Source organism: Mytilus galloprovincialis, chromosome 7 (assembly GCF_965363235.1).
Source record: "Mytilus galloprovincialis chromosome 7, xbMytGall1.hap1.1, whole genome shotgun sequence".
In the NCBI taxonomy this organism is placed as follows: Eukaryota; Metazoa; Mollusca; class Bivalvia; order Mytilida; family Mytilidae; genus Mytilus; species Mytilus galloprovincialis.
This window is the reverse complement of record NC_134844.1, coordinates 63,599,386-63,655,866: the sequence shown is the minus strand read 5'-3', so window position 1 is coordinate 63,655,866 and position 56,481 is coordinate 63,599,386. Positions and strand designations below refer to the sequence as shown.

Sequence of the window (56,481 nt, the reverse complement as noted above, 5' to 3'; positions counted from 1 at the left end):
ACAAGATTAAACGAAAATAAACTCCTATATAATATTTTTTTTTCTCTTTTAAAATTTATACCGCTTGATCCGTTAAATAGAAATATAGCTCGGCTTCCTATCTGTTATTCTGATGATGATATTAGCCGAAACTCCCAAATTAAGTTAATATCAAGGGCCATATACCAATTTACAAACTCAGAAATTGTTATTCTATTTTGCATTGCGTGGCCTTTCGATTTAGTTTTTACATCAATTCAGGCGAGAATATCAAAATAGATCGATACACTTAACGGCATGAATACGAACTATATACATATAAGAAGTCACAAGCTGTGTAGGGCCCCAAAAATTATTCGCTGTGAGCCAAAGCTCCGTGTCAGTCAAGGCTCTACTTTGATCTATAATGGTTTACTTGAAACAAATTATTATACTTTGACGGAAGGTTGTCTCATTCGAACTTATACACCATCTTCTTATATCTATAAATCATTAAAAATTTGCCTTATGAATAACTCAGTGCTTTCTAGTCCTCCAAAAACGTCATTTGGGTGCTGAATCTTTTGTACAGTGCAATATGAACTAGCACAGACGACAGTTATGATAATGTACAAGAACGATTACGTCAATAAAAATACCAAAATAAACAGCACTGAACGATCTTTAATTTATAATTTTAAAATTGAGAAAGGAAATGGTGAATGTGTCAAAGCGACAACAACCCGACCATAGAGCAGACAACAGCCTAGTATGACGTGCTTCTTTCGCTTTGTAAATGAACAACACTGTGATAAAATTCTCGATATATCTTTACTTAGCGCAGACTCCGATAGGTATACATAGAAGTTAAGCACGTTATTGCATAAATGCCATGAAAGGCGACAGAACAATTTGATAAATAGCTATTCTATGAAAACTAAATAGTTCAGCTTTATGAAATTTATATCCATAGATTAGGCAGGTATTACTGTTTCCAAAAATATAAAAAGAATATTCTTTAACTTTTCATAATAGTTTCAAATAATGATACAAATATTACCAAAACGTCAAAAATATGCGTGTCAGACGTAACAAATTATTTGCAAAATAACTTTTGCGGGAATTTTTGTGGTCTAATAAAAAGTTTAAAATCCGCAAAAATTCGCATGAACGATAAACGTCTAATATAATTTATGACACCATTGCTGTTTTCAAGTTGTGTTGATCGAACGGTAAAAGCTGATTTTTTCAAAAATGAATAATCCTCGCCATGGTCAGGTTTCTGAAAATGGTAAGTTATCAAAATTTATCGCTTTTCAAAATAGAAAATGATATAAAATTTTGTTTTCATAAACTATTCCTACAATTGTGCTTAGATAGACCATTTCAAATCCGGAATTTTACAGCATTCGCACCACAAATAAAAACGCATTGGCTTCGGGAAAATGGTCTTGCAAGATTGTCCAATGTCGAATTTCGCCGCTTTTTACAAAAACACTGTCTGTTTCGACGTCATTATATTAAATATTCAATTTGTACCATATAAAACAGTGCTTTTTCGTAATTGTCCTTTCACCCCACAATACGATAACATACTTTTTGATAAGCTGTTAAGTCGAAATGACTTCGTTTTTTAACAAATCAAATGTCTTGCAAGTTTGTCCACTGAGCAATTTTCTTACGTTTTGAACGTTTTCGATTGGGGACGCTATACATATATGTATTTTCAAATTATTTCTAAAAGTTTGTTCTTTGTTTTGAAGTTAAACACCACTACATGTATAAGCGACATTTGTTGTATTTTATAGACCTGTCATCAAAGGTAGGAGAAGCCGGACATCAGGCGACCTTAAGTTAAAATAGTTGCAATAACTGTCGATTAGGATCGGAGTCGAACAAATCTCGCCACGAGCGTATCATAAAATTACCATGCTTTTTATCACTTTATATGAACTCATTAGGCCAATCATCCTCCTAGGCCATCGAATTTGAAAGCAGTTCGTATTATCATATGATATATGAACGATATTTCAATGTTTTTAAATAACAAGTACGGTTCGATTTCATGTTTTAAGATCAGAGAAAAAACAAAATAACCAAATTACAAATTTCGAAAATAGATAGAATCATAGAAACCACGATAACCTGCAATATATAAAATGAATAATTATCTATAATGAAAAAAAAAAACATATGGTAATTTGTCAATAAATAGGTAAAGTATTAATTACAGAACAGAAGAATTTCAAATCCGAAACAGAGAGAACAAAATATTGTATAAAGAGATAAAGAAACTAAAAAGAAAAGAGCAAAACAATAAAAGTAACAATAAATATAAAGAAAAAAAAATACAACACAAGCCGAATCAGAAGTTCGAAAAGTTCTTTTGCTTGCGTATCTACCAGTAGCAAATATTGCATACATATTCAAGACTTTGAAGTATCCATATCGATCAAAAATGATTACAAACAAAACGAACAAAGAATATTCGATTACCGACGTAAAACGTCAAATTTTGACGTTACCAATACAATTGGGACGCAATATCGTGCGTAACGTCATACATTGTAGTAATGGCTGTTACAATATACTTCCCACGTAAATCTACATGTATTGGAACCTATTGTAAACCTTTTGCCGATTTTAACTGTTATTCTTATTCGGATGCATAATAAAAAGAAGTTATGCACAAGAGCTCGGAGAAATCAACAGGATAAAATTCGAATATCATGGCCCAGGCCATGTGTAACTCAAGTTGCCAACAATCGATGGCTTCCATGAATTATTTCTTAAATATAGAAAAGATATATACACATTTCTAACGTCAACAGACATTTACATCTTATTCATTTGTTTTCCAAACTTTTTTTTAGTATTTGTTAAAGAAATGAATTGATAACAAACGATACGGATTGTTTTTTTTTTTTGCATTTAGAAATGTTCGCGTATTTATACGATCGGTTACTAGTCAAAAACTAAAGTCAAATCTCTGTGGCAATAATACATCGGAATGCCCTCACGGTCATCGCGATGTAAAATCCCGGCGTCCACGCGGCGAGCTGATTATGTTCATAGAGATATCGACTTGCCAACGGGGAAAGCCTTTGATATCCAAAAACACTTTTTGAACTGCTTTTCTTCTCAACATTTTTTTGTATGTTGATAATAAAAACATTTTCTGTTCGACACGATATTTGATTTATAAATGGAACAGTTGAATAGATATGTAGACAATAACTGCTTATATATATACATAGTGTCATAGTTTTGATAGCAGCTTTTTAGCTCACCTGACCTGAAAGGAGTAATTGCCCTTTATAGTAATTTTTAACAATTTTCATAAATTTTTGAAATTTTTGTAAATTTTTAGAATTTTTTTTCCACTAACGCGTTATATTTGAAAGAGAGAATATCTATTTTATTCTCTTTTTAGTGTGGTTTCAAATTCGGTAAACAAAAAGATTGTCAACGTTTATTGTAAAAAACATCTTTATTTGAAGAAGGCAAGGCGATTCAGTTGCTAAAAATTAGTGAAAATGTATCCAGAATTACACCTGATGTTAACTTTATATTCATGCAGCAACAAAAAATGACGAAAGTCCTTGCTATAACATACATTAAAATGTAAACATTGAAGTTATTCCTCATCTATGATCATAATGAATAAAAAAAAAATGAAAATGGGGAAATATCCCGGGAATAAAAAGACCTTTAGACTGGGGAAATATCTCCAGAACAAAGACCTTCAGACTGGGGAAATATCCCCACTTTTCTTTAAATATAACTATAAGTTTAAGAAGTGTGTGTTAATAACTGTAATTAACATCATGAATAAAGTGGGGAAATATCCCCAAATTAAATATGACTTTCAATATGGTGATAAAAGAATTCGAAATGGGGAAATTTCCCCATTAAATTACAAGTAGTGGGAAAACATCCATACAGGGAGACAACACATACGTGAACACTAAACAATATTGGGGAAATTTCCCCACATGAAAATAATCTTTAAAACAGGCTGTGTAATTGGTCATTTTCTATGTCGAAGAAATAAACAATAAACACGGAATGGGGAAATGTCATATATAAATTCATTATAAATTTACAATGGATGAAGTCCCCCGCTGGCAGCCAGTTTGAATGATGGATCAGCTACAAAGTAACAACACTTGGTCAGCACCTCATCAGGAACATTCATGCCATATTTGGTTTCATTCCATTCAGTGGTTCTATAAAAGAAGTCGTTTGTATGCATTTTCCATTGGGTCCTATGTTAAACAAAGTCCCCCGCTGACGGCCATTTTGAATGATGGATCGGCTACAAAGTAACAACACTTGGTCAGCACCTCATAAGGAACATGCATGCCATGTTTGGTTTCATTCCATTAAGTGGTTCTCTAGAAGAAGTTCAAAATGTAAAAAGTTAACGACGACGATGACGGACGACGACGGACGACGGACGCCAAGTGATGAGAAAAGCTCACTTGGCCCTTGATTTTTTTAGATAGGAATTCTATTATCTAACAGTAGTATGATTATTGTGGGCTAAAAGATATCAAATGTCTACCTCTTGAAATACTTTCATGTGCACCAGTAACTCGCAAAACGATAGTGACTGTAATGACTGGGCTAAGTTCATTATAGGTAGAGATAATTGTAGCAACAAGAATGTTCAGTAAAGTTAAAGATCTACAAACACATCACGATCACCAAAACACAATTGTGTCATGAATTTATATCTGTGTACATTGTTTAAAATGCACCAAGGTGAGCGACACAGGATCTTGAGAGCCTCTTGTTTGTTTTACTAAACATGTGTAATGCGATCGATATGTGCATTATGCCCAGCTCAAAATGTAATGTAGTCGATAACGTTCTATTCCCATTCTTGAATTTGTATAAGACATCAAAATTTATGAACGACGGTAATTAGAACAGATTTTGCCTATTGCATAAGTCACCAAGTCGGTTTTGGCATTACTTGTTTAAGATAATCAGATCCAATGGCATTGAACTATTAGATTCCTATTCGACAACAAAAGAGAAACTGAATGAGTCCGGCAAATCCAATATTTGCTGTACCCATGCATTCAAAATGTATTTCACCATACTGGGATGAACGTGTTCGAAGCATCAGATCTTTCACGATCTTCAAAAAGCGAAAGACGACCTTTCACGATCCAAAAATATCAACGTTTTGTAAATATTTCCGTTTTACAAAATTTGTGATTAAACTATTATAACAATACTGTAAGAACCATTTGAATAATTTAGATGGAATGAGTTGACAGTATTTATCGAAAAGATGTTAGTTCATTCGAATCATAAAATAAATCTCGTTTATTTACATTTTTTATGCCATTTAAAAGTCTAGAAGCAATCTCATTTAAGAAATAATTCCTTCATGTCATGCTCTATGCTCATTTTAACATGGGTAGGCATTATATTTGTCGATATTTTACACTGAGCGTTAGCGAGGTGTAAAATGTGGTCAAATATAATGCCTACCCATGTTAAAATGAGCATAGAGCATGACATGAAGGAATTATTTCGATTCTAACATGACAAATACAATATATTTATAGGTCGAAGCGTACGAAAATACCGTAAGACTGTTTGGTTGTTCCCGTTTCCTCCCCGAGGAGTTTGTATATTACATTTTATATTTGATAAGTTTAAAAACTACGACCAGGGTAAATATATGTTGTTTGATAAAAATATATAATAAAAAATTATGCTTGCTGCTTAAATGTAAATATTTAAAAGGATAACGATGGAAATAACGTTAATATAAAAAGTCCCTGCGCATGGGTCAAACATATTTTTTGTGCTCATTATAACACGGCTTTGTTATCAAAGCGTAATAAGGACGTCATATTAGAATCTGACATTTGTAGTTTTAACGGTAAAAACGGTTTACTTCTAAACCTTGACTATGTCGTCTCGATACGATTGAATTCACGATCCTATCAGGCTATCTATACTATAGAGCTTTCACGATTCAATTGCAATACTTGACCACCGTTAGGTAATCTTCAAAGATAATTTCTCTCGATATGTCGAATGACACCCGTGATATCGGTTAATATAAATTTTTATTTTTCAATATCAATCCATGCGGAATCTAAGTAAACTACGGTGAAAAACGGCTAAGATATGACAAAAGTTGTGAGGATTTAAATGCAATTAAGAATGAAATTTCTATTGAACCTCATCTTGCTTTAAACAAAGATTTCCTCTTCACCATTATGGCGCTACCCATCACAATTGTTAGGTAATAAAAAAATTATATACCATAGAATAGACTAAGAGGAATAAGTTAGGTATACTTTCGTTTTTTTCCAGTGCGAATATGTGTTTTTAAAACGAAGGCAAATCTATCGAGAGCCAGCGAAAAGTTTGATTCAGATGGCGTCTGCCACTGTAAATAGAGGCTTTGGAGTTAAGATTTTCATCTCTCATATTGGCTCAGGCCTGGAAAATGGAAGGTGTCAAGGAATATGTGAGGTACATTTGTCAAAGTGATAGTTCAGGTTGCAACTGGGACTATATGTTTTCTTTGAAAAAATAGAGCAATTTATCAGACGGAACAACCAAAAAGTACTGTCTATATCCCAGTCGAATGATGTAAACACTAGGTCATGGTGGTGCTCCTACTAAAGGAGGATGATACAGAACATACATACATACATTTATGTATTACTGAAAAAATATTACACCAGGGTTTTCGATATCGCAAACTAGTCAAAACATTTACTAAATTTTATCATCGGTATAATCAGGACATCATTCGTAAATATAGCTCAACATGCAGACTTCTTAAACGTTTAGGTATTTCACATCCAATTTTTTATTGAAATATTCTTTATAAAGCACAAAAATGTCAGTACTCAGCGCAGAAACTAACAAAACCTTTAAATAGACTTATAAGGAAGGCGGGATATAGTTACGATACTGTTGTCAGATCATTAAAGATTGCATATTTTGGCGTTAATATTGATTCACTTATAGGGTCTTTGCTTCGGAACTAAACACTTTTATTCAAAAACCAGTTGTTGGCATGACACGCGGGTTATGTTCTTCTCATGTATGTTCAGTATGATGGTATGACACTAAACCCCCAAAGGGAAGGATTTTGCCTGATATTCATATGATGAAATCATAATCTTTCAATCAGTTTAATTGAAGTCTGGCATGTCAGTTAACTGCTAGTAGTCTGTTGTTATTTGTGTAATTGTCATTTTGTTTATTTTCTTTGGTTACATCTTCTGACATCAGACTCGGACTTCTCTTGAATTGCATTTTAAATGTACGTATTGAATTTGTTATGCGTTTACTTTTCTACATTGGCTAGAGGTATAGGGGGAGGGTTGAGATCTCATAAACTTGTTTAACCCCGCCGCATTTTTGCGCCTGTCCCAAGTCAGGAGCCTATATATGGCCTTTGTTAGTCTTGTCAATGATTATTTTATTTTAGTTTCTTGTGTACAATTTGGAAAATAGTATGGCGTTCATTATCACTAAACTAGTATACATTTGTTTAGGGGCCAGCTGAAGGACGCCTCCGGGTGCGGGATTTTCTCGTTACATTGAAGACCTGTTGGTGACCTGCTGTTTTTTTTTCTACGGCCAGTTATGTTGTCACAATCTCCATTTCCATTCTCGATTTTATACATACATGGCAGTTTTTGTTCTCATTAAAATCGTGTTAGAACAAAATTAAATTGTTTTGCATCGGTATATCTTACTGGTCAATAAATTACACAAAGAGGCAGATCCAGACTTTTTAAGAAGGAGACCCCAACCAAGGAGAAAAAAGGGCCGGCAACCATATGTCCTGATTCTGTCCTGATTCAGATTTTTATTAGAAACTAGGACTTCCATTTAGATTTTAAATGCTGATTTGAAATGTGAATACACAAACAAACAAAAGGGAAATATACGAGCGGGTTTTGTTGACATTTTTTTATCATTACCTAAATGTTTCGCGGGAAATTTTCCCGCTATTACTGGTTCCTGGGACATATACTTTGTGAATCGGATGAACACAAAGGTACCAGTTAACATTGTCGTCTGCTTCATAGAGCTGTTCAAATGTTTGCTATCTGATCACTGCCAGTTTAGCGTCGAGAAGAACAGTCAAGATATCTTACTTTATGTATGTCATTCGTAAAATCACGTGTTATGTGTCTTACAAGTAAAAGGAGAAAGGGTTGTGGGAGTGGATGGAATGAAAAGTTTGATGAAAAATCCAACTACTGTAAGTTTCTGCAACCCTCATCCACAGGAGTAGTCCAATAATTATGACGTCTTGAAAAGCCATTACATTTTTTTTCTCTGAAAGAAAAACATTATATTAAATAGCTTTTCAAGACGTCATAATTATTTGGACTACCACAGGAGAAGCCCTACTGTGATAGTCGAGTTAATATATAGGTATTTTTACCCCCTTATTGATAGGATTTCATACTCCTGTGCCTCATCATTTGTCAACACTTATTGTTATTGCCCTTTATAGTCAATTTTTAACAATTTTCATGAATTTGGTAAATTTTTACAAAATATTTTACTCTATAACTAAAGGGCCAAGTTTATTACAGATAGAGAAAATTGTAAGTAGCAAGAATGATCAGTAAAGTATATTCTACAAACAAATCACCATCACCAGAACACAATTTTTGTCATGAATCCATCTGTTTCCTTTGTTTAATGTGCACGTACACCAAGGTGAGCGACACCGGCTCTTTAAGAGCCTCTACAGTAGTTTCATTCTTTCGTCTGTCTGTTCTGCTTCAGGTTCTAGTTATTGGTCTACCGTAGATACTCGCTTATAAGTCGGAAGTTTGGGAGTAAAATTCAGAACCCAGAGAGGGGTACCGACTTATAAGCGAGATCTAGAGACCAGAGGAAAAATCCAAGCTCGAGAAAAGTGGTCAGGAGTGAATTTCCTGGTCAAAACTACGTTGGTGATTACCAAAACTACATAAATCCCTAAATTGAAAGTTTTTGGCGAAAATAAATGACTACAATACTGTCTTTGTGTTTTATTTGTTCTCTGTTAACCTTTTTCTGACAATTTGTGTTGATAATGCTGACTGTTTCCGGTTTGTGTATTGATTTTCATGGTCAAATGGTTTGTGCATAAACCCAAAAGAAAGAGCCAAGAACCGAAATGTAGACGAGATTACAATGTACCAACTATGTAAATGGATGTATTCAGTGGAGTTATTGTGTCATTGTTGTGATATAATGATATCAATTCAATACTTATAAATCATACAATAATAAAAAATAATTTTGATAGTCATTCCTAAGATCAAAATATTATTCATTAAAATGTCTCAGGTAAACACAAAGATTACAAAATTAATTGGCAAGCTAATATAATCCATTGATAACCCCTAATTAAGAGACAAAGAGTTGTATTCACTAAAGGTGTGAAAAATATCAGTGATAGGTGAACAGATGACACTAATGAGTTGGGAGTTATTTTAATATAAAGTTGATTAGCTTCACTTAATTTTTTTAATCCTTTAATCATCACAATATAAAAAGAATTATGAAGTCTACATGCTTCTTTAACACTGAGTTACCGTATGTGTGCTGGGAAAAATATTGATTGACTTTAATTTTTTTAGGTTATATTGGTTTATGTTTGCTTTTCTCAAACAATAGGTTGTTAGTCATACCCTACAAAATCATTGATGCATTACGTAAACAACACATGGCCAATCTGTAATCAAACAGTGAACAAAACAACAGGAATAAATACATCTTTATTATTAAAAGCTATATAAATTATCAAAATCAACATCAACTAAATTCAAATCAAACAAACATTCATGCAGAAAATGAATATAATTCCTGTATTTGCATTGGTTTTACCGGCGTTCAGTAACTGTCAGCTGCAAAACAAAATGTCCCAATTTCGTCCGACTTATACGAGGGTCAAGACTAAATCCTCAGAATTTGGAGCTGAAAAGGGCATCCGACTTATAGTCGGATCGACTAATAGGCGAGTATCTACGGTAGGTAGTTTTTGATGTAGCTGCAGAACTGTATCTCTTATGTTTTTATGCCCAACCTACGATAGAAGATGGGCATTATGTTTTCTGGTGACGTGGTCTGTGCGTCCGTTCATCCTTTCGTTCGACCGTCTGTCTGTTCGTTCGTCCATCTGTTACACTTAAGTTAAAGTTTTTGGTCAAGGTAGTTTTTGATGAAGTTGAAGTCCAATCAACTTGAAACTTAGTATACATAGATATAGGAAGATGTGGTGTGAGTGCCAATGAGACAACTCTCCCTCCAAGTAACAATTTAAAAAGTAAACCATGTTCCCTTTGATAAGATTATTCTAATTTTAATGCCAAAATAGAGAATTTATTCCAATTTTACGGTCCAGTAAACATAGAAAATGATAGTGCGAGTGGGGCATCCGTGTACTGTGGACCCATTCTTGTTTTTAATAAAAAAAAATATTATTATGGGGATCTATGGTCATGATGGTTTGCAAAATAAAATCAGAGAGCTGAATAGCTCTGAGGGGAAAGACGACCCTCGTTTCTATTTAATTTTTAGCTCACCTGGCCCGAAGGGCCAAGTGAGCTTTTCTCATCACTTGTCGTCCATCGTCGTCCGTCGTCGTCGTCCGTCGTCGTTAACTTTTACAAAAATCTTCTCCCCTGAAACTACTGGGCCAAATCAAACCAAACTTGGCCACAATCATCATTGGGGTATCTAGTTTAAAAAATGTGTGGCGTGACCCGGTCAACCAACCAAGATGGCCGCCACGGCTAAAAATAGAACATAGGGGTAAAATGCAGTTTTTGGCTTATAACTCAAAAACCAAAGCATTTAGAGCAAATCTGACATGGGGTAAAAATGTTTATCAGGTCAAGATCTATCTGCCCTGAAATTTTCAGATGAATCGGTCAATCGGTTGTTGGGTTGCTGCCCCTGAATTGGTAATTTTGAAGAAATTTTGCTGTTTTTGGTTATTATCTTGAATATTATTATAGTTAGAGATAAACTGTAAACAGCAATAATGTTCAGCAAAGTAAGATCTACAAATAAGTCAACATGACCAAAATGGTCAGTTGACCCGTTTAGGAGTTATTGCCCTTTATAGTCAATTTTTAACCATTTTTCGTTAATTAAAGTAATATTTTACAAAAATCTTCTCCTTTGAAACTACTTGGCCAAATTAATCCAAACTTGGCCACAATCATCTTTGGGGTATCTAGTTTAAAAAATGTGTGGTGTGACCTGGTCAACCAACCAAGATGGCCGCCACGGCTAAAAATAGAACAAAGGGGTAAAATGCAGTTTTTGGCTTATAACTCAAAAACCAAAGCATTTTGAGGAAATCTGACATGGATAAAAATGTTTATCAGGTCAATTTCTATCTGCCCTAAAATTTTCAGATGAATCGGTCAATCGGTTGTTGGGTTGCTGCCCCTGAATTGGTAATTTTGAGGAAATTTTGCTGTTTTTGGTTATTATCTTGAATATTATTATAGATAGAGATAAACTGTAAACAGCAATAATGTTCAGCAAAGTAAGATCTACAAATAAGTCAACATGACCAAAATGGTCAGTTGACCCGTTTAGGAGTTATTGCCCTTTATAGTCAATTTTTAACCATTTTTCGTAAATTAAAGTAATCTTTTACAAAAATCTTCTCCTCTGAAACTACTTGGCCAAATTAATCCAAACTTGGCCACAATCATCTTTGGGGTATCTAGTTTAAAAAATGTGTGGCGTGACCTGGTCAACCAACCAAGATGGCCGCCACCGCTAAAAATAGAACAAAGGGGTAAAATGCAGTTTTTGGCTTATAACTCAAAAACCAAAGCATTTTGAGGAAATCTGACATGGGATAAAAATGTTTATCAGGTCAAGAACTGTCTGCCCTGAAATTTTCAGATGAATCGGTCAATCGGTTGTTGGGTTGCTGCCCCTGAATTGGTAATTTTGAGGAAATTTTGCTGTTTTTGGTTATTATCTTGAATATTATTATAGATAGAGATAAATTGTAAACAGCAATAATGTTCAGCAAAGTAAGATCTACAAATAAGTCAACATGACCAAAATGGTCAGTTGACCCCTTTAGGAGTTATTGCCCTTTATAGTCGATCTTTAACCATTTTTCATAAATCCAAGTAATCTTTTACAAAATCTCCACTGAAACTACTAGGCCACAATCATCTTTGGGGTATCTAGTTTGAAAAATGTGTCCGATGACCTGGCCATTAAACCAAGATGGCCGCCACGGCTAAAAATAGAACATAGGGGTAAAATGCAGTTTTTTGCTTATAACTATGAAACCAAAGCATCTAGAGCAAATCTGACAAGAAGTTAAATTGTTAATCAAGTCAATATCTATCTGCCCTGAATTTTTCAGATGAATTGGACAACTGGTTGTTGGGTTGCTGCCCTCCAATTGGTAATTTTTAAAGAAATTTTGCCGTTTTTGGTTATCTTTAATACTATTATAGATAGCGATAAACTGTAAACAGCAATAATGTTCAGCAAAGTAAGATCTACAAATAAGTCAACATGACCTAAATGGTCAATTGACCCCTTAAGGAGTTATTGCCCTTTATAGTCAATTTTTAACAATTTTCATTAATTTGGTAAATTTATGTAAATTTTTACCAAATATAGTTCTCTGTTACTAATGGGCAAAGTTCATGATAGATATAATTGTAAGAAGCAAAATCGTTCAGTAAAGTAAGAACTTCAAACACATCACCATCACCAAAATACAATTTTGTCATGAATCCATTTGTGTCCTTTGTTTAATATGCACATAGACCAAGGTGAGCGACACAGGCTCTTTAGAGCCTCTAGTTTTTTTTTAGAAAAGGGGGGTTATCTTTTGATAGTCTTCATATAAAGAATGAATCTTCATATAAAGAATGAAAAAGAGAACAGCTAGAACATGTACAAAAGTTTACAATATTGAAATCAATTGTTTTTTATTTAATTTTATTTTCTTAGTTTAGGATTCAATCTGGACCAATGGAAGAGATCTGCATCTTCTAAATCTAAACATTTGATTAAAGTTGATATTTAATTATCTAATATTCAACTGAATTCTGTCATTTCACAATAACTATAATATTTTTTGAAATCTTAATTGAGTAACCACTGAACTACAGGCTAGGGCCATTTTCCATTTTTGTGACAGTACTCTTGGATTTTTAAGTTTTTTCTTAAGAAAGTGTGGACTGAAAAATCTATTCAGTTTTACATTTCCTGTGATAAAGTTCCCAGTTACAACTCTCATCACAGGAAAACAGGTACTAATAAAAAAACAATATGATTGATGTAAACTGTATGAAGCTTGTTTCCAAATCCTAAATTTGAAATATTTGTAAATTTCATGAATAAATAGGTTTAAACTACAAAATGCAACATTTTTTTTTACCATTACAATGATTATGTTGGTACACAAAAATTTAGTTTTAATGGAAGACTAATAATCCAATGAAATGTCACATTTTAAGTGTTTAAATACATTAACTTTTATTTTAGTGGATAATTACTCATCAATTGAGGTGCTCCTGGAGGAAAATTCTCAAAACATAATTTTTACAGAAAAACTTAATAAAATCGTTTCTCTCCCCTATCTCATGTAACCCCACGTTCTTTGTTTACTGTGAAGGTGTAACACCACTAATTTGGGCCGGCCAGAAAGCACATACCAGAAAGTAGTACATATTTAACACAAAATAGTTCCTACGCATGGACATAACTTTCAAAATATTTAGAATATTTTATTAATTTTGGTACCAAATGAAAGCTGCATGACTGGTGATCATTGTAGAACAATTTTTGACTGATAAATTTGAATATCAAATATCATGTATAGGTGTTACCGTTTTTAAATAAAACACTAAAATACACGCTGAAAATGGGCAAAATTTCACGTTATGTTGTTTCATTTAAAATTTCGCTGTTTTCAACAATTGATAGTTAATAAGTGAAATTAATTTGAACTACATTATTGGTTCACTGTTATAGACAATTTATTCATCTTTCTTTTACTGGTTGTTGCAACAAAAAATCTTCAGTGGTTACAAAGTTATGATCAAAAGTTGAATACTATGCGTTCGTTATGTAATTTTGTACTTTTGTTTTTAGCTTGCTCAGTGTAGTGATATAAGAGAAAAATGAATCAAATTTATGCTGTTATGTGTTTTGTTTTCTCTTTCAGTCTTCACGTTGAACTGCTAAATCTACAGGCCCGCAGCTCAATTTTTGAAAATTTTTAGTTAGATTCTGTTGGCCTGTAGGTCTGATTTTTACAGGCCCGAGAGCAATTTTACCAGCCTAGGCTGCCTGGGCTGCCACTCGTCGTGAAGGCTGCTCTTTTAGTATATACTTTGTCAAAAACTACCTCGTTTATCAAAATTGCAGTACCCTAGCTGCAGATATATGCCATCAAAGTTGGATATACAAATAAAGTGAAAAATTGACTTGTCCGTAGACATGCATTCCCTAGTAAACTGGAAGTATAATAACATTAATGTTGCATTGCTAAGTTCCTGTTCTTTTGTAGATATGAAAACACTACTAACATTTTTTTCTACCATCTATTAATAGAGGAAAAATTTCAAAAATATGTCAGAATGTCTTGTCCGTAGACACATGTCTTGTCCGTAGACATGTCTTTTTATCAATATTGCTAGGCTGTATGGGTCTAAATTATACCTATGTGTTGTTTAAACTTAAACATATCTTACTTTTAATAAATAAATGGTAATTTAAGTGTTCTCAATTTTTGTAAAATTACTTTACAGGAGTGGATTTTAAAAAGTGGCAGATCATCAGTCATAAAAAGCATACCTTATTTTACTTCAATATTGTTTATTCCAGTTGCTGCATACCTTAAAAGGTTAACTAAATCAAATTAAGGAAAAGTATTTCTCTCTCTTACTTTATCTTTTGTATTTCCGTATTAACAGCAGATGAGGAAGTGTCTACGGACAAGACACTTGTACATAACAAGTATTAAATTCAATTATTTGTCTTCTATGGAACTTAAATCTTATTTTTAGGTGAAGAAAGTTATCTATTTAAATTAAGACTCAGTATTTTCAACATTAATATAGTCACAATTCATTCTAACAGATTTTTTTTTTAACTGAAATTGTCTTGTCCGTAGACATTACCACAATATATTTTAGCCAATTTCCTCAAGTTCAGCCTAATTTGATAGGTAACATTTATGTTATTTTTTTCAAGAGAACACATTCAACTATGTCAAAATTGAGTTATAATAAAAGTTTGATTGTTGTAAACAGTCAGATATATGGATTTCAGTTAAAAAAATGTGTCTTCATTTTGGCTCAATCAATAAATTTTTGAGATGTGTAAAGAATTATGGGTACATTTTTATATTTTTCAAAATTTAAAAAACACAATTTAAAATTTAATTGGTAACTTTTAATCTTAACTTTAACAATCATCTTTGAAAGCATTAATTGAATATCAATAAAATGTCTTGTCCGTAGACATTATCAAAATGTATTTGTTTCCATTTTCCTCCCAGTCAAGCTAAGTTTGATAGATAAACCTGATAAAATGTATGTTTTTTTTTCAAGAGAACACTTTCAGCTATATCAGAATTAGGTTTTAATAATGCATTTCATTAAATATAAATACAATGTCTTGTCCGTAGACAAAATATATAAATTGTATTGCTATGTTTGATTGTTTATTGTAAGAATATGCATCAAGTTATTTTAAGGTTCAATACACCAAAAGAAAGGTTTTTTTTGGAAGTTTTGTTATTAATAGATAAGTTTAGATACAGTTTTATCAGATAAGATAAATAATCAAAGAAAGCTACTGTTGCTTGAAATATCTGTGAGTTAAACATGTTCTTGTCATTTTTTTTTCAATTAAAATGTTTGATATTCAATAATTCTAAACATATTTTGTTGTCTTTGTCATTGACCAAAAATCTGACACTGGTGACCATGTCTTGAAGGCAACCATTAAAGAGAATTATACAGTTTTTAAACACCATTTATTTCATAAAAATATAAAATATTTCTAACAAATACTGCATGTATTATATAAATGCTTCCAGTGTTAGCCTAACGATGGCAATTTTTCATAATTTAAACCATTTTTGAACCGAAATACCAAAAGAGTTTTGTCCTGAGGTGATACTCATTTTTGACTTCATGTGAAACACAAAATGCACATCTGATCTTGGCTAGGCCGCTAGAAAGCAATGGGACCATGAATTAGTGGTGTACTTCCTACATGTCCTATTACAGAGAATCACCAGAAATCCAATTTTTAGAAGTTGTACCTATTCCAATGAAAATAAGTCAAATATGATGTTAGTAATCATGTCTAATCATTTTTTTGGGGTCAACAGTCCTGCTTATGGGAAATTTAAGCTCTTAATAAAAATTGGCATACTCAAGTATGTTAGCCTTTTATGGTCATACAACATGCATGCAGTTAAGACTTGACTCCAAGTTCTTATTTTTGCATTTTTCTGATTGAAATCAATAAAACATATATTTTATGACTTGTATATATAGAAAAGAATAGCTCTTGGTCAAAGTAATCTTATGATTTTTCAAGTTTTTTTGTTTTTCTTATGGTAGCCTTTTACAATCTAGGCAAATGGTATATACTCATATAAGAATTCTAAAATATCACTGTACATGCAATTTTGAACCAGTTTAGTAAGTTATCTATCTGAGGGATATATAAATTGCTCTTATTATTCTATTTTTTACCACAGAATTATGGTTCATACAAAAAAAAAGCCTTTTTCCAATTTCAAGAAAAAAGGGGGGATAATTTCTCATTTATGTCTAAAGTTTGGACTAATATATTTTTATTTAATGAAACACCTCTGATTATAGTATGACTAATAGTAAACACATAGCTTTCCTAATAGAAATTAATAAATAAAGCAATGATATTGAAAATAAAAAAAGTATATTGGCCAATGGTAATATACACATGCAGTTTTCTTTGAATAACCCTTATGTTTCTACCAGTCCAATTTGAGATTTAAATTAATAAAATAGTACTTGGATTAAAGCTTTATGTGTTTTTTATTGCTTGAAATATATCATAGAATGAAATAAAGTAATGCTCAAGTCAATATAGCAAGTTTGGTTCTGTTATAGGTGTAACACCACTAATTCGGGCCCGGCCAGAAAGCACATACCAGAAAGTAGTACATATTTAACACAAAATAGTTCCTACGCATGGACATAACTTTCAAAATATTTAGAATATTTTATTAATTTTGGTACCAAATGAAAGCTGCATGACTAGTGATCATTGTAGAACAATTTTTGACTGATAAATTTGAATAATAAAAAAATGGCATGAAATTTAAAAAGGAGGGTACATTTTGCCTTTTTGTCAGATCGGAAGTACCTGTTTTGGTACATCCGAAGTTCTGGGAACCAGTTCTTTCTTATATGCAATGTAAGGTATGTTGATTTTTTCAGTACAGGACACCAGAAGGTGTTGCTTTGACATGCAATGATTGCCACTTTATTTGAACTTAAAATAAAAGAGGTGTGCCTGCTTGAAACGGAGGAATTTAACATAGAAAGCAATGGGACCATGAATTAGTGGTGTACTTCCTGAAAGTTGTTGATCCACAAATTAAAGTATTGCATGTTGATGTTTCAATCATACCATGCATACAGCAAACATTATTATGTTCAAATTAAACAAATACCAATTTGTAATTAGTGCACGATCTCGGAGAATGATTTAAATAACCAGTGAAGGATATCCTTGCTTTGCGTAGTGTGACATTCCAAGAATGACGTCACTAAAAAATATAATGTAGGTTGGATATATTTAGAATATCTCGTCATACTGATTTTTTCCAGATTGTAAAAGAAACGTGAAAAAAGTGTAAAGGAGAGCTCAATATACGATAATTTCCTGAGAAAACAGAAGGGAAATGTGTAAAAAAGTGTTTAAAGTCAAACTATTCATTTCTTGGTCTCCTCTCTTCAATCTAAGTAAGATTTGTTGGGGGGTTTTCCACACTATAAAAACAAAATGTATGATGTGAGGGAATGTCACTGACGGCTTGAAGCCGTCTTTTCCCAAAAAATAACATAAAGACCCAAGAGCTATGGTTCTGCAACTACATTTGTACTTTTGATGAACCTGAAGTCCAAACAGCTTGAAACTCGGTACCCATGTTCCTTATGGTATGATTTTTTAAAGGCAGTGCTTTAAGGCCTGACTTTTAAGTCATGAGGTTCATCTTTTCATACGCAATCTATGCTGGGGGTCTTTTGGCCAGAAATAGATCCGGAAATGTTCGAATTTCTCCTCTTCTTTTTATGGTATGATATGGTTTTTGTTCCTTTCATTTACATTGGGGACTAAAGAAACGATCAGTGTGTATTGTTCGTTTTATAGAACTTGTTTATAGTGTGTATTTTGCATTATAAGCAGTCAACCTGACTACAAACTATCATTATTTGTATATTCCGTGTGGAAAGAGGTCGGGTCAATTTCAAGTGTTATCTGACATCTAAAGATTCTTTAATTAGTTCAGACGTTGATATAACAATGAAAAGTCGACTGAACATGATTAATATTGCATCTTCTATAATTCAAAGCGGAATTCGGTTTATGAACGAGAAACTGTAAAGCGTTTTCAATTTCGGTATTAGTTATGTATGTTGTCTACGTATTATCCTGGTTCCCGGTACTACGTTCCGGGTATAAGCTATTTGATATATTTGATGTGTAACATTACAATCGGGTACCAGCCAATCTACGTGTGTATGTGTACATGATTTCCCGCCAAAATGACCGACTTAAAAAATAGTCCATAAACGTTCCGTATAATGATATGCCAATTCATAATTAATCGTAACTTTTTTTTATCTTTGTATAATTAATATAACAAAATGGATTCCACAAAATTGAAAATAGCATTATTTTACGAGGATTTGTCATATTTTTTTCACTTCCGGGCGCAGTAATACGTATGTTTTGAAGAAGCTCGAAGAATTTGACAAAGTGAATTGAGAAGGAAACAGATAGATATATACGTCCTTGCTATCAGGTAAAACAATTTAAATGTTCAGAACAAACACATTTACTTCACACAAATAGTACAGCTTTTTATTGTCTAGCTTATACACGACTGTAATCAAGTGTTTAAACGACGGCGGTGACCTACAAGGTACGGGTCATACTGGGTCAAGTCTAAATATGTAAACATATCCACGTGCTATTAGGTAGAACGCATCGTAATGCAATATCTACAATTTTTTCCTCCTTTATACATCGTTTAACCAGATATATTTCTCCTTTTTACATCGTTTAACCAGATTTATTTCTCTTTCAAATATACTTAAACACGGGTTGTATGTACGTATCTTTTCTAGTGTTTTCCTTTCCTTATTAAAGTTCATTTGTTGATGTTTAAATATTTTTGAAGGACTGAACACAGGAGTGATCAGGAGTGAATGAATGCAACAATTATATATACTGAAGACTTGGGCTGTGCAATGATAGTGTACGTATATCATACTGATAATTATTCTAGCAGTAATTATGTTAATTTAGGATGTAATGTCTAATGACAGGAATTTATGAGCTATGCCTCAGGCTTTCTGAAAAAATATCAATGACAATGTAAACAGGAACAAAACATTGACACGAATGATGCTCTCTTCTATGTTATATAGTTATTTAGGTATATGTGTTGCACAAGTTTCAATTAAACTTAAGTTATAAAACTTTTTTTCAGGGCACAAACCCACTTTAAAGAGACTTGTCTACTGCCATACCCATCCTATTTTCATGCACCATTTGCAAGCAAGAGACTGAATGGTTTGCAAAATTATAAATCAGGACGGTGTCCAATTAAAACAAAAGAACTAAACTGGATGAATATTGTAGGAAAAATCTAGAGCCAGAGGAAAGTTTTGATTTGTGAAATTGGTTTTCCTGAAAAGTCATTCATCCTAGCCTGCAGAAAGGAACTATAACTGTCCACCACCAACTGACGAGCTAATGTTGAGCTGCACATATGGAATTACTCAAATACCATCAATGTTTATGTTTTCAGCACAGATTTCACAATTTATGACACAGCTGTGCTTTTTTTTATACCTGTTAAAGAGTTGTATACTAAATTAATTTTTTTTATCAATAAATATATATTATATTAATCATGTTAATTGTGTCATCTAAGAACTTGTATTTTGCCAAAAGATGCATACTAGTGAATGAAAGTGGTGCAGTTCATTTTGCTTTGGTATATAGAATTGAATTACAATTGTTCATGTTATTGGAATGCATATAAAAATAAGGAGATGTGGTACAATGTATATGATATTTAGTGAGTTTATCAAGCAAAAGTGAATAAGAAATAGGTATAAGCAGTTACAGGTACTACTGTACAATCTCAAACAATGAGAAAAACTCATACCGTAAAGAGAATTTCATATTTACAAGTAAGTTTTATTTTTGCGTTGAATAATTTTCTTCTATTGTTTTAATTGCAAATATGGGAAGTGGTTAAAATGCTAATGAGACAGCTGTTATGGCCACAGAGCCTTAATTGAAAACTTCTTTTTCATTCATACCGGTAGATTTTGCCTGGAGTTAGAAACACATTTGTATCGGCCAACTTTTCAAAATGCATATGGGGGTTTTACGTGAAAGATGGTTCATATAGTCATACAAAACCTTCAAGGGGGCCTTCAAATGGAAGCAGGACAAGTCGCCCCACTTTTAAAAAAACCCACCACAAACTGATTTATCAAATCGCCCCACATGTGAAATTGGTTAAATCATGTTTAATATTACTCCTGCCAACTCGCCCCACATGTGAAATTGGTTAAATCATGTTAAATCAGGGTTCTCGCTAAGGATTTTTGAAGGCGAGTCCAGGGACTCGTCATTTTTGGCGACGGTGAGTCATGGTAACTGTGTTCAGTTTATACAAAATATTTCAATATTGATGTATTTGTGGACTCACCAGTTTTGAAAATGGTGAGTCCAGACAGATTTTGATGAGTCCAGGACTCATGGATTCGCCTTAGCTGGAACCCTGTTTAATATTACTCCTGCCAACTCTCCCTACTTATAAAAAAACGGTAATTTTTTATTAATATATATATATATAATTAAAAATAAAACTCGCACCACTTTAATGAAAACTAATCTACACAGAATACAAACAAACGGAAAATTAATTTAATTACTATTATTGATATATACTGAAATTATAATTCTAAAAAAAAACCTGATTGTTGAAGAATAAATGTAAGTTTTGAAGCTTAGTTATTTGCATTACAATTGAAAAGTAACCTGTTAATTGTATCATAATGCAATATAAGGAATTGAACTTATATTCAATGGGATAACATCTTTTTCCATACGTGGGGCGAGTTGGCATTACTAAATTCATCCTGGTTAATAATATATTTATCTAGATTTCACCGATTTCCATTAGGTGGGACCAGTTGGCAGGAGTAATATTAACAGAATTTAACTTATATACAACGGGATAACATCTTTTTACATAAGTGGGGCGAGTTGGCATTACTAAATTCTTCCTGGTTAATAATATATTTATCTAGATATTATCGTTTTCTATTAGGTGGGGCGAGTTGGCAGGAGTAATATTAACGGGATTTAACACAGTTAACAAGTGGGGCAATTTGGTAATCCAGGTTGGGGCAGATTTTTTTTAAAGTGGGGCGAGTTAGTGAAAAAGTGGGGCTATTTGCTAATGGGGCGATTGTCATGGATTCCCTTCAAATATATTCTAATGTGGTTTTTAGCTTCTTCTTGCATTAACAAGCTTATAGCCATTGTTGAATTAATTGTCTTCTTTAAATAGTCGACAAAATTTCCATTTGGGAGCCTCGAGCTCGATGGGGGAAATACTCTGCAAATACTGACAGTTGGCAGGTATGGTCATCAAAAAAGTTGACATGTTACTATGTACATTTACCATTATGTTACTTGATGTTCTTGCTATGGGTGCTATAAACAGTTTCGTATAAAAAACTAGGGGTTATTCCCCAACTAAAAATAGACATGGAGGGAAGTCCCTTTTTATCAACATAATTGGTGAAAAAGAATCATGTTTTTTGTATTTGGTTGTAAAGATATGTTAATTAACTTCAATTAAAACATGTTGAATGATTAAAACAATTAAAAAAATTAGATTAAATATTCATGTTTTGAGGGGAGACAACACTGTAAACAGTCTGTTTTTTTGGCAGTGAAAATTCAAAACTTATTTGCAGCCACTGTAGCTCTTTTCGGAGCAGGCGAACGTACCCTGAAGCATGAATTTTTTGAAAGACCAGGTAAAAATCTATGAAATTCATACAACTTTGATTATGAAAAATGTGCAGGTATCATGTCTTCAGGGGTGTGCACATGACCTGATTTCAGGGTTTTTAAGCTTAAATTAGGCAATGTTTTTCCCAGTTTCTCTGGATAAAACTTTTTTATACTATTAAAAGTACACTTTTTTTTTATTCCATTATAAACTAGAGAACATTCTGATTCCAGTGATATCTAGTTTTATACAGGTATCTTTATTAATCAGTCCACCACTAAGGGTCACTTATACATGGTCCCTCAAAATATGACGTCATAGAAAAAAACTATTGATTGCACCCTTAAGGGACAAATATAAAATATAGTGATGTTTTAGCATAGAAATTTGTTTGCAAATGGAGTAAAATAATTCTGAAAAATATTGTACGGCATGTATACATTAATTTAAAAGCATCAGTTTGGTATATTTAATGCAAATATTACAGATTTGTACATAGCAACCAGATATAAGAAAACCAGACTCTGTGCGAATATTGAAGTTTTTTAATTTTTTGCGACGTCATGATATTTTTATTCAATCTCTCATATATCTGGAACCAAAAGTTGCATATGAAAAGTGTAGATTTTTTCTACTTTGACCTTTACTCCTGATCAGTGTAACATAAAGTTTTATTCATTATAATATATATTTGGTACTTTTTATAGTCAAAAAGGTTCACATGCCATTCCTAAGAAAAACACTATTTCAATATTTTCTCAACTCAGCTATAACTTAGTTCATATAGTACTAGGGACAAAATCTATTTAAAGTAACTTAATTCATGCCTATTTCATAGTTTTTATTCTATTTATTCAAAAGAAACCCTATTTTATGATTTATTTTCTTTGTAAAACTGATGAAAATGTGATACAGGAAATGTTTGGGATTTGCCAGTTAAACTGTTTGCCACTGGCCAATATGCCACTACTGCGCGACATAAAAAAAGAGCTGTAGTTTCACTATTTGTAGTCACAATCCTTAAAGTAAGACATCATTTTAATCGGTATAGTGTACAGATTCAGAAAAGCTGAGAATTTTTTATATATCGCATACAAGGTTTTGCTTAAGGGTGCTATAAACAGTTTCGTATAAAAAACTAGGGGTTATTCCCCAACTAAAAATAGACATGGAGGGAAGTCCCTTTTTATCAACATAATTGGTGAAAAAGAATCATGTTTTTTGTATTTGGTTGTAAAGATATGTTAATTAACTTCAATTAAAACATGTTGAATGATTAAAACAATTAAAAAAATTAGATTAAATATTCATGTTTTGAGGGGAGACAACACTGTAAACAGTCTGTTTTTTTGGCAGTGAAAATTCAAAACTTATTTGCAGCCACTGTAGCTCTTTTCGGAGCAGGCGAACGTACCCTGAAGCATGAATTTTTTGAAAGACCAGGTAAAAATCTATGAAATTCATACAACTTTGATTATGAAAAATGTGCAGGTATCATGTCTTCAGGGGTGTGCACATGACCTGATTTCAGGTTTTTTAAGCTTAAATTAGGCAATGTTTTTCCCAGTTTCTCTGGATAAAACTTTTTTATACTATTAAAAGTACACTTTTTTTTTATTCCATTATAAACTAGAGAACATTCTGATTCCAGTGATATCTAGTTTTATACAGGTATCTTTATTAATCAGTCCACCACTAAGGGTCACTTATACATGGTCCCTCAAAATATGACGTCATAGAAAAAAACTGTTGATTGCACCCTATACACACATGCAGTACAGAGACTAGTCAATCTTTGTGAACTATTTTTTATGGGAGTCATAGAATATGCGTATACAATTAATAATTAAAAATAGTCTATTTATATTGAAAAGGAAAAGTTCTTGTATGTCTAAAGAAGAGGGACGAAAGACACCAAAGGGACAGTCAAACTCATAAATTTAAAGCAAACTGACAAGGCCATGGCTTTAAAATGCATTTCATGGCGAGGCACAGAAAATATACTGTAAACAGTAGACTATAGATATAGGTGAACTAGGTACAAAAGAACTCTAAATCTTAAATTCTACAAACCACCTCTGTTCTATGGAACATAATGATATAACTGGACTAGAAATACACACAACCTGTAATTAACTGCCTTTACAGCGCCTTCGCGCTTTGATCTAATGTACAAGCCAAATTTGACTTTTGACCCAAATTTCACAGTCCACTGAACATATAAAATGAAAGTTCGAGTTTCAGGTTCAAGTTTTTGGTCACAGTAGTTTTTGATGAAGTTGAAGTTCAATCAACTAGCTTAGTACACTTGTTGACTAATGGCATGAATGGTATGATCTTTCCAATTTTCAATGCCAAATTATCTTTTACTCAATTTCACGGGTCTATTGAACATGGAAAATGATAGCTAGTGCGAGTGGGGCATCTGTGTACTTTGGACACATTCTTGTTTGTTTTTAATTGAGTCTATGGGAACAACTTTGTAATTAACATTGCTTACCCCGCCACATTATTTATGTATGTGCCTGTCCCAAGTCAGGAGCCTGTAATTCAGTGGTTGTCGTTTGTTTATGTGTTACATAATATTATTTGTTTTTCGTTCAATTTTTTAACTTAAATAAAGCTGTTAGTTTTCTCGTTTGAATTGTTTTACATTGTCTTATCGGGGTCTTTTGTGGATAGTTGTCTCATTGGCAATCATACCACATCTTATTTTTTATACTTAATCAAGAATGGCCAAAAGTTATTCGGTTAAGTGGATAAAAATAGCTATGGGTACAGTTAACACACATTCTGTTTTTTTTTTTGGCCTATTTGAATTTTCCAATTTATTATTCTGTTGTTAAAACTACAATGTATATATTCATAACATTTGTTTTTAATTCATATCAAAGATTTAATCCAGAAAGAAAATAGAACTGTGAATTATGAAGAAAACTTTTGTGAGTATTTAATAACAACAGAGTAATTTGTGAATTTGCAATCAACATGATCAAATAAAAATACAACACTAAACACAATATCTTTGTGCATTTAGACATGTCAAAAGCTATAGGAAGATGTTGTATGAGTGCCAATGAGACAACTCTCCATCCAAATAACAGATATGTTTGAGAAGCCATACTTTGGGTGACTTGTCTGGTTAGAAAATTGACTCGAGTGTCGATGCAGTTTAAAGGAATATATACATGATATAAATGAAGAAGCTACACAGCAATGAAAAAAAAAATTAATTATAAAGTATTGTAGTATAAAAATTTAAAATCTCATATCTCTTTATCATGTTTATCTTGGAAAATTATTAATTTACAGAAGTTAAAAAAAAAAGTAACACACGTGTATGCAAATTCCTTTATATGAATCCAACATTGACAACAAGTCAACTAGACCATGTAAATAAAAAAAACTTAAATTTGTGCTCAATCCAGTATGTTTATTGGTTTCTGAGTGACTACAACATGTACAAAAGGTTCTTGAAATTTTATATACCTGAATGCCTGGAAGTTTGAGTACAATATTACAGGGACTAAACTTAGGAATTTCAAGCTAGGAGCCCAGACCAGATATTTCATAATTAGTTTCTATATGTTCAACTGAAATTTAACTGAAAGTTTAGGGGCCCAGCTCAAAATCTAGGAGCCATGGGCAACTGGGCCCCCTTTTTCCCTGTAATATTGACAATACCTAATCTGAAATATAATTGGATTAAAATTGAGAATGAAATGGAGAATTTGTCAAAGAGAGACAACAACCCAACCATAGAAAAAACAACAGCAGAAGGTCACAAACAGGTCTTCAATGTAGCAAGAAATTCCCGCACCCAGAGGTGTCCTTCAGCTGGCCCCTAAACAAATATATACTAGATCAGTGATAATGAAGCCATACTAAGTATGAGTTACATTTTATACTTCTTTAGGAGATACCAAAACTTGCCAATATGGAGCAAAGTGATTTTAAGAAATTTGAAGAGGATGCAAGATCAGGGGATATTGAGCAATACTTTACCAAGACCCAGATGGCCAGTTTATCTGATTATGAGAAGCTGAGATACAGAAATATGAAAAAGAATTACGAAATGATGGTTAAAATGGGTATGCTTGATAAAGATTATTTCTCAATACTGGGGGCATTGTATATATACTGCCAATGCTAAGTTCTCAATAAGCATTTAGTTATAAAAAAGGGGGGGGGGGTTACTGGGCTAGCAGTTCTTAATCCTAGTCTTCCAACACCTGGACTAGTAAAATTCTGTCGAAAAACTTGCAATTTTTTTTCAACTTTTTGGTATATGATAAATAAAACCCAAAGGTTAAGGACACTATCAGTTCATGCACAACAACAACAATTTGTATTTGTCAATCAAGATGCCCCGAGGAGCAGTACAATTACCATGATTACAGATTAAATTAAAGTGTACAAATAATTGTGGTGATTTTTTTCATTGAAATTACAATACATGACAATAAAACTAAAACTATACAAGAGAAGGGAGACAACAAACACAGTATATATTGTGCAAACACAGTGCACAAAAAGTTAACACACAGAATATGTATATTTTATACTTTTTATTTTGTTATGCTTATATTTTTTAACAGATGATAAAGAATTATTAATATTTTTTTTTAGTTTTTCATGTGTTTTTTTTATTTGCATCAAGCATTGTGATATCCACTCTTCAATCCATCTGTACTTTTTGTTGCATCTTTCTCAGGAACAACATAACAATGATTTCTGAAATTTGGTTTCAGGGTTTACACAAGTCAGCATTACCGTGTGATGCATTTTCAGATTCATCACTCCACGACTTCCTGTTAAATGAAGATTTGCATTACTTTTCATATGACTTTTTTTTTTAGTTTTATTTGTCTCTCGAACTACATTATAAGGATTTTTGAAATTTGGTTTCAGCATTCATATATGACAGCTATACCATGTAAACCTGTGTAATGCGTTTTCAGATTCATCACTCAACAACCTTACTTCAAGTATTTGGGCGGGGATTCACTTGTTAAACCATGAATAAAGTATCTTATTTGCTAGGCTAGCAGTTTATCCAACAGGACTTGTAAAATTCTGCTTCTAATAAGTCCTGGACTAGAGAACGTATACAGTCTTGAATAATAATCTGAGATAAAAAGTATGAATTAATTAAGCCTATTCTTAGTTGTTTAGCTTTGAAAGAGATGTTCTAGATTGTCCATAATTCCAAAATGAATCTTTTCTGTTTAGGGCTGTTCCAGAAAATACTATGTCCCCCCCGGGGACGGCAAACGATCTTTTTTTCCATGGGTGGTCGTGTGAGGGAAGAAAATATTTACGTTGGTGGTACCCTTGAGGATAATTTTATATTTATAGGTAGTGGGTATTTAGGAGAAAATTGGTAATATATGGGTGGTGGGTTATTCCGTTGTGTGTGCATATTTCCGGTGCACATTTGACACGAAGCGTTACTAGATAGTTGTAACGAAAAACGACAGTTTTCCTATTATTTACTGTTTCCTTAACTGGTACCATGCAACCCTATCTAAAAAAGTAAAGACAGTTGAAGTTATTTCCCTTTGCGGTAAATATATATTACGGAATATATTTGTCTTTTAAACGAAGCGAATCAAACGGTTTTCCCGGTTTTACTAGTCAGTTTATTTATTAGATACGCGCAGATTGATACATTATTATTTTAAATGTAATATATTGTTACATCTTGTCTATTTATGACAATAAACACTTAAACATATAAACTTTTTTACGGTTATTTCGTTCCGTTGAAATCTGAAATATTACCACATGGTATGTCAAGTGACATATGATATTCGCGTGTAATACACGCTTTTTCAACGGTTTACACGCGAGGATTTTGTCACATGGCGTGTACACGCTTTTCACCACTTTACACGCAATTACACGCTTTTTCGTTCTTTTCATTTTTTGGTCGTTAGTGATATCGCTATTCTCGGGTTTTATCCTTATTCGGCGATAAATACCGAAAAGTTCGAAGCAATTGTTTGGCTGCCGTATTGTTTATTTTTCTATATGGACAAACAGTAAAAGGTAAGTAGTTTGTGATTAGTTTTAACGATTTTGTGACTTTCTTTCAAATTCACTTTATAGGGGAAATGTGCACAGAAAGAGGTCACTTTTCAGGACCTGTACCGTCGCCTAAACTTTAAAGTGCCAATTGTTAAGCCAAAACGACGTGTACGGCAAGATTCAAGATTTATAAATTATATTTTGGAGTTCGAGTTTAAATGATCGAGTGACAAGTAACGCATAATTTGTGCGTTCTATGTTGCAATGATAAAAAAACAATACATGTGAGAGGAGAAATACAATGTAGTTATTTGAATAAACATTTAACATGTTTATCTAATAGAAATCAAATTTATAAAACATTTTTCTTTTTCAATTTCAGTTTTAAATCTAGCCAACACGGCAACAGATTTCTACAGGCCATGGGGATAAAAATACCACAGAACTGTTGCATCAGCTCTGATAGTACCAGCTTTCTTCTGATGAACTACCCAGTTTTAACCAGGCAATAGCAATGGGAGCAATGGCAGAGATAATCTATAGATGACATTTTACATTGCCAAAAAAAAAAAAAACATTATGACATTCTTTCAAATCTTGATGAAGCTAATTCAGTCAAATATCAATTCCTACTGTGAGAGAGCCTTTTCAATTATAAAGAAATTAACACTGAATTCTGATCCTAACTTGACTATGTTACATTTGTATTGTGTGCTGTTATCAAATAAATGTAACTAAAATTGAAACTGGCTGTTGTTTTGAATATGTGTCTAGTGGTGGTGCTTTAAAAGCAACATAACAGACCACTGTTTAATACAATAAAAGTTCAAAGTAGAATATATATTGTTTTTTTTTGTATTCACAAATTTGTATGAAATTATGAACATTGCCACATTCATATTAACAAGTCCGCATCTACGTCACACGTTTTCACACGCTTTTTGACATATCATGTCATGTCATGACATGATTTCCCATTGTCAGAGGTTGACATGTATGTATAAACAGCAACATGGACAACCTTCCAGGAACGTCAGATGATGGAGTTCTTCATATTCCTAGCAGGTAATTTACACAAACACGATACACAAAGTACCTAAGCAAACAAGTAAAAAAAACAGAACAAACATTGCGTTTTCCCCTATTTTTTTTTTAACTTGGAACGATCGATCAACTAACGATGGCTATGCCACAAAAAAGTAAAACCAGAAAAGATAAGTGGTCTAGTATTTGTAGAGGTTAGTCTTATACTAGACAAATATTTTTCAAAGACTAACCTCATGTTTGATCCAGGAAAAGTGCATAGTTCGATGTTTTGATCTGGACGTTTAACTAAGGGAGGGGGAGAGGTAAAAAAAAAAATGAATTCCAAAAAGAAACCTGCAATCCCTGTTTCCAAAATATGAAATGTTAAATCCTCCAATTAAAGAAAATGTAGAACTTGAATTGCATGATAATTTTGGGGGTACAAAGCTAACAATACTTTGTGGTTTAATCTGTTAGGTTCTTTAAATCTTTGACTTTGTTGAAACGGATTCAAAGAACAAATGGATGAAAGGCTAGCAAAACATACGCTGCCAAGGCCTACAGGACTGGTGTGACAAATGGTTTAGCCCTAACCTGAATTGTGATTTGTAAAACTGATCTCAAAGGTGATTTGCCAATTGTCAATTACTGCATGCATGTTGAATTTGTTTTGGTAACTTGTCGCTAGCTAGGGCTGTAACAATACGCCTACCTAACAGTTTGGTTTGATTTTCTATACAAGGGTTGCGGTTCGGTTCATTTTGGTTGGATACATTTCTGGAATTTTAAGTTGAAATATGAATATGAATTCGTGTAGACAAGGGACACGTAACACATCCAAGTGCTGAAACTGACAACCCGACCACTAGGACTGCACATTTTCTCATGCTGATAGCCAAAACATTGTGAAAAACCTTTAATAATCTATGGAAAATAGCATCATTCCGATATTTTTCTAAACTGACAGAAAAAAAAATCTATGGGTGGTGGGTTTCAATGATTTTTTTTATGATTCCATAGGTTGTTGGTCTTGACATAATCTAAATTCTATTGGTGGTGGTTTAAAAATTTAATTGATTTCTATGGGTGGTGGGGGTAAAAAAAAAGTGCCGTCCCTGGGGGGGACATAGTATTTTCTGGAACAGCCCTTATCAGTTTCAGTTTTAATTGGCATAGATTATCTTTGTCGCATAATTTTTTTGTTATTAATAAGATTTACAAGAGAATTCTTTTCATTTTAGATATTTTATTTATTTGTTTGATAGGTCTGCCTGCACAGAAGCCAGAGTTTATGAAGAAACAAATTAAAAACCCATCAACCAAACAAACTGACTTTGCTTCCGAAGATGAATGGAAACCAAGCTTATCCAAAAAGAATATAGGTTTGTCTACAAGTGTAAATAACTATACATTGGTTTTAACCATCAAAGTTGTGGTTAATCTGAGTACTTTGTGACACTACTGTTATGTCAATAATCAAAGCTCATTTTAAAACAATTCATATAAATTAACCCTTTCACTGATTGCTGCCAAGACAGAAGCTACTCTGAGAAGATGGCTTCCCCGGCTACTATTACTCAAGTGGGAGATCTTCATAATAAATGTCAATAAAAACTTGTCTGTAGTTATTTGTGTCTTTATTTCATCATGTTCATTTACTAACACCATGTTCACAGTTTTGTTCATGTTTTGATAATTTTTTCTTCATTAAATATTCAAATTTTAAAATTTTCAGCATTATCTGGCGAAATTCTCAAAATTCTGCTCTTTGACCCAAAACAGATTTTTTAGCCTATAACGGCAAACATGTTTTGTACATAAATGTTTGCACTGTTTAGAGCAGGAAATATAAAAGAAGTTTTCCAATCCTGGTAAAACAGGACTCGTCGTCAGCCGTCTGAAGCGTGAATCCCCGTAAACAGGGACTCGTCAGCAAAAGGTTTGAACAGAATTTTTCTCAATTTCCAATTTTCGTATAAATAAAAATGTTTTTTTTGTCTAAAATGACATAATTTCATTAAAAAATGCACTCAATAGTTTCTGAACTTACAGTATTATACTGTGTTGAGAAAGGAAATTATTAGTTTAAAATTTCAAAGGAAACTAGTATCTCAATTGTTTGTAAAACAATTGAAAGGTCTTTCCTGTAAAAGTGATGTTTTCGTATTGTACTTTGTACGACCTTTCGTTTGATATACGACAAGCATACCTTCTGGAACTTTTCGCTTTTTACACTTAATGACCTCATCCGCCTACATTTTTGAGATCTGAATTATGATATATGGAACAGAGTAGATGAGCTTTCATTTGATATGTGACAACACCATGTTCTAGAAAGTTTGATTTTTGCACTTAATAACCCTATCCAACTAAGTTTTGGAGTCGGGAATTGGATATTTCAAATGTAAACATCATGACCTTTCATTTGATATACAACAACCCTACCTTAAAAGAACATTTATTTTTTGCACTCAATGACCCCATCCAACCCATTTTTGGGAGACGTCAATTTGAAATGTACGCTTTATGTTCTTTCATTTGATATGCGACAACCTAACCATCTAAAAAATTTGAATGTTTGCACTAAATGACCCCACCCGTCCCCCTGGAATGAAAAAGGGGTTTAAAATTTTCATTTTTAAGTAGAGTTTATTGAGACCTTCAATTTGATATATCAGATGACCCCATTTGACAAAGTGCAAATAGTGATGCAATATCAACTATATAAATAGAAGTTATGAAACTTACAAAGTCAATGCTAAACATGAAAATTTCAAATTGATTTTTTGGTGTTTTTTTCCATGGAATGTTTTTGGTATTTGGTCAAACATATAACTATGTCAACCTCTTCAATTTCTAAAACATTTTAAGTGGTAAGCTCTTGATGATTCAGAAATACATGCCTCCGCTCGCAAAACTTCAAACTGCATTATCTCTAAAACGACAATAGATATCTCAAATCTGTTAAATGATAAATGATCTACAGTTGAAGGACAACATTATAGAAAAAGAATTTGGACAATTTCAAAGTTCATCAAGGTCACAATTAATCATCAAATATATGATGCAATACAAAACTTCAGAACCGGAAGTCGTAGAGACATGAGACTATCACCATTCAACTCAGAACCACTTGACCTTGCAAATATCATAAGGTCAAGATCATTGTATACTGTGAAGGTCAAGGTGAAATTTCATCATGACCTGACATTGACCTCAAATTGAAGGTCTTGAATTACTGATCATCTTTGCAGTTTATAGTAGGTTGATATCTGTTACCTTTAAAAAGATATACACACAATACTATACTTTTAAGAATCATCCCGTTGTAACTTTTGAACAGACGGTCGGACATTTTTGGGCTTATTGTATAAAATGTAGAGCTCGTCGAGAAGAACATTTTATACGCTGTATGTATACAGCAAAGTCTTATCGTTTTCCTAATATGTAAGCTTGAAATTGCGGCGTAATTTTTTTTTTGCACTCGGTGACCTTTGACCTTGGGTGCATATTAAAGGTCATATGAATTTAAGATTATTGGTGAAGGTTCCAAGTCTCTATGACTTCCGGTTCTCGAAATAGAATTTTTGAAAAATTATTTTTAATTTTTAAAGGGAAATAACTCCTTATTAGTGTTAGTAACAAATTAATTGTTTATGTTTATAAACATTGCCATCTGTTCTTGTACATGCTGTAATTTTCAATTAAATTCTATCTCTGATACTTTTTGAGAAAAAGGCAAGTAAAAGAAATTGCTTTAAGGGGATATAACTCTCAAAGGGGATGATGAAATCCTATGCAGCCTCATATGGTAATACATCATGATGAGATCTCTCTATTGTCCAAATAAAGTCATGATATCTTTTAACAGGTTTTGGGGGGACCATGTGGAAAAAAATCACTAAAAGGGAGATAACTTTTAAAGGGGATGGTGAAATCCTACAAAAGTTCATCTGGTAAAAGTTCATGTTGATGTCTATCGATGGTTCAATTTTGGTATTGATAACTCCAACAGAAGAGGTAGGAAGGCGTGCCAAAAAAATGCTGGAAGAAAAAAAAGAAAAAAAAACATAAGAAAAACAATAAGGTCTTTCCTCGCGGAGAGGAAAGACCTTAAATATTGGAAAAAAGCAATAATCTGTCTTATATTACATGAATTATATTGTAGCCCAGAAACCTACATTTATGCAGAGGTCAAAGAAGAAACGGAGAGTCAAACATACAGATTATTCAGATGAAGATGAAGAATGGAGACCAAGTTCAGAAAAAGCAAAGAAATCGGGTTTGTTAATTGGACCAAGTTCAGAAAAAGCAATGAAATCAAGTTTGTTTATTAGACTAAATAAAGATACATATGTTGGTCCTGTTTTCCAACCAACTTAGACTGAATATCATGTCTTTTAACAATCAAAAATAAGTCTGTTTGTTATTATTAATCAAATAAATCAACTAAATCACGTTACCATTTCCTAAATATTAAATGTTTACAACCTCCCTTTCAAGAGATAAAATTTCATCTACAAACTATATTGTCTCAATATACACTACATATAAATTTGAATAACCTTTTAATGAGACAAAACTGCAAATTATATTTGTCCTTATTGTCAGTATGTAGATAAAATATCTTAAGGAAATTTCTGATGAATATTATTTCATAGACGGGGTCTGAGGGATCAGATTTCATGAAACAAAGTCGTGAAATATTGTCAAGTATTTTCTTATATAATGTTATGTGAAAAGATCTGGCTTTATATTTTATAGTGATTTTTTTTTCTTTTTTTTCAGCAAATCCACCAGTATTAAAGTTGTTGAAGAAAACTAGGAAAGCAAAGTCTGAAAAGATAGAGCAGACATGTGCAGTAGGTATCATGGAAATGATTCTTGTACCCTAAGGGCAATTGGACCTTCTGTTTTCAATTATGGATTGCTGTCCTTGCACATATCATATTTCCAAAAATAGGTTTGGCATTAATTTATAATACAAAAAAGAGGTTATCATGTATTTTTTTTATCTTACCACATGTTTAATATGTGCTTTGTTATTTTTAACCCTTTCATCGCTATACACAGCATATGCCGCGATGAAATAGGCCATTCCTCATTGCTATTCGCAGCATATGCAATTATGACAGGATTTTTCATAAGGACTCTTAAATCATTCCGCTTTCATTTAGGTTCTCTCTAATTTTTCCTCGTTTGAATCGAGGATATACAAGGTCTCATTTGCGCTTGAAATCTCTGCAATATTTATTGTAAAATCATGCAGTAGTAGGAAAACATATTTTGACAAATGCAAATGGTGGGAATTGGAAACGAAGCTGTAAATACGGAAATATTTCAGCGTTTCGATGGCAAAACTAACAACGAGGATTAGATAAAAGGTTTCTTGTTATCTCAATGCAGACTACACGAAATACGTCAGACTGCCCGATAAGTCTGGTAAATAATAGATCGGTCTGGTAAAATTTTGTTGAATTTCAGTTTGAATGTCGGGTGTTTTTTTTCATGGATTTTTCTAACATTCTACCAAATTGCCAAACGATTTCAAATGCATTTTCATCTTTATTTAATATTAATCACAGCGATGTTTATAATTATTTTGTTCAACCGCTAGCTTTATGCCGAAAATCGTCAACCAGTAATGTGTAAATCCGGGTAAAAACATATCTGACTGTCACCAACATTAATTGCTGCCATCATTGGCACAACCGGAAATGTAAATAAAACCAGATCAGATGCTGGGAATGGATAAGGATAATTCCAGGTTTGCCGATTAAATACAATAATGAATAAAAATCCAAGCAGATCACAAAATTCAGCTATGAAATATAAACACTGGAATTGAAAACCAAATTGTTTTTGATTAAAACCATATTTGAATATGAAAAAGAAAGAAGAAACAGGAAATAATACTTATACAGAAACTCAAAATTATGTTTAGTTCACAAAAATTGTCAAAATCCAATAAAATGGGACATTACTCTTCACTGAAATGCTTTTAAGCAATTGTGCACAAGTTTCATAACAATTTACTCTCTTGTTACATCATTTTGTTTTTGTGCATTTTGGGGAGGAGTAGGGCACAACAAAGTAATATGTTTGTTGTTTTTTGTAGGATAATATACAATTACATGTAAAAAAAATTGGTCTTGTAAAATTTCATTTGGTCTGGTAAAGCTAGGATGCTTACTAGATGGAATGTCCTGTAAAAATAAAATCCATTCATGTAGTCTGGCAATGTGTTTATTACATTTAATTTGTATGTGAAATATGATTTGATCGATCATTACGAGACCTAGAAAAAGGGGGAAAATGGGGGTTGACTGAATTTTTTTAGGCCTGAGCCATTTATTTGTGCCACGATTACATAAAACATTGTGTATGGTGCAATATGCTAGGGAATCTAGGCAACTGGTGTCTTCTTTATTATATGGCAGATAAAACAACAAAATAAATGAAGACTAAAAGTAGTTTTTATTCAAAATTCAATACAAATGTAATAGATTACACCTTTTACCTGTTAATTACCTGAAAATGCAGGTTACCTAATGTTTTGTGTAGTGTTGAAAGGGTTAATAGACTTGATAAATATTTTATACCTAGATACTGTGGATTCATTATAGATATTTGTTGAATACCGGCAAACCACAAATTTTAATGATCGATGAAATTCAAATTTTCTATAGGATTACATACAGTCTTTGCCAAAACATCGAAATTAAATATCCACAAAAGGACAAATTATCCTGAAACCACAAAAATTGGTACCCACGAAAATAAATGAATTTACTGTGTATGAATATAAATTAACTCAATTTTCCACAATTTGACATTCTTTTCCCACCTGCAATTTAAATCACAGAATAAAACCACAGAACATGTCCATTGTCCTCGACCCCATTTTCATTGTTCAGCAGATATTGGGAAAAATATATAGATTTGTTTATGGTGAAATACTCCATATAAGTATATAATGCCACACTGGCCTGGAGTACATGTTGTATGTCTGGCTGTTTTTGTTCTTCCTTGACCTCATTTTTTATGGTTCATCTGTCAAACATTAGTTTTCATGGGTATATAGATATAGGAAGATGTGGTGTGAGTGCAAATGAGACAACTCTTCATCCAAAAAACAATTTAAAAGATTTTGAACATTGTGTCTAGCAGGTTCACACAACTTTTACCTCATTGTTATGATTCATTGGTCAAAGTTAAGCTTAGGTAATAAGTTTTCAGGGGTTGACACTAACTTTTGTAGGCACTAGCCCGCAGGGCTAGTAAAAATTATATTCAACTAGCCCTGTTCTGTGTCCGGTAGCCCGGTGAGTGGGCCAACGGCCCACGAGTTGGCCCACGAGTGAGCTGGCCTACGGCCAGCGAACTTGCTAGGGGGGTCTGGGGGCATGCCCCCCCATAAATTTTTTGAAATTTAGATGCAAAATCCTGCATTCTGAGGCATTCTGAGGCCTTTTAAGAAGATGTTTTCAGTCTGAAAAATAACTATTTCATACTTGTTTATACATGTATCTTCATAAAAAACAAAATATTAAAAAAAAATTAACACCAAATAAATCTAACGCCAGGAATTTGTCAAAACTTGCATTTTTACTGTTAATGAATCTTATATATTTATTGTGTTAACATTTTCAGTCAAACATTAACATTTGTATATTCCAAACCTACTTTTAAAAAAAAAGTTCCTAGATTAAAGATATTTACCACAAAACCTGGACTACGTTTATAGGGTGGTTTAATGACTGACACCACATTCAATTTACAAATAATCCTGCAACATCAAATTAATTAATGGCCTTCCTTCTAAATGATCTTCTTTCATTATTATAATATCAAACTCTGGAGGGTATTGACCATCACACAAAAAGTCATATAGCTGTTTATATTCACCACTTTCCATTTTTGTTTACATCTCTGTTGTCCTGATCTAAATTTCAATTTAAAAATGTGATATTCTGTCCCGTGAACGAAATTTCACAGATGAATTGTGAAATATAGTTCAAGAAGACACAATTTCATGGAACACTTTTTTGGCTTACAAAAAACTCATCAACTAAAATAATCGAATTAAAAAACCAATGTTTTTGTTTAATTTTATTTACATAAATAAGTTGACTTGTCCCCTATTTTACTTTTGGTTTCTGATGCTGAGTCTTCATGTTCCAACTGATTTGTCTCATGACGAGTTTTAACCCTGTTCTCGTTAATGCATTATGACATGCATACATCCCGGTACGTGCAATGGACGCTTTCTGATACCAATGGCTTAGTCTTGTTATCATCATCACCCCTCAGCTCTCAAAAAGAAGCTAATCACATTTAATATTATTACCGGAAATTTACTTTCGTTTCAGTCCATTGGAACTGTAATGATAAATCCCGAGCAATACGAAAAGAATTATGACGACATGACAAACGCTAATTCGATAAAGACAGAGAAGATCGAAAAGTTTTCATCACCACGTGTACCTTTGGAGTAAAGGAAAATTTCAACAGGGAACCTTTCAATGCTCTATTTTAAGAACGAAAGGACATTTCCAATTTAAACTATTTACGCGACAACTATGTATTAGATAAGGCTAAACTATGCTCACGATTTATCAGGATCTTTGATGTGATTAAAAATAAAATATAATAAAACCAAAATGTAAATGCAGTATAATTAATGTTTATTTCAAAACGGGTTATCTTGAAACGTGGTTCATTCTTACTTTATGGGCCGAGTAATCTTAGGCCAAGTTGACTATATATAACGACTGGTTTACGGTAGAAATTTTACCCTCCAATATCTGTATGTAAATAAAGAGGTCGTGGAACCAGTGTAGACAATATTCGACGAAGTTGTCAGATTTGACCGGCGTTTGGACTGTACTTTGTCGAAAGTACAACAGATCGATGTTCAATGACAAATATATTTACTAGCCCCTCGGGCTACCGCGCCACGGACATTTACTAGCCCGACACAAAAGTTACTAGTCTCGGGCTAGCGGGCTAGCGTTAGTGTCGAACCCTGGTTTTAATTGTTTTGAGATGCCTTTTAAAAGCAGGCAGCTATCATACAATCAGTTATCCACATAGATTGAGAAAACTTCAAATTTTTGTGGATATTAGATTTTGTGGTTTTGCCAAAGACCACATACAGGCCTGAAAATTGTATTTCTTGAACCTTTAAATCCATGGTTAACCTACATTTTTACTCATCAAAACCACTAAAAATGGCTTATAAATGTGATGGGCCAAGTTTGCTTTGTAACAATTGGTCAATAGCTGTTGGAGTTGTTAAGCTGTTTTTTTCATAAACTCAGTTTGTTTTTCCGTAAGTCCTAGATTATTGAGGACTGTGTCAAAAGGATGGATAACGAAGTACATGTAGATATAGGAAGATGTGGTATGAGTGCCAATGAGACAACACTCCATCCATACAATTTGCATTCATTTAGCATGTAGAGCCATAAGTTGGTTCTATTCAAAAGACAGAAAAAATAAATCTGCTCATTTAGTAGTAATAGATTCTCTAAACCACTAAAAAAAGTTTTCTCTTTTTAGGAAAAAAAGTCCAGGAAAAAAGATGAAGAAAACAAAGAAGTACACCGATATCCACAGAGACAGCTACCCAGAACTAACTACATGTATCTAGAAGTACCTGATGATGATGAATTCATTTGTAAGTAAACGTCAATGGGTCAAATTTTCAAGGTCTCTGTGACCCATTGATCAAAGTAGTTACTACTGTAATCACTAACCTGTCTACACTGAGATTGTGAGATGAATCCTCCTTGTGCAGGTTGGATCAACTCCAATCTTAATTCACTAGGTTTGTCAGTTTTCCTATGGAAGGTCTGTGGTTTTCTCTTTGCACTGGCTTAGCCTCCCTCAACCAATAAGAACTGGCTGTAACAAAATAGCCTAAAAGCTGTGCTTGAAAGTGGCTTTAAAACACAAAATAATCAAAATCAAATCAAAGGGTCAGTGTTGCAAGTACTATTAATGGTTTTGATTGTCTTTTTTTTTTTCATTTTTAATCCGATTCCCAAATATTATTTTTTTTTTTTTTTGGGCATAGGAGTCCCTATTTGAGACCCAATACATGTGAACTTTCTCTCTCCATATGTACTGCAGTTAGAGTTCACAGTGCAGTCTGATGTATAAAAGGTTCTATTGATGCCTTTTTTACCACTTTAATTTTCTTACTTTCACTTTTGTTGAAAAAAACCAGCATACTATTGAATGCATGTTTAACAAGTGCTTTCTGGTGAGGCTTAAAATAAAATATTGTTTGTTTGCCCTTTACCGACCGACCCTATAAATTTGTTCCACCTTAAAATCTTTTATTTGTATTTACCAGCAAGATTTTTTTTTATTTTATTTTCCCTTTCCTACAAAAAATCTTATATTTGTTTTTCCAGCTCAAAACTTTTTTATCGGAATCCTTAGGTTTTATCTTTCCTGTATTAGGTCTAGTCCGTTTTGTATCACTTGAGCGTTTGACATGAACACTTGTTCAAAGCATTTGTTTGAAATCGATGTTGAAAGCTTTGAAATCATGATATGACGAACATTACTCTGTCTTTAGACTTGAAGCGTAGGTTTCATTTATAAAAAAGTTTGTCCAATACAAAATTATCAACGCCTGTACAAAATATTTTGTAAACGGACGTTTTATCCAATGTAGGGATGGCCTTTGGTGATCCGTTGATCAGGATGATTATGTTTACAATGCCTTCGACCAGCATTGATATATTATTTATATCTGACATGAACCAAAGGTTGGTAAAGTGGAGAATATTTGGCAGTAAAATCGCCAAGTTTTTCCATACAGATCATTTATAAATGTGATGTAAAATACATGACAATTGAGTTTCAAGTCTTGTATAATTTTTACAGAAACCCAGGCACACACAAAAATTTAAACACTCTAGGGACTTGTCTACTAGTTATGTATGTCTGCCTGGACATATTTAACCAGGACAAAGTTATCTCTTACAGAAAACCTTTAGGTTGAGGTAAGCGTACAAGGTATGTAGTACAGAATATTAGTATAAGTTAAAACTCTAAAAAGTTTCATGCATATAAACGTTGAAAATATGCCACACAGCCCTAAATTTTGATATTTAAAAATAAAATAGTAGTGCACTGTCAGGGGCATTACTTTAACAAGTATCATTTAAAATTACCTAAACAAGTAATGTTGAAAACGAGGCTATTTTGAATATTACTTGTATAAGTAACTTTTCTAAATATTATTTTTATAGGTGTTCAACTATACAGATTTTACTAGCTTTAACAAATTTTCACGGTCATCTGGTTATTTTTCCCACGAAATATAAAATCTAATCTTTCTGACACACTTATTTTTTATATTGACGCATTTGGGTCAAAGATTGGTCTGTTGGGACTATTAAAATATCATTTTCCTCAAAAATCTTCAAGGTAGACAGAAATAAATAGATAGAAACTTGTGAATTAATATTAAAAAACTTGAAGTTATTTATAATTTTTAACCCAAAACAATTACATATGTTCCTAAAATAAGTGTTATTACAAAGTCTATCAAAGATGTATAAAATAACTTTATTCAAGTAATATTTTTGTCATTATTTTTTAAAGTAACCCTTTATCTCTATACTCCTCTAAAATCTAATGAATTCTACATTTTATGATATAAAATGTTGAAATTTAAAATAACTTTAAAACAAAAATTACCTATATAAGTAACTAAAAAGAATTACTTGTTTAAGTATTTGCCCCTGACTGGTGCATATGAATTAATTTCACATTCTACATGATAATTTCTTTTTCAAAACTTCCTGGGACTTTATGCTAATAGTCCCAGAAACTTATTTACAAAAGCATACTTAAACAAAAGCAATACTGACAAAAATGACATCATGAAGGGTCGGAAAAGGGCAAACAAACAATATTTTAATTTAGGCCTGACTTTATGCAACTCTTGCGTAGATTTTACCCCTTAGTGTAGTGTAGTAAAATTGGCTTGTACTTCTTAGTTCAAAGATCTGTGCTTTAGTTCCATTCCGTTCCAAACCAGAATGAGAATCTTCCTAATTATTATTTCAACTAATAATCTTCAAATAGACCTGTTTCAAGGTTACTGTAAAACTTGACATTAAAAAGGAAATTTAAAAAAAAAACATCAAGTTTACAACAGATGGTTACACTATACTTTGACCTATATTACTTTATAAATTGTGACTTGGATGAAGAGTTGTTTCATTGGCACTCGTATCACAATATAGTCCAGTCAAACTAAGATTTAACCTCGCACTAATTGCAACAGAAAGTGTTTTAGTTCTAATCTATAGCATTATGCCCTTTATATACACAGAAAAAAGTCCCATAAAATCTAACTTGAGGAAAACTCAAAATCAGCATTTTTAATTTCCTATGGAAATTAACATTGGAAGGGGAGATAACTCTTACAAAAATTAGTCTTTTTTGGTCAGTTTTTGGTTGCTTTTCTTGAAATTTATGAAAGGTATGATACTTTGATGGGGTTATAAGTTTGTATTTGACTAAATTATATAATCTTCTGCTCATGAAATGTACAAAACTGAAGTGTTGTGGGTAGTTTTCTTTTTTTCATGTATTTTTCATTAAAGAAATTGCAAATTTGAAATTATTTGACCATTTAAAAAAAAATAATGTGAAAATTTGGTATTGTTTATATCTGTATAATATATTTTTTCAGGACCTTACTTATCTAAAGAAACTTTAAACCACAAAAAGAAGAATACATGCTTAATTATTTTTATTAAATTTGAGATTCTTTACCTCGACATGTTGAAAATTTCAATAAATGGTCAACTAATGAATTACGAAATCTAGATTACAGCTTGATTAAAGATATGAAAACACCTTTAGAGTTGTTTGTTATTCTCTAAAGACTGCTAAAAAATGAAGAATCAATACATTCTGATGAAAAGAAGCTGTAAAGTTTTAATATTGTATCAATTTTTATTGATATTTCTGCCTTTTTTGCAAGAGTTATCTCCCTTTTCAATGCAAATCTCCATAGGAATTTTAAATGGTGATTTTTTTTAGTCTTTCTCAAGTTAGATTTTATGGGACTTTTTTCTGTGTATATTTAGGGTATAATGCTAAAGATTAAAACTTTAAAATCTTCTGTTGCAATTACTTTTGGGTAAGGGTCAAATTTATGCTAGATTGACTGGACTAATAATAAACCTACTGATATGATGTTCCAACTGCTGGACAAAATTGCCCACATGTATGGAAACCACACGTAATTTGAAATTTTATTCTTTCTTAACCCTAAGACTGCTATGCGCAACTATTGTCGTTCCAATAAAAAAGTCTGCTACTCCTATGCGTGACTATATAAAATAGAAGATGTGGTATGATTGCCAATGAGACAACTATCCACAAAAGACCAAAATGACACAAACATTAACAGCTATAGGTCACTGTATGGCCTAATCAACAATGAGCAAAGCCCATACCGCATAGTCAGCTATAAAAGGCCCCAATAAGACCATGTAAAACAATTCAAACGAGAAAACTTACATTTTTCCGTCGTTTTCTGTAACTTGTTTGTTTACACAATTATCATGGAATGGGCGGAGTCAATATTCAAAATTGCCCACATGTATGGAAACCACACATAATATGAAATTTTATTCTTTTTTTTAATGCTAAGGCAAATGAAACCACACAAAACAAATTAAATTAAATGCCTCCCATCCCATCAATGTGGGACCAAACCATAGTACACTTACACAGCGAAGAAATTTCAATACTCTATTACTATGATATCAATTCTTGTTGCAGATTGTGAAGATTGTGAGAGAGAATATGAAGGAGACTGTCCTGTTCACCCTTGTATTCATATATATGATTCTAAGGTAGTTTAAATGTTTAAGATTTTCAAACTGATGTTTTTTGGGTTGAAAATTTGCTATTTTTGGGCTAAAAGTTGAATTTAAGATTTTCAATTAGCTTGATGTTTAAAATTAGCAAATGGGATTTCTTTTCTGACAAAAAATTATCGAAACATCAACAAAACTGCATTCATGGTGTTAGTGAATAGAATAAAGTCAAAAATATCTAGAGACAAGTTTTGAATATATGAAGATCTTCCACTTATGTCACAATAGCTAGGACGCCATTTTCTCAAGAGTATTTTCTGTTATTGATGAAAGTCTTAATGAATTTAAATAATTTTTATATATACAAAAATATTTTTTCTTTGTCTTATGTAGGTATAATGTTTGAAACAATTTAACAGTAAAAAATATAACCATTCTTAAATAATATAACTCAAAGCTCTTGACAAATTGTTCATGTTTCAAGCAAGGATACTTAAAAGAGCAAGAAAAAAATTCAAGAATAATTTATAAAGACACATACCTGCCAACTTTTCAAAATGCCCATGGCGTGCAAGATGGCTGGCATAGTCCTAAAAAACCTTCAAGGAGGCCTGCAAATACATTTTAATGTTGTTTTTTAGCTTCTTTGTACTTTTATAAGCCTAATGTCATTGTAAAAGTAATTGTTTTGTTTAAATTATGGACAAAATTGCTCTTTCAAAATTTCAATTTGGGAGCATCCATGGGGGAAATCCCCCGCAAATAGTGACAGTTGGCAGGTATTAGACAAAATTTTCTCTGATTAATTAAGAGCACAACAAAAATTGAAGAAAGGGCAATGGAAACAATACCAGAGGGACTGTCAGTCAGAGTATCTAGAATACCCAACGCTGGACTTGGTGTGTTTGCAGACCAAACTTTTCAACAGAGAAGTAGATTTGGACCATATGAAGGAGAAGTAACTACTGATCCAGATAAGGCCCACTCCACAGGTTATGCTTGGCAGGTTTGTTAAGTTTTTTCGATAGAGATTCTTTTAACCCTTACCATGCAGGGGCTTTAATAATACGACTGCACCCAGAGCACCGTTATTTGGCATACTTTTGGAGGTCATCAATGTAATTCCATTTAATTTGAAGTGTATGCATGTTTCCTCGATCTTGCACTATTGATTGTCATGGTTCTCACTTTAATGTTCATTCTGAGCTTAAATACAAACTTCAAAAATTGAAATCAGACAAAATTGCTTTTTCTTGAGGGGTGGGCAAACCTTCTAGGCCTTAAACAAGGAGTTATGAGGACTTAAACCTTGACAAATAGTGCAAACCTGTATATAACAACTGATAGTGTGTATTTCTAATATATGTCAAGGAAACAACTACTTCCGGTTGCAAGTCCAGCTAAAGTTCAAAATCGGAAAAAAATAGGTGTGAATTACCGTCTTTAAAATGTATCAAGTTCAGTTTCACTCCGACCTAAAAACTGTTGTGATAAATGTGTTCTGTGGGGTCCACTCTATATGTAAACTACATTCTTGAATTCATATCAACTTTAAACTTCATACACATTTTAGTTATGAACTTATACAATTAAAATAAATGCCAAAAATGGGTTTTTCCAAGATTCCAAAGAATAATCACCAAAAAAAACCCTCGTTTAATTCTGTGGAAATATTTTGGTAGAGTACAAACAAACAGAATTAATTGTGTTTTAAGGCCTATAGTAATGGTGGCCATTTTGTATTTCAATATTTATTTCAGATCTATACTGATGGAACCACCAGTCATTATATAGATGCTAATAATAAGACCAAGTCTAACTGGATGAGATATGTTAACTGTGCCAGAAACGAAGGTGAACAAAATCTAATAGCATACCAATATAAAGGACAGATATTTTATAGAAGTTTTAAAGATATAGCTCAAGGGACAGAATTACTGGTATGGTATGGACAAGACTATGGGAAGGATCTTGGCATTGATAGAGTGGATATAAAATCCCTACTTAAGCCAAGATATGTCAATGGCGAAGGTAGGAATTGTACACTGATTAGTAGAGTTATGACAATATATCTAATCTGGTTAGGATTATGGGAAAGACCTTGGCATTGATAGAGTGGATATAAAATCCCTACTTAAGCCAAGATATGTCAATGGCGAAGGTAGGAATTGTACACTGATTAGTAGAGTTATGACAATATATCTAATCTGGTTAGGATTATGGGAAGGACCTTGGCATTGATAGAGTGGATATAAAATCCCTACTTAAGCCAAGATATGTCAATGGCGAAGGTAGGAATTGTACACTGATTAGTAGAGTTATGACAATATATCTAATCTGGTTAGGATTATGGGAAAGACCTTGGCATTGATAGAGTGGATATAAAATCCCTACTTAAGCCAAGATATGTCAATGGCGAAGGTAGGAATTGTACACTGATTAGTAGAGTTATGACAATATATCTAATCTGGTTAGGATTATGGGAAGGACCTTGGCGTTGATAGAGTGGATATAAAATCCCTACTTAAGCCAAGATATGTCAATGGTGAAGGTAGGAATTGTACACTGATTAGTAGAGTTATGACAATATAGCTAATCTGGTTAGGATTATGGGAAGGACCTTGGCATTGATAGAGTGGATATAAAATCCCTACTTAAGCCAAGATATGTCAATGGTGAAGGTAGGAATTGTACATTGGGTAGTACAGTTATGACAATTATAGCTAATCTGGGAAGGACCTTTGCTTTTTGACAGAGTTCATGTGAAATTATTGTAGCTATTATGTTAAAATGTATGTGGGAGGGAAGTAAGAGAAGTTTAATTATTGAATATTGGTCCTGAGTCTTTTTTCAGTTAGTGTCTTATTACCATTATATGCAAAATTATCTAAAAAAAAGTTCTTATGGTTTTAGGGATATTTTGAACGTCTCTTCCAACCCTTCCACATTTTTAGCTCACCTGGCCTAAAAGGCCATGTGAGCTTTTCTCATCACTTGGCGTCCGTCGTCGTCTGTCGTCGTTTTTTTCAAACATCTTCTCCTCTGAAACTACTGAATGGATTTGAATGAAACTTAGCATGATTGTTCCTTAGTATATCCTGCACAAAATGTGCGCTTCCATTTTTGATCCGTCAAAAAACATGGCCGCCGTTACTTAAAATAGAACATAGGGGTCATGGCTTATATCTCAAAAAACGAAAGCATTTAGAGCAAATCTGACAAGGGGTTAAAAATGTTCATTAGGTCAAGATCTATCTGCCCTGAAATTTTCAGATGAATCAAACAAACAATTGTTGGGTTGCTGCCACTTAATTGGTAATTTTAAGGAAATTTTGCAGTTTTTGGTCATTATCTTGAATATTATTATAGATAAAGATAAACTGTAAACAGCAAAAATGATCAGCAAAGTAAGATCTACAAATAAGTTAATATGACCAAAATTGTCAATTGACCCCTTAAGGGGTTATTGTCCTTTAATGACAATTTTTCACAATTTGTTCATCATATTTGCTAACTTTAAAAAATCGTCTCCTCTGAAACTACTGAATGGATTTGGTTAAAACTTAGCATGATTGTTCCTTAGATTATCCTGCACAAAGTGTGTGCTTTGATTTTTGATCCGTCAAAAAACATGGCCGCCGTTACTTAAAATAGAACATAGGGGTCAAATGCAGTTTTTGGCTTATATCTCAAAAATGAAAGCATTTAGAGCAAATCTGACATGGGGTTAAAATTATCATTAGGTCAATATCTATCAGCCCTGAAATTTTCAGATGAATCAAACAACCAATTGTTGGGTTGCTGCCACTTAATTGGTAATTTTGAGGAAATTTTGCAGTTTTTGGTCATTATCTTGAATATTATTATAGATAAAGATAAACTGTAAACAGCAAAAATGATCAGCAAAGTAAGATCTACAAATAAGTTAATATGACCAAAATTGTCAATTGACCCCTTAAGGGGTTATTGTCCTTTAATGACAATTTTTCACAATTTGTTCATCATATTTGCTAACTTTAAAAAATCTTCTCCTCTGAAACTACTCAACTAAATTCAACCAAACTTCAACTGAATGATCAGTAGGGTGTATAAAATAAAGTTTGTGCTTTATTTTTTATTTCGTCAAAAAACATGGCCGTCATGGCTAAAAATAGATCACAGGGTAAAATACAGTTTTTGGCTTATATCTCAAAAACTCCAGCATTTAGAGCAAATAAGACAAGATGTTAAAGTATTTATTAGCTCAAGGTCTACCTGTCCTGTAATTTTCAGCCGAATTGGTTAACTGGTTTTACAGGTATTATAGATACAGATAAACTGTTAATAGCAAAAATGTTAAGCTAAGTAAGATCTACAAATAAGTCAATTTGACCAAAATTGTCAATTGACCCCTTAAGGAGTTATTGCCCTTTAAAGATTTTTTTTCACAATTTGTTCATCATGTTGACTTACTTTAAAAAATCTTCTCCTTTGAAACTGCTGTATCAATTTCAGCCAAACTTAGGCTAAATGAGTTTCAGAGTATCTAGTATAAATTTTATATTTCATTTCCTTGTATGTCAAGAAACATAGCTCCTATGGCTAAAATAGAACAGGAGAAAATGATTTTTTTTTGCTTTTGAAGAAAATAGGACGATTCAAAGAACATTTAAATAAATTGAAAAGCCAAAATAATCATTGATGAGAGATTTAACCAAAAAATTAAGGTGAGCGATTCAGGCTCTTGAGAGCCTCTTGTTATGGAGTAGCCTTCATGCACTTAGCTACGTTTACATTAAAACGCCCGGGTGTACACTTGAATTTTGATAAAAAAAATCTTTTAACCCTTTCAACGCTATACACGGCATATGCCGCGATGACGTACGCCGTTCGCCACTGCTATTCGCGGCATATGCCGCGATCCTTTTTCATTAGGACTCTTAAACCATTCGGTTTTCATTCGGGTTCTCTCTAATTTTTCCTCGTTTGAATCTAGAATATGCAAGGTCTCATTTGCGCTTGAAATCCCGACAATTTATGTAGTAAAATCATGCAGTAGAAGGAAAATAGAAGGAAAATAAAAACAAATATTTTGACAAATGCAAATGGCGGAAATCGGAAACGAAGCTGTAAATATGGAAAAATTTCAGCATTTCCTTGGCGAAACTAACAACGAGGATTAGTTAAAAGGTTTCTTGTTATCTCAATGTGTTTATAACATTAAATTTGTGTGGGAAATATGATTTGATCAATCATTACGAGACGTAGAAAAAGGGGGGAAAACAGAGGTTGACTGAATTTTTTTAGGACGGAGCTATTTATTTGTGCCTCGATTACATAAAACGTTATGTATGGTACAATACGCTACGGAATCGGGCAACTGGTGTCTTCTTTACAATATGGCAGATAAAACAACAAAATAAATGAAGACTAAAATTATTTTTTATTCAAAATTCAACACAAATGTAATAAATTACACCTTTTACCTGTTAATTACCTGAAAACGCAGGTAACCTGACAAAAATTTCAGTAAAATTATTGCCTAACATTACAGTTCATGCACTCCTGAGCATTTTTCATGCAATAACTTTCTCTGTATCTCATATAATAAAAAAAATACAGCAGCCTGAAAAGGAAAATACTGTTCTAATGAATGAACTAAAAAAAATGCAGCAGCAGCAGCCATTTTTCTATTTTTTTGTGTAGCGTTGAAAGGGTTAATCTAAAGAAAATAAAAAGAACTTGTTAGAATCACATCAGCTTTATAATTCTTTCATTTGCTTGTAATTGCGGATCAAATTGAAGTAATTTACTTTTCAGTCAAATGGTATCATATTATATAGACATGTCTATTATATATTTGCTCATTTTCAGTCAAGTTTGAATCCACTGTCAGTTATATATAGTACTCACTTTCCCTTTGTTTAAAGAAATTTATTATATCTGCCAAGATTCATTTTGTGGTATTCAGTTTTGTCGAGCCTGTGACATATTTATGACCCTAAAGTGAGGCATAGCGATCCTAAATTTCAGCGTCAATATCTAGGTTCAGTGTGATGATAAACGTTTTATTTTAGATAACAATACTTTGCCAAACCTTGGTGAAAGTTTACAAAAGTTGCACAGAAACTGTTTATGGTAAAAAATAACTGACTGAGAGCATAATATTGAAGTTAGTGTTATGGACAAAATTAATATTGACACGTACTAAAAGTTATAGTCTGGGGTTAACACTTTTTTACACAACAATTTCTTGGTCCACACTTCTTCGAAATAATGAAACTTAAGTAGAATCCAAGCATTTTTTTTTACAATTTTTGTACATTATAGATTTTCATGCAACAAATATTCCTGATCAAGAAAAAATATCTAAAGAAAGTGTTAATTTTTAAATGACTGCAAAAATTTAATTTTTTTTGGTAGTATATTGGTAGAATGTTAGTGTCGTCGTCGTCTGAAGACATTTGGTTTTAGCACTATAACTTTAGTATAAGTGAATAGAAATCTATGAAATTTTAACACAAGGTTTATGACCACAAAAGAGATTGATTTTGGGGAGTTTTGGTCCCAACAGTTTAGGATTAGGGGCCAAAAAGGCCTAAATAAGGCCACATTTAAAAGAATGTATGTTTCCCCTCCCCAGGGTCTACTCTTTGTAAACAGACCAGGCAGGCAGTTAATTTTTTTTTCCAACTGGATGTTATTGATAGTTTGACTTGTCCACTGGAGGCTACTTATCAGTTGTTAGTGCTCAATTTGAGTGTATTTATTTAGATTATCAATCCTTTTGCTTTCAAGCACTATTCAAAATATGCACATTTAGTGCATAAAACTAATGTAGCATTAAAGTGTATATTTACTACTCAGATTTGACAGTTATTAAAGCTTTTATTAATAACATATTAATACATGTATGACAAGGTGTAGATTCCAAATTGCCATAGTTGGTTGTTTGTTATACATGTATACTGTATTCAATTCCAGGATATTTACCCTGGCACAAAAATCTCGAAAATATAAAACTGGAAATAACATAAAGAAAATCAAACTTTGCAGTTATTATATATATGTATTTTATATAATAATACATTTAAAGTTTCTGACTAGAACAAAATTTCTGGTTTGAACAATAGAATACACAATGACTAGAATGAAAAGAGGCACTGAACAAACTTTTAAATCAACTGAGTGTACTAGATTAATAATTAAGAGTTTGTTTCTTTGGATTTCTTCCATAATATAGAACTGGAAATAAAAGTTTTTACATATGTACTTTATCAATTAAGTACAAGGACGTGTCAAAGGTGTAACCCATCGTGGTAAATAGATTATACAGCTTTTCAAAAACGTGCATATGGAACGACATGTTGAAGGATTTAACTACAGATGATGGTCACAACATAGATAAATTAGATGAAGTGACAGTTTCTGTGTCTGATTAGAAGGCCAACGGTGTGACTTACCGGTAATTAATCACTATCATGTTTAGTATATATATAATTTGCCCTTTACACCTACAATTTTCGGAGGGTATCACATAATACCTCGCCACTACATGTGGCGGGGTATAAAAATTGATTAAGTCCACACCTGTAAAAAATTTCGGCAGCATTTCGCCTTGGAAGTTACCATTTGAGCCCCTCCCACACCATTTTCCAGGCCAAAAGTTTGGGATGTAGATAGGAATTGAGTTGGTGTGGGGCAGGTTGATTTATAATGACATGAACCATACACCATCTCAAGCCTTCAAGAAAATAAAGAAAATTCTTACCTTAAATAATTTTAACATACTTACATCTTGTTGCTGTTTCATCAAGTTTGGAAGGCTCTTTCGAGTTTGCCTGAGTATTAGCTTTTCTCATTAGGACGTCAAATGCATTTTGTGCATTACTATTGGTCTGATTATTGTTTTTGTCATTTGAAAGTGGTGCGTCCTTTATAATGTCAAATTGGACGTATTTGAGTCTCTCGTCAAAATCATGAACAACTCTTATTTCTTCAGAAAAATCGGGCTCAAAAGTCACAGCGTTGGCCTTCTTATCAGACATAGAAACTGTCACTTCATCTAATTTATCTATGTTGTGACTAGTCCGAGATAACTCTGACGTCCAACGGCTGTTTTGCCAGACAAGCTGGGGCTGTGGGAAAACAGCCGTCGGACGTCAGAGTAATCTCGGACTATGTTGTGACCATCATCTGTAGTTAAATCCTTCAACACGTCGTTCCATGTGCACCTTTTTGAAAAACTGTATAATCTATTTACCACAATGGGTAACACCTTTGACACGTCATTGTACTTAATTCGTACAGAAGAGGACAAGGTGATATTGTCGCCCATCTTTAAGCAGACAGTTTACCCTCAATACATACCGCTAAATTGATAGATAACTGCAGAAAGTTCCGGGAAGACTTCCGGTAATATCAGAACCAATGTCAGAATGTCAGGGAGGGGGCTTATTTTTGACCTGGTCGGGGCGAGGGGAAACAAACATGTTTTTTATTTTGGCCTAAGCATTTTCTTGGGTTTTGCGCAATAACTTTAGTATTATTGAATAGAAATAAATAAATGAAATTTAAACACAAGGTTCATAGATGCCAACCATTACGATTTTTGCGTAGTTTTTCCGATTTTGCGATAAAAACTACGTTATTACGGTCAAAGTCGAATAGTTACGGATTACCAATCATCGCCATTCAATTTTGTAAAATGCGGATTTTTATCATTACTTTTCCGTCCTGGTCTGGTATTTAGAAAACGCTAATGTAATGCTTCCTGTTTCTCTGGAGTTATCAACCTATTGTTGAGTAACTAACTGACTTACTTATGAAGAGACAAACTTGCATTTTATGAAGTAGCTTTCCCCCTTTCTCTACTTCTCCTTGACAAAACAAAAATGTACGAGTCGAGAACATCTGAACAATTAATTAATGGAATACATACTACAGACAACATGTCAAAAGAAAATTTTTAGTGCACATCACTTTGCAACCACTCATCAGTAATTTTTATTGGTAAATGCACGTTTATGAATGATTACTGAAAACATTTCAAAAATACGGAAAATTTGATAGTTAGTTACTGATTGTGTCAAAAGGGGGTTGGCATCTATGAAGGTTTATGACCACAAAAGGAAGGTTGGGATTGATTTTGGGAGTTGAGGTTCCAACAGTTTAGGAATAATTAAGGGCCTAAAAGGGGCCTCAAGTAACATTTTTCTTGGTTTTTTTACCATAACTTTAGTATAAGTAAATAGAAATCTATGAAATTCAAACACAAGGATTATGACCAGACCATAAAAGAAAGGTTGGGATTGATTTTGGGAGTTTTGGTCCCAACAGTTTAGGAATAAGGAGCCCAAAGAGTCCAAAATTTCATAAAAAATTGAATTATTGGGGTTCTTTGATATGCTGAATCTAACTGTGTGTGTAGATTCTTAATTTTTTGTCCCGTTTTCAAATAGGTCTACATTAAGATCCAAAGGGTCCAAAATTAAACGTAGTTTGATTTTAACAAAAATAGAATTTTTGGGGTTCTTTGATATGCTGAATAAAAAAATATGATGAGATTTTTTATTATTGGGCCAGTTTTCATCCACAGAACCCTTTACAATATCTAATATTACTATTGCACCTGAACATTGCGAAGGTTTATAGATTATCGTTGTTTTTCTCTCGAGATTGATTTTCTCGCTTGAGCTGGTCACAGCAAAATCGAGAAAAACAATTAAGTCAAGAAGACCAATGATAATCTGTTTATCCCTATTTTACCTATGACGATGTTGTCAATTTCGTGGCAATTTCATTAGCAACGCCACCTGTGGTGGCTCCATAGTTTTTAGCGATAATTCCCCATCTCAAGGGAGTAGTAAGATATGAAAATCATCACAAAAAAATCAAAGGAAAAATGCACAAAGTAGCGATAAAAATTATTACATGTACATTTTTCGAAATTTGGACATAAAAAGTGAGTTTTTGTTGGTTGAGTGCTTTACCCCCACGACTCTTTTAAAACAAAGTTTAAAGTTACTGGTTTTGACTTTTTATCTGAATTCATTGACCATTATATTTCAAATTAACAAAATGAATAATTTAACATAACAAATAAACCATTTAGATTCTAAAGTATGTTGCTTCTGATGAGTTTTTAATGACATTATCTCGATAACTCGTTTGCATCCCGGGGCTCCGCTCCCCTTGCCAAGGTTTAGGTGTACACTTAAAAATGACCTAGCTATGCCACTGGCCTTGACGTTTTTCTAGCTTCCAGTTATTGTTACATGCAATCTGCAATTAAAAGGTTTTAAATATTTATTTGATTCATAAACCATCATGGATTTTTACCGAACTTGGAAAGAAGCTTCTTACAGTATGTATAGAGTAAAATTGAAAATATTTTTTTTCCATTTTTGTTGAGCCTGCAAAATTAGGCTAGACTCTGGGTTCTGTGGAACTCTTGCAAAGCTTTAAATAAAAAAAAATGCTAAGTCTGGTGCTTACGTTCTCAAACTTCAGCTTGCTTCAACCTCATGAATCCTGCATCTGTTTGTGGAAGTCGACTCATACATAGATATTTTACAAGCAGGGCATCTGTTGGCTAATGGACACAGTCTCCATTTATTTATGCTGTGAATATTTTCATTTTTTTTTAAGCTAAGGCCGTAGTTTTTTTATTTTTAGTTTTACGAACCCTCCTACCCTAATTTTTGCCAAATAGGAAAAAAAATAAAATTAAAAATGTTGATTTTTAATTTTTTTTTCTCCTCCGACCCAGTGTTTTTCATGCAAAAAAAAATAAATTTTATTTCATAACTGCATGAAAGAATCTAAATTTATGCTCTTGGTGATTTAGTAAGTTGTTGCACATTGATTTTCAATTCAAACCTTGTCAAGAAAAAAAAACTAGTTGTTACACTAGTAGAAAATCTCCTGGTGAAATAAAAAAAAAATAATTTGATATTGACGGTTGGTATTAAAAAAAAAAATCAGCAGCAGCAGCAGTTTTTTTTTTTTTTTTTTTTCGTCCTCCTACCCATTGGTTTTGTCAAAAAATTTCGTAAAACTAAAAATATAATAACTATGGCCTAAAAGTCAGTACATTTCGGAGAGCAATGAACTTATAAAAAATGTACTGTATATTAATTTGCATTCAAATGCTATTAAATAATAATTATTATCTGAATTGTTTCTTTCTAGCTATCTATGGATGTCCTCTGTGTAAAGTATGCTTCAGTAGTGATCGTTTTATGTCAAATCATCTGAAGCATCGTCATGGAACTAAACTGGAATGGATGCTAAATGATATTTTGAAGGGAGATAAGTCTATATTACATCATACAACACATAGAAATGAGGAAAATATTAGGGGATTAAAAATATCTTCTAAAGAACCTGAAACATTGTTAAAAGAAGAGCTTCCACATCTAACTGGAGATCCATTGTGTTGTTGTAATACATGTAGTAAAGGCTGCTCATCTAGGCAAGACTTGGAGATACATATGAAATGTCACACCCAAATTTTTACATGTAAATTGTGTTCACAACAGTGCAAAAGTGATATACAACTAGATTTACACATGAGAATACACACTGGTGATAAACCTTATAAATGTGATGTATGTGGTAAAGGGTTTAGTCGGAATGGTGACTTACGGACCCACATGAGAACACACACTGGTGATAAACCTTATAAATGTGATGTATGTTGTAAAGGGTTTAGTGAGTTTGGTAACTTACAGAAACACATTAGAACACACACTGGAGATAAACCTTATAAATGTGATGTATGTTGTAAAGGGTTTAGTGAGTTTGGTAACTTACAGAAACACATTAGAACACACACTGGAGATAAACCTTATAAATGTGATTTATGTGGTAATGGCTTTAGTCAGACTAGTAGCTTGCTAAGACACATTAGAACACACACTGGTGATAAACCTCATAAATGTGATGTATGTGGTAAAGGGTTTAGTCAGAATGGTGACTTACAGAAACACATGAGAACACACACTGGAGATAAACCTTATAAATGTGATGTATGTGGTAAAGGGTTTAGTGATTTTGGTAACTTACAAAAACACATTAGAACACACACTGGTGATAAACCTTATAAATGTGATGTATGTGGTAAAGGCTTTAGTCTGAGTAGTAACTTACAGGTACACATGAGAACACACACAGGTGATCAACCTTATAAATGTGATGAATGTGGTAAAGGGTTTTGTGTAAGTAGTAACTTACAGAAACACATGAGAAAACATACTGGAGATAAACCTTATAAATGTGATGTATGTGGTAATGGGTTTAGTCAGAATTGTGACTTACAGAAACACATTAGAACACACACTGGAGATAAACCTTATAAATGTGATGTATGTGGTAAAGGGTTTAGTCAGAATGGTGACTTACAGAAACATATTAGAACACACACTGGAGATAAACCTTATAAATGTGATGTATGTGGTAAAGGGTTTAGTCAGAATTGTGACTTACAGAAACACATTAGAACACACACTGGAGATGAACCTTTAAAAGTGTGATGTATGTTGTAAAGGGTTTAGTGACAGCAGTGCCTATATAAGACACAAAAGAACACATGTACACACTGGAGATAAACCTTATATATAAATGAAATGTATGTGGTAAAGGGTTTAGCCAGATCAGTTGTAGCATACAGGGACCCATACATGTACTGGTGATAAACCTAATGAATAAACATTGTATAACATGTATAATTTAAAGGGTTTTCAATCAGCTTGTAGATATATAACATGAAATCTGACTTTGTTAAGTATCCTTGAAGAAAGTGATGTTGTTGACGATAATTGATGCATTTTATAATTTTATATTTATTTATATATTAAGAATATTAGATGAGGTATTTTGTGATAATTAATATGACAATATATTTTATTTATTTATTTTGTTATCATTTATACAATATTTTATAAATTAAGACATCACTTTATTGAATGCATGTTATCATAAAAATCTAAATATCAACATTTTAATTTATTTCAAAATATTCATGATATTTGTTCATGGTTAAGATAAAAAATAAAAAATGGAAATGGTAAATGTGTCAAAAAAGACAACAACCCATCCAAAGCGCACAAAAGAATATTTCTGAAAAGTTTAAAATACATATTGATAAAATTATCTAAAACCAAAAGTGACATTCCAGGAACTAGGTGTTTTAGCAATAAAATTGTTTCAATAACATAATTTCCTTTCTTTGTTTGTATTGAAATCAAGAATTTTCAAATGTTATAAACTTTTATAAAATGCAAAAGTCCT

At 32.7% G+C, this 56,481-nt stretch overlaps 1 protein-coding gene and 1 long non-coding RNA gene across 2 annotated transcripts; both read left to right on the top strand.

The window, feature by feature from the left end:
* The first annotated feature begins 18,191 nt into the window (after window positions 1-18,191).
* LOC143083456 (uncharacterized) lies at window positions 18,192-20,158 on the top strand. Its single transcript, XR_012980714.1, has 2 exons — window positions 18,192-19,048; window positions 19,739-20,158. It is a non-coding gene; the product is annotated as an uncharacterized LOC143083456 (long non-coding RNA).
* Window positions 20,159-25,152: 4,994 nt separating this feature from the next.
* LOC143083458 (uncharacterized) lies at window positions 25,153-56,105 on the top strand. The gene is made up of 10 exons (XM_076259712.1): window positions 25,153-25,233; window positions 26,208-26,382; window positions 30,613-30,729; window positions 33,516-33,629; window positions 34,136-34,209; window positions 38,912-39,029; window positions 43,172-43,245; window positions 44,021-44,215; window positions 44,970-45,240; window positions 54,382-56,105. The coding sequence occupies exons 1-10, from the start codon at window positions 25,219-25,221 to the stop codon at window positions 55,722-55,724; spliced, it is 2,496 nt and encodes an 831-aa protein (XP_076115827.1). The 5' UTR covers window positions 25,153-25,218; the 3' UTR covers window positions 55,725-56,105.
* Window positions 56,106-56,481: the final 376 nt, after the last annotated feature.

Coding starts and splice junctions, on each gene's coding strand:
- LOC143083458 (XM_076259712.1), top strand. Junction 30,730..33,515: donor CTTATCCAAAAAGAATATAG/GTTTGTCTACAA, acceptor ATTATATTGTAG/CCCAGAAACCTACATTTATG. Junction 39,030..43,171: donor TGATGATGATGAATTCATTT/GTAAGTAAACGT, acceptor TTCTTGTTGCAG/ATTGTGAAGATTGTGAGAGA.